Source organism: Triturus cristatus, chromosome 1_1, assembly GCF_964204655.1.
Source record: "Triturus cristatus chromosome 1_1, aTriCri1.1, whole genome shotgun sequence".
In the NCBI taxonomy this organism is placed as follows: Eukaryota; Metazoa; Chordata; class Amphibia; order Caudata; family Salamandridae; genus Triturus; species Triturus cristatus.
Window position 1 is genome coordinate 125,503,558 of NC_140579.1, and position 72,089 is coordinate 125,575,646.

Consider the following 72,089-nt stretch of genomic DNA (forward strand, 5'->3'; position numbering starts at 1 on the left):
GCTGCCAAGTATGGTGCCATAGCTGTAGATAAGGGCCTCCCCTCCACAGAAGAGACCCCTGACTTAACTGATACAGATGAGTTAGAAAAGACCTCAGAGGAAGACGGAGGTAGCAAGACCCCAGTCAGAAGACTTAGTCAGGCTAACTTAAGCTTGCATGGGAGCTTGCATGGGAGCTTCCCTTACAGGCCCCCAGGTAATCTTAAAAAGAGAGATAGAAGGGGTAGATCTCCCTCAGGGGACTCTCTCCACTCCTATCACTCAAGAAGCTCCAATGCTTCATCCCACAGGGGGATGACTTCCCCCCAAAGGAGAGAGCATGAGGCCAGAATGAGGGAAGCCAAACTGAGGATTGAAAGGGAAGAACTTGCCCTTGCCAAAGAGAAGCTTGCTCTGGCCAGAGAGCAAAAATTGTGTGGGTCAGAACCCACTGGTGGCAGCAACATTCCTAGAGATAGGGATAGGTCTTATGACTATAGAAACCTAAGCAAGATAGTCCCCCCATATCAGAATGGGGATGACATCCACAAGTGGATGACTGCTTTGGAGAGGGCCTGCAAAGTACAGCAGGTACCCCAGAGTCAGTGGGCAGCTATCTTGTGGCTCTCCTTTTCTGACAAAGGTAGAGACAAGCTCCTCACAGTCAGTGATGAGGATGCTAACAATTACAAAGTCCTGAAGAGTGCTCTGATAGATGGGTTTGGCTTAACCACTGAGCAATATAGGTTGTTGTTCAGAGACACCCAGAAGACACAGACACAGGACTGGTCTGATTTTGTGGATTGTGCCACTAAGGCTTTGGAAGGTTGGTTAACTGGCAGCAAGGTGCAGGACTATACAGGATTGTACAACTTGATTATGAGGGAGCAGATCCTTAGTAATTGTCAGAACCAGCTTCTCCATCAACACCTGGTAGACTCAGATTTGACCTCTCCCCAAGAATTGGGAAAGAGGGCAGATAAATGGGTCAGGACCAGGATTAGGCCTAAAAATCAGGGTGGTGACCAAAAGAAAGATACCACCAAGCCTCAAGAGAAGGGTGGGGATAAAGCAAAAGAGAAATCTTCCTCAGGGCCCCAAAACTCCACACAGGGTGGTGGGTCCCAAGCTCCCTCCTCTACCACAGTTAAAAAGCCTTACTGCCATGAGTGTAAAACTCCTGGGCATTGGAAAACTGACAGCAGTTGCCCAAAGGCTAAAAACAAAACTGTTCCTCCAACTACTCCTGTCACACCACCTATTACTGTCAGCAGTAATCCCCCAGGTGGTGGGAGTACCCCCAAAAATTTGGTTGGGTTTTCTTGGGGAACACAGGGGGGCCCTGGCTTAGCCAATTCCCCTACAGCAGCTACTCTTGTCTGTGATGGTGGCATGGGGTTTGCCAACTTCACTGCCTGTCCCAACACTTTGGGTAGGTACAGACAGGAGCCCTACATCAATGGTAGAAAAGCTGAGGCCTACAGAGACACTGGAGCTAGCATCACTATGGTGGCCCATAGGCTAGTTCCCTCTGAGCAGCTTTTGCCTGGTTTCTCATACCAGGTAACTAACATTGATGGCAAACAGAACAGTCATCCCATGGCAGAGGTATGTCTCAGCTGGGGAGGTGTCACTGGCCCTAAAAGGGTGGCAGTGTCTCCAACCTTGCCTGTGGACTGCTTACTGGGGAATGACTTAGAACTCTCAGCTTGGGCTGGAGTTGAACAAGACACCCATTCTAAAATGGTAGGCCTTTCACAAAAGGGTAGTGGGGTTGTGCCAGCCACAACCCCTGTCCAAGTAGATTTCCTCCCTGAAAAGGTTGGAAGGGCAGTGGTAGCCACAGCCCAGGCAAAGACAGACTTCCCTGTAGAGATTGGCAGAGCTGTGACAGTCACAGCTCAAACCCAAACTGAGTGCCTCCCTGAAAAGGTTGGAAAGGCTGTAATGGTCTCAGCCCATACTCAGACTGACATAGGTGTAGTAAAGCCTGAAACTATGGATCACTCCACACAAACAGAGAGTAGTGGGGAGGAAGAAAAGTCTCCCTCTCCCCAGACATTAGGAAAAGGTCAGCCTACTCAGGGATCTGACCTCACCCCTTGTGAAGGAACTGCCCCAGAGGTAGCCAGGCCTGGCCTGGCAGAGCCTCTGATGTCAGTGGCCCCTTCCAAGGTGGGACCCAGTCTGGTGCAGGTGGCCTGCCTCTCTCTACCCTGCCTCAGTCAGCCCAGGGCTACAGAGGTCATGGAGGCCAGTGGTCCCCAAGAGGGCCCCTGGCCACAAGAACCCCCCCATCAAAAGAATGAGGATTGCCTGGCTAGTAGCCCTAGCCAGGTGATGGTTAAAAACATTCCTGAGGGATCTCCTTTACAGGTAGTTAGGGACCTCTCCCAGAGGGATTCTGTTGGGCACAGGCAAACATGGGACCTTAGGGCCCCAAACCTGACCTGTCCCTCCAGTAAGCCCACAAAAGGGACCCAGCCTCCAGCTTTAGGTAGCCAGAGGCTGACCCTGAGAGCACAGTGCAACTCAGTGAAAGAAAGAAAGGCATCCATGGTGGAGGATGATTGGAGGAAGCTGAGGCCTCACTTTGAGGACACTCACTTCAGTACTCCATCTCAACACCAGCCTTTTACTTTGCAAAGACACACCAAAGGTAGAGATTTCCTATGGTGGAGACCCTATGATACCTTTAGGGTGAGGGATTGCTTAGTGGACCATGAGACAGGGGGTAACCATGCCAGTGCTGGTTCTTCCTTATATGGCCACTTAGGCAATAGAGGCTTACCTTGTCAAGGCCAGCCTTATCTCCTTTCGTTTGGGGGGGGGGGGGGGTTGTGTAGGAAGGTGGATATCTGACTATGGTTACCCCCAACTTTTTGCTTAGTGTCTAGCTGGTTTTTCGACTTAGTTGGCCTGAGATCCTGCCATTCAGGGTCTCAGGCTGTCTGCTCTCTCTTTAAAATGGACTCCATGTACCCTAGGTACATTCCCAATTGGTAAGGATCACCTTATTGGACCCTGTACAGTGTACCCTAGGTACCCAGGGCATAGGTGTACCCTAGGCCTCCCAGGGGCTGCAGCATGTATTATGCCACCCCTGGTCTGGCCTTCCAATCAGACACAACTGGCTGATCACTCAGCTGGGGCAAGGTCGTGTAATCACCCCTTGCTTAGATATAGTATGCCTATATTTACCCTTATATATAGACACATGTGTACCTATCAGTCACTCCTATGGCAGGCCTTAACAATCCTGGAGGCAGAGTGCTTGGTAACATGTGAGATGGTGCTCTAACATGAGCTGAGCCTGTCTGCAGCTTTCGGAACCATGTCCTTATAGCTGTTCTATGATATAGCCTACCATATACTCTTAAAGTGCCTTATAATCTTAAACGGTTATGGTAACTATGGTTTGGCTTTATCAAAACATGTCGTGTAAGGTGTCTAACACTTTGGAATAATACCCCCGTACCATTTCTGGTGATGAGGATATTATCCCTCCCTTCTAGAGGGAGAGACATGTTAAAATCCTACTTTGCTGTTTAACTCTAACCAAAGCCTCAGCATCACAAAATGGATGCTGCTGCCACAGACACGAGTCTGACCTCCTGCTGCTGGGAGTGATCCTAGCAAGGGAGGCTTGGACAATAGGTTTCCTGCTTGGGGAGGTGCTATCACCTCCCCAGACAGACTTTAGTGTATTGGGGCAGGGAGGGCTGAAAGGAATGAGACATGCCTGGGGCACACAAGGTGTCCCATGCATAGTCCAGTTCAAACCGGTGCTGGGGCACTCCAGCCCCAGTCCTGGCGCGAAACTGGACAAAGGGAAGGGGGTGTAACCACCCCCCTCCCAGGTCCCACCCATAAGGCGTGACCTAGCAGGTAACCCAGCCCCCCAGATTAGTATAAGAGTGGTAGCTGGTCCCCAGGAGATTAGATTATCCTGAACCTGCAACTTGAACAGAAACTCTGGACCTTCGACATTCGACGAAAGAAGAAGACTGAAGAATCTCCCTTGTGGCCAAGGAGTGGCTACCCTGTGCAAACAGGCACCATCAAGAGTCTACCCTTTGCTTTGCTAAAGTTCTACGAGGGACCGACTGCAGAGCCCGGCCAGAGCCTTGACTTCCAGACTTCTCCGACCCTGATCCACATCCACAGCCGAGCTGAGATCCGTGGAGGCGACGAGAGACGTGGGACCGGCTACCTGGGAAAAGTGGCGAGTATCTTCCAGCGCAGCTTCTGAGGAACCCTCGAAGTTGTGCACCGGGGATTGGGAAGCCCCAACCCCAAGCACCATCTGCACCGAAGATCAGCCCCCCACACTCCACGAGTCCTGCGTGGGGCCCTTCTGCATTTTCCTACTTGCCGCGTCTGTCCGGTTGCTTGCCCGCTGGCTAGTGGCCTTTGTGACGACGCATCCTGAAATCTTCACCGCTGGTTTGGCTCCTCCAGACTGGCTCCCGCTTCTTTGCAAAAGAGAAGCACCCCAGACCTTCCTGGTCTGCACCAGAAGCAAGTCCTCCGTTCTTCGTGGGTTCCGCTTGCCAAGGCTTGGTGAGTCCTAGTCCAACTTCGACGCCGCCGACATATAGAGCCTTCGTGGGACAGCTCGCCTCCTGGTCCTGGTCGTCCTCGACGTAGCCTGGTCCTCGTGGCTGCAGCGACAAGCTTCACCTTCACCTGCAATCTTCACGACATCGCCTGGTTCCTTCCTGGTTCCACGTGGTCACTGGCTAGTGACCTTGACTCTGTCCCTTCTGCTTGCAGGTCTCCTCTCTTCTTGATCCCAGCCTTGGGATCCACCGGACACTCTTCACTGACTGCCTGTCAGCAACTTTCCTTCAGGCATCCATAGAAGTCCACGACGAAACCCGATGCAAGTTCACACCTATGCACCCGCAGCCTGTGGGCTAGGTAACTTGGGTACTTCGGTGCTCACAAGGGTAGTGACTATCCTAGGGTCTAGTTTCCGAGTCTCGACTCTCTAGCTGCTTCAGAAGTGTCCTTAAACTGTTAATTGCTAACAACTACTATTTCTATCGACTTTTACGCATTACGTGTGAGTGTTTCCACTCTGCACCTGAATCCCGTGGGCCTCCCACTTCCTAACTGTTGCTAGTGTAGTGTAGCCCCAGCGATTCCCTAGGCCCAGGCCTATTCTATTTCCGTGACAGTGGTCCTTATACCACTTACTTAGTATATGGTTTGCGTGGCCCCTAGGGCCTAACTGTATTACTTACCTGTGTGACTTAATGTATGCTTAAATAAGACTGTGTTGTACTTACCTCTAATCTCATAAAGAGTGCTGAGGGTTTGACTAGAATAAATACACTTTATTTTATATATATATCTGTTGTGGTGTCCTTTCATTTGGTATTCAAGGGATTATATATGGTATCACAGCTGGTTTCACATGCCATTCAGAGTTTAGTCTAAGACTGCTCTTGTCCATGCTACCACTTGGATAGCTGGTCTATAAGGTTGACTTTACAACCAATCACCATAAGGGTTGTTTGGACTGATATAGGGTGTACACTAGAACTAGTGACATCATACATCAGGCCAACTTCTCACAGTCACCCTGTACAGTGTACACATGTAGCACACTTTACGTAAATACAAATGAGGCCAGGGTACAATGCCTGAGGGGTGGGGTTGGCAGAGGCTGGCACACCCCCTTTCCTTCCTTGGGGTTTCCCGCTGGTCTTCCCGCCAGGGTGGGGGTCACAACAGGTAGGGGCCAGTTGCTGAGTACAGCAAGTGGCCTGGAGAAGCTCACAAAGGCGGCATGCCTTTGAAGCTTCCCCTGCCCATCCTGGGGGAGGAGACCTAGCACCTCGCCTAGGATGTGCAATGTTGCAGGCCCAGGAGAGCGGATGGCTCTCTACCCAGGTCCAGCAACATGTCTGCAGTGTGGCAGCCTAGGCAGCCCCTCAGACAAGACGTGGATTGTAGGTTCGGTTTAGGGGGGGAACTCTAAGTTGCCCTCTGTCGTGCATCTTACAGTAAATTCCACACTGGCATCAGTGTGGGTTTACTCTGCTGAGAAGTTTGATACCAAACTTCTCAGTCTTCAGTGAAGCCATCATGGTGCTGTGGAGTTCGTGTTGACGACCTTCCAACACCATATACTCTTAAAGGCAGCACTGCACTTACAGTGCCCAGGAATGGACCTGGGTACTATAGGGGCACAGGGCTCATGCACCTGTGCCCACACTACTGGCATAGGGCGCCCAGCTAGAGGGGTGACTGAGGTATGCCAGGGCAGTGTGTGTTGTGGGCATGGCACACAGGGATGTGTGCCATGTCGACTCTTTGTTTTGTTCTGCACCAGGACACTCAGCCTGCAAAGGCAGTGTGTGTGTGTCAGGGTACAGGCACAATAAGTGCTGCTGCTCTTAGGGGCCTTTTCTGGTCACAAGGCCCTGGGTACCATTTACCAGGCGCTGGCATGTGACCAGAGATGCCAATTGGGTTTTGGCTGTTAGGCAGTTTTTAGGGAAGGAACACAGGCCATGGGCACCTGATTGGCAGGAGCCCAGGGCACACCAAGTCAAAGAGCATCAGTTATGTTGTATTCTATCTATTGCATATTTCTATGTTTGCTTTTACCCACTCAATGCCCTTCTAGTGGAATGCTTCTGCACTATGATGTACTACGGAATGTTGGGTGCTGGTTGAAGATAAGCCACAGTTGATGGGGCTGAGCTGCCTGCTGGCTGCTCCTGGTGGGGCTTATTCCAGGATACTACATCTTTTTGGCGACGAGTTGATCTTACCTACGTGCTCAACCAAAGAAGTCAAGTTTCAAAAAGGCAACTAAAGATGCTGTTTCAAGAAAGTAACTAAATAGTCAAGTTTCAAGAAGGCAAGTTATTTTAAATCTACTTCAATTTATCTACACGTCAATTCAAGAACTCTATATTTCAAGAAGGCAAGATATTTCAAACCTCATCAAACATCAAGCTAAGACTCTGGCTTCAGAGCCCCACCAGTGACCATCTCACCGGTCGCCCTTACCGGTTCAAGCCAGATTCTTCCTCAATTTAATCGACCTCTGTGTTTTTAAACACCTTCAACGAGAATCTACAATATTTCAATATTAAGTAAGCGGTTCCCAGAGCAAAACAAAATCTATATACAAATGCTGCGCTTCACCATTTTTAAATATTTGGCTTCCAAGATACTATTCATAAAAATCTAAGGGGCATTCTATGAACAAGATAATCAACGCCCAGCGGATGCCCAGATTGTACAGCTGCCTACAAAGTAACGCGGTAAAATATTCAAGACTGAAGGTACATTGACATTGACATTAATCGAGCTGCAAACGAACTTTAATCAAGCTGCAAACGAATCAGCCCAGCTGTTGCCATTCAGTGTTCCTGTTTTGTACTAGAACTCGTCTCATTTAACCGTGAGTCATTTGCTGGTGTGTCTGTTCTTGTATGCTCGTGTCCTCACTCACCGGGTGTCAGCTGAGCGATCCTTCGTTGACGCTGTCATTTTATGACTGATGACGTTGTCGAATCTTCTTGTGTACCAGGGGAAAAATCCGTCATTGGCATCTAGCGTTTTCATCTTTCTTTATTCTTCGATTTCTGAAGGACTTTGAGGACGTCACTGCGTAGGCTTGCACAACGTCAAGCAGTGTTTTCGTACTGTGCTCCCATGGTAACGGGAGCGCAATGTAGGGCAAGTTAACGAGTATGGGAGGTGTTCTTTTCAAGCCGCCATTTTGTATTGTGTTCTCATGGTTACGGGAGCACAACGTAGAGCTAATAAAACCAGGACAGGAGGTGTTCTTCATTGGAAGTGTTTTCTGCCGGACTGGGGTTCTGAAAGTAAGCTCAATATCTTAGTCTAACTCCTTACGCAGAGCATGTCGAAGTATCTCTTGATCGAGGTTTATGCTGTGGATTTGCCCATCATACTTGTTAATGCCCGTCTCAATTTGGTGTCTTCTTTCAAAATTTAGAGGGAAACGAGCGCATGCACAACTAAGCATAACACAGTGTTTTATAATTTTGGCAGCCAACACTACCTATTTTTTTTAAACTGTGCACGGAACTTGTTTTTTTTCACTGGTATTATCTGTGAACACGGAGACCTATCGATTTCAGGAATCAACATGAAAACAGAAATAAGCACAAACGAGTTCGAGTTAGGTCTTTCAATTTCTTCACAAGAGTGCCATCTTGTGGTTGTTTTTTATATTCCTTGTGTCAATACTTTGGAGTTGTATGAGACAGTCAGTTTGACCATCTAGTGCATCACGAAGCTGCAAGTTTCTGTTCGTTTCAATATGCTCAATTTCAATTGCCATATTTCTTTTGCTTGCTTCCAATAAGACAGCTCCAGCTCTATGTCAACTAAGGAGCGTGTTGTTGTATTTCAATGTCTTTTGGGTGCACATTTAAGCTATTGTTCACAGGTCTAGCTGAGCATGATTTCTATTCAGATTTCTATTTTAGTAATGGGGTACTTATTTTTTTTATGACCCCAGTGATATGCTCTCAACAAATCGATTTTTCAATTTTCTTTTAAATGTATCAATCTACTTGCAGGTTCACTGTGATATTTAAACGCACTGTTTTACATTCCATTTACAGTTTGCAGGTTTGCAGGTTTTCAAAATTTCAATTTCTCAATTTTTCTCTAGTTTTCAATTTTGTGCATGGAAAGATCCTTGTACAGAGTTTGCATGGTAAACGTTAACATGCGTGCAGCATTCTCTGTAGGGATTGCACATATCGATTTGTGTACTCAATTATCAATGTACAGTTTGCTTAGTAAACATTTACATGCGTGCAGTATTCTCTGTAGGAATTGCACAAATCAATTTATGTACTCAAGTATCAAGGTATATGCATGCGTCCAGTATTTCTTGGTGAGAAATGTGTATCTCTATCGATTTATCAATTTGCATGTATTCTAGTTGTAAAAGGTCAATATTTCAATGATTTTCAATTTGAGACCTTTTGAGGATGTCAATTTGGGTTATTTCTTTTCAACTATTCAATGTTTTCAATGTTTTCAAGGTTGTCGATTTGGGGTTTATCCCTCTCAAGGTTTCAATGAGATTTCAATCGAGCCGTGTTTTTTCAATGTGTAGCCATATTATTAGGTTGTCTCTGTTGGGTTATATCTCTTTCAAATGTTCAATAATATTCAATCTAATTTTTTAATGCTGTTTTACAGGGCGGTGTGAAGGATCTTTTGTTTATTCCTCTGCCTATCTGTTTGATATCTTTCTATTCTCTTTCTCGTTGTTTAATGAAGAAGGGAATAAGAGTACTTATTTGTGTTTGTACCTTCTGGTGGTTTTCTCTTAGTCTTTCTATCTTCCTGTTCCTTTTGTGTATTCGTTGGAGAAGGGAAGAAGAGTACCTATCTTTCCAGTCTAACTATTCTTTTTGTTCCTTTTAAGTGTTGGTTTGATGATGGACTAATAGTGCCTATTTTTGTGTTTGGACTTTTTAGTTTTATTTCTCAAGTCTTATTGTTCTATGTTCTGCATTTTGTATTGCATTGTGTTCTCAGAGAAGGAATGTGTCTGATTTTATTATATCATTTCTTTTCTGTATTTTCTGCATGCTGTGCATTGGCTTCTGTCACATCTGTCTGGCCAGTGGGTGTGATAGAGGGTAATGATTGGTACGCTTTCTCCTTTAGGTGTTTCTATGTTTCTATCTTTAGTTTTTCTGTTGTGGAAGAAAAGGAGGTATGTTGTATTCTATCTATTGCATATTTCTATGTTTGCTTTTACCCACTCAATGCCCTTCTAGTGGAATGCTTCTGCACTATGATGTACTACGGAATGTTGGGTGCTGGTTGAAGATAAGCCACAGTTGATGGGGCTGAGCTGCCTGCTGGCTGCTCCTGGTGGGGCTTATTCCAGGATACTTAACATCTTACATTAAATCCTCTTGAAATACCTCAACCTGTCTGGACTACATTACTACAAGTAGTCTGACAACAAAAAATTAAAAGGGGGGGTTTACTGCAACAAAAACCCACTTTCTCACACTGCCCCTCAGCTGTTACCAGACTGGCGCATGGCCAAGGCGTGTGTCATGCATATCATGCACGTCATACGAAACTTGCACACCCTGAGCAGATTCCTTCTTCCCGCAATAATCTAGGGACCGCATCATGGGTGAATGTGATGTGGAACAGGGCATCGTCGGCGTACAGCGATATTAAATGGGATCTCTCCCCTATGCGTGCGCCCCATTGCTCAAGTTGAGCCCATACTGCCAAAGGCAAAGAGCAATGGCTACAATAGGCAGCCCTGCCGCGTTCCTCGCTCCAATGTTCATTTTCTGACTGGCTCTGACACACTCCTGCCCGGAGGCTCGGCTTCGTATAAAGACGTTCGACCCACTGGCAGAACCGCAGCCCGAATCACACTGCCCTTAATACCTCCTGGAGGTATCCCCAATACACAGTGTCAAACGCCTCCTCGAGGTCGACGGCCACTAGCACTAGTTCCTCATCCCAATGTTGTACCTCATGCATGACATGCGTTAATCGATTATTTTCATGCTTGTGTTGCAGCCGGGGGCGCTTATGTGGGGCCTGTCGCCTCACCAGTGCTTTGCAGAGTATTTTAGCATCCAAGCTAATCATAGTGAGCGGGCAGTATGCCACCGGGTCCCGACCATCCCCCCCGTTGTTTCAATAGCATGCATATTTCCCCTTCCCGCAGGGATGTGGGCAAGAGTCCCTGCTCAAACGCCTCCTCATATACTTGCAATAGTGGTTGTGCCAACTTCTCTGAGTAGCCTGATAAAATTCAGATGGGAATCCCTTCCCCCTCTAAACCCCCCCCCCCAAGGCACCTTGCCCCTGGGCAGCTCCCACAGTGCCTAGAGTATCTCCACGGCTGTTAGTTATGCCTCCAATTCCTTCTTACCCGCCAGTGGGAGGTGTCAGTTACAATCCCCCCAAAAATGGGACTTTGCAGTCCCCCTGGACGGCCGGATCTGCAGTGTATACCTTCTGTAAATGCTGTTGAAACACTTTCAGTATGCCTACGCTGGAGTGTACCATGTCTCCCACTGTGTTGCGCAAGCAGGTCGTTAGCAGTGGTGTCTGCTCCGTGCGCAAAATCCCTATTTGTCGCCATTGGAATGGAACCGCTGGCGGTAACGGCAGAGCGTGTATTTGTCCAACCTGTCCCAGACGTCTCTAATTTGCTCACGTAGCATAAACTCTCGGGCACTTTCGGTGGGGTGCGCTTGGTCACCAGTCTGGATCTCTACTAAGGCATCTTCTCTATTCCTCAACTGGCGCTATAGCTGACAACGGACTCCACAGGTGAGTCCCATACTCACGCCCCTCAATACCTTCTTCATTGCCTCCCACTCCGTGCATCTACTGGATGTCCCCCTCCAATTGAGTGTCCTGTAGTCTGACAGCGCCTGGGGCAGTGTCTCCCTCCCCTACTAATCCTCCAGAGTATCAGAGGGCATCCTCCACTGTCGAGGTCCCTGGACGGGGGCATTCCACCATACCATGCAACTTACAGGAGCGTGATCCAATGGGAATCGAGCCAAATGGGTCACCCCCACGTCCGGAAAGGCGGGCATCTCCGTTACTAGCACCCTGTCCAGTCTGCTATGCATGTTATGTGTGGATAAAAAGCATGTAAGGAGATTCTGGGTCGGGTATTTTTCCCACCAGGCGTCCTGTAGCCCCATCTTCTGTAGTAGGGGAATCTCTGTGATAGTCATAATCTAGTGAATAGTCCCGCCCATGTGCGGGGACCCCGGAGCAATAAAAAATAATCTCTTAAGGTGTCAAATCATGCAGACCTGCATCCACCTTTAAGAGAGAATTTAATTTAAAGACAGATAATGCAGCCTATACCCACAGGCTACACTGTCCAGTACTTCAACAAGAATTCCACCAACATCCACAAACAGCACTGCCTGTCCAGTTTTTCTCCAAAAGGGAAAAAACACCCTGCCTCTCCCAGCAAAAGCCTCTGGAATGATAGAGAGGAAGGAATGGACAGACAAGCCCCATAGGCTGCCATTATGTGGCTCAGAACAGGATACTGTGCCTTTAAGAAAACTTTCCAGAACTTTCCCAGTATCCCAGAATGCACAGCAGGTCACTTTTACTTTCAGTTCTTTTTTCCGGCTCCTGCTAGCAGGACCCTGGAGCATTGAGCTCTCCCTTTTCAAGGGTTTATTTGTTACTTTTCAAGTGATTTAGTGTTAGTAAAGTCCTTTCCTTCTGGTGTTGTCAGCATGCCTGGCTTGTTTGACAAGTGTCCTGATTGTGAAAGGAAGAAGGCTAAGTCAGACCCACACAGGGTGTGCATCGTCTGCCTTCCCCAGTCCCACGTGCCTGAGGAGTGTGAGATCTGCCGCTCCTTTTCAGCCAGGACCCTGAGAGAGAGGAAGAAGATCAGGCTCCAGGTCCTGGAGGACAGAGGGCTGAAGGCACGAGGTGGGTCTGGAGGGGCTGATTCTGCCCATGCTGAGGCCTCTGGGGGGCTCCCCAGGGGCAGGAAGACCAGCAAGCATCCCTACTCCCCGTCGACGTCGAGGGCGTCGACGGCGGCATCGAGGGGGATGACTACGGTCTGTTCGCCATCTCCCCAGGGCTCTGGGGAGAAGCGGCGTCGACGATCGACGTCGAAGGAGCTGAACATGCCGCCGTCGACGACATCGGCATCTTCTGCGACGACGCCGTCGATGTCGCCGTCGAGCCATCGGCGGCGAGATCAGGCCCGGCGTCGGCGCTCGCCGTCGAAGGGGGAGCGCCGCTCGCCGTCGGCGAAGAGGCGACGGTCGCCGTCGAGGCGGTCGACATCATGGAGATCGACGTCAAGACGATTGCCGTCGAAGAGATCGACGTCGAGAAGACGATCGACGTCGAGAAGACGATCGACGTCGAGTAGGTCGACGTCGAGACGGCGCAGGGGGAGCCCTGACGCCAGGAGTAAGAGGGGAACGGAGTCGCCGTGATCGGGTACTCCATGGTGTATACACCCCATCGGAACCCTACGCCATCACCACCTCCGCCACCGCCACCACGACCGCCGACTCCTCCTCCTCCTCCTCCTCCACCACCACCGCCACCGCCACTGCCACCACGGCTGGCGTCACCACCTCCACCTCCCCCTCCGCGTCCTATACCGCCTCGCACTCCGTTGGGGCCGCCTGCAGTCCCACCGCGGTCGGTCTCCCTGCCCAGGTATCCGACTCCGCCGCAGGGGACGCCGAGGCTGCATCACCCACGGTCGCCGGGTCCGGCAAGACCGTCGGACAGGCCGAAGCCGAGGAGGTCGCGCTCCCGCTCCGTCAGGAGGAGAAGGTCGCGGAGCCATAGGAGGTCGTCGTCGTCGACATCAGGACGGCGCCATAGGAGGCACAGGTCCAGGTCACGCACACGGTCCTCGGCCAGGGACTTCTCACCGACGCTGTCGGACTCACCGGGGACTAGGGTGTCTCCGGTAGATGATCTGGTCTCCTTCCTGGAGGTGCTGCTGCGGGGGGCAGCCAAGTTGGGCATCACGGTGACGGTACCGACACCCACGACGTCCGTGATATTCGAGACTCTACACAAAAAACACCTGTCTCGCCCCCTGCTGCCTCTAGTGCCGGGACTGGTGGAACCCGCGTTGGAGTTGTTCCTCACCCCCGCGGAGACGAAATCCGCTCCCTCACGGCTCATGAAAAAGTATCGGGCCCCGGACTCGGATCCTGCTTTTTTACGGATGGACCCGAAGCCGGACTCTGTCATCGTGACGGCGGCGAGGAAGCAGCACGCGACTGCTCCTTCATCGACGGTCCCGCCCGACAAGGAAAGCCGCTGGCTGGACTCGGCAGGCAGGAAGGTGTGTGGGACCGCGTCTACCACCATGAAGGTGGCAAGTGCGGGGGCGCTGTTGGGGCGTTACGACCGGGCCCTGTGGGAGTCCCTCCAACAGTATGCGGACCTGCTGCCCCGGGACAGGAAGGAGGACTTCCTGGAAACGGTGCGAGAGGGGATGCTGGTTTCAAACCAGGTCATCAGTGCGGCAGCGGATGTCTCCTTGTTGGCGGCGCACTCTCACTGTCATGGTGTCCATCAGAGGCGTCACTCTTGGTTGCGCCTGACGTCGCTCAAGCCAGAGGCTCAGCACAGAGTAGCCAATCTGCCCTTCTCGGGGGAAACCCTGTTTGGAAAACATGCGGATGATGAGATGGTCCGCATGAAGGCGGAGGCGGAGACCCTGACGGCTGTCGGGTTGGAGAAGGCCGAGAAGAAGAAGCGCCCGTTCCAGAGGAGGTTCGGGTCTACGGGCAGAGGGCGCGGGCAGGGTTCGGGACAGCAGCAGCACCAACAGCAGCAGTTCCGGAAGCCCTTCCAGAAACACCAGAGGGGTAGAGGAGGCCAGCAGGCTGCTACCACTACCAAGGGCCCGGCGGGTCTCGGCCCTGAGCGTCTACTTCCCCCTCAACCGTTACCCACTCCGGTGGGGGGAAGCATTCAATTTTTTCCGGCAGAGTGGAGAAAAATTACTCAGGACAAGTGGGTGCTGAATATTGTTTGCAATGGATACAGTCTTGAGAAAAAAGGCGGTAGAAGAGGTACCTCTGTCTCAAAGGGGAAGAGGTCTGTACTCTCGGTTCTTTCTCGTTCGCAAGAAGGACAAGAACGAGTTCAGGCCCATTCTGGATTTGCGACAGGCAAACAAATGGATTCGCAGTGAGAAGTTTTGCATGCTATTGTTGCATCAGATTTACCCTCAGCTGCAACGGGGAGACTGGCTCTGTGCCATAGATCTACAGGATGCGTACTTCCATGTGCCCATCGCACGGAAGCACAGGAAGTTCCTGCGATTCCAAGTCGGCGCCAATCACTATCAATACACAGTACTGCCATTCGGGCTAAAGTCTGCGCCCAGGACCTTCTCGAAGTGCATGGCGGTGGTGGCGGCACACCTGCGGAGGAACAAGGTGTTTGTCTACCCGTATCTGGACGATTGGCTGATCAAGGCATCATCCTTCTCGGAAGAGCAAGATCACTTCCGGTGGACGTGCGCTCTCTTGCACAAGCTGGGGTTACACGTAAACATGTCCAAATCTGTCCCGACTCCGGTCCAGTGCATACAGTACCTGGGAGCCTCCATCGATACGCGGTCAGCAAGCGTGTCTCCTTCGGAGGAGAGACGGTTATCACTCCTTCGGAAGGCTCAGGACCTCAGGACTGCTCCATCGACGACAGTGAGGAAGGTGTCTTCGCTGCTGGGATCGATGGCCTCCTGTATCTTCCTCACGCCTCACGCACAGCTGCACATGAGACCACTGCAGGAGTGCTTGGAGGATCAGTGGGATCAGAAGACAGGTTCTTGGGACGACAAGATACGGCTGTCTCTACATGCTCTTCAGTCTCTGAAGTGGTGGTGTTCGGCGGAAAACCTCCTCAGGGGGGTTCCCTTCCACAAGGGCATTCCCACGGAGAGTGTCGTGACGGATGCGTCTCTCCAAGGCTGGGCAGCGCATTCCGGGGACTTGCAGATTCAAGGAACGTGGTCCCCGTTGGAATCGACGTACCACATCAATTTCCTGGAACTCAGAGCTGTCTTCCTGGCACTGAAGGCCTTCCTTCCGTCCTTCCAGACCAACTCGCTGCTGATACAGACGGACAATACAACCACTATGTATTACCTCAACAAGCAGGGGGGGTCGAGATCGCGCACTCTGTTGCAGGAGGCGCAGGCGATCTGGCACTGGCTTCTGGCCCGAGGACTGACGATTACGGCCACGCATCTGCCAGGGGTACAGAATGCTCAGGCGGACGCACTGAGCAGGCTGATTCAGGAAAACCACGAATGGGTCATAACGACGAAGTACTAGGAGAAGTCTTCGCAAGGTGGGGGACTCCAGACGTAGATCTGTTCGCCACCGCCGAAAACAGCAAATGCCGAGACTTCGCATCCAGGTACTACCAGCGGGGGACGCTGGGGAATGCGTTATGGATCGATTGGTCGAACAGCTTTCTGTACGCTTTTCCACCTATTCCCCTGATTCCGGCAGTGCTCATCAAGCTGTCCCAGTCCAGGGCGCGGATGATCCTGATCGCCCCGGAATGGCCCAGACAGTGATGGTTCATGGACCTACTTCACCGGTCTCTCCTTTCTCACATACGGTTGCCGTGCAGGCCGGACCTTCTCACGAAGTTCGGGGGGCGGATGGTGCACCCCAACCTCTCGTCTTTGAGTTTGGCGGCATGGCTCCTGAAATAGTGCAATATGGCCATCTGAATCTACCAGAAGATTGTATGGACATACTGAAGGAGTCTAAACGGCCTTCCACTAGGACGTCCTATGCCTATAAGTGGAAGAGGTTCTGTATCTGGTGTAAGTCCAAGAACTTTGATCCTACGACATGTAAGGAAGATGTCATTCTTCCGTACCTTTTGCATTTGGCGCAGTCTGGCCTTAATTTCCATTCCATTAAGGTTCATCTGGCTGCTTTGACTGCTTACAGGAAATGCCCTTCACAGACTTCCTTCTTTCAGATCCATGTGGTCACGGATTTTTTGGAAGGCTTGAAGAAAGTGTTTCCTCCTGTCAGACTTGCCTCGCCTTCCTGGGACTTGAATGTGGTGCTGTCCAGACTGATGAAGGAGCCTTTCGAACCCATTCACAAGGCTTCATTGCAGCACCTATCCTGGAAGGCAGCGTTCCTAGTGGCCATTACATCGGCCCGCAGGGTGAGTGAACTTCAGGCATTATGTTGTCAAGAACCTTATACTGTATTTCATGCTGCTAAGGTTGTGATGCGTACTCACCCTAAATTTCTTCCTAAGGTTATCTCTGATTTTCATGTCAACCAGACCATAACTTTACCTACGTTCTTTCAGAATCCCTCTTCGCCAGCGGAAAGGTCTCTCCATTCCCTGGATGTTCGGAGGGTGTTGAAATTTTATCTGGATAAGACCAAGGATATTCGTAGGTCAGACCAATTGTTTGTTAATTATGGATCAGTCAGGACCGGTCTCGCGACCTCTAAGCAGTCCATTTCTTGGTGGATTGTGTCCTGCATACAATTGTGTTATCAAAAGGCTAATAAGACCTTAGGGGGTAAACCTAAAGCTCATTCCACCAGGGGCAAAGCTGCCACGACGGCTTTGCTGCGTAATGTTCCGATTGCGGAAATCTGCAAGGCGGCCACTTGGAAGTCGGTCCATACCTTTGCTGCGCATTACTGTCTGGACACGGATGCCAGGGCAGATGCTCAGGTTGGGCAGGCTTCGCTGCGAAATTTGTTCGCACAGTAGTGGTATTGTCTTGTGTCTTCTCCACCGCCGTTGTTGTGTGGGGATGGGCTTGCCATTCTATTCACTAGATTATGACTATACACAGAGATCCCCTACTACAGAAGGAGTAGTTTCTTTTCTGTAACTCTAGTTCTGTAGTAGGGGTATCTCTGTGATAGTCATAAGCGCCCGCCCTCCTCCCCGGTGGAGAGATGAATTTTCATTTAAGGAATGCTACAGGTCTGGCGTGCTACGCCTTCAAAAAGAACTGAAAGTAAAAGGGACCTGCTCTGCATTCTGGGATACTGGGAAAGTTCTGGAAAGTTTTCTTAAAGGCACAGTATCCTGTTCTGAGCCACATAATGGCAGCCTATGGGGCTTGTCTGTCCATTCCTTCCTCTCTATCATTCCAGAGGCTTTTTCTTGGAGAGGCAGGGTGTTTTTTCCCTTGTGGAGAAAAGCTGGACAGGCAGTGCTGTTTGTGGATGTTGGTGGAATTCTAGTTGAAGTACTGGACAGTGTAGCCTGTGGGTATAGGCTGCATTATCTGTCTTTAAATTAAATTCTCTCTTAAAGGTGGATGCAGGTCTGCATGATTTGACACCTTAAGAGATTATTTTTTATTGCTCCGGGGTCCCCGCACATTCCCCTACTACAGAAGATGGGGCTACAGGACGCCTGGTGGGAAAAATACCCGACCCAGAATCTCCTTACATGCTTTTTATCCACACATAACATGCATAGCAGACTGGACAGGGTGCTAGTAACGGAGATGCCCGCCTTTCCAGACGTGGGGGTGACCCATTTGGCTCGATTCCCATTGGATCACGCTCCTGTAAGTTGCATGGTATGGTGGATTATTTTTTATTGCTCCGGGGTCCCCGCACATGGGCGGGACTATTCACTAGATTATGACTATCACAGAGATACCCCTACTACAGAACTGGAGTTACAGAAAAGAAACTACTCCTTCCTCATTACTGCTCACAACTTTTTTGTCAATTGTGGTTTTGTGACGGTTCTGAGGGGGGGTCTGTCCAGGTCAGGGTCGAGTACGCAATTGAAATCACCCAACCATATAAGCGGAACATCCAGTTTTGCAGCTATTAAGTCTTGCCTTGCCTGGTAGAAAGCAGGTTCATCTGTGTTTGGGGCATACGTATTCAAAATGGCAATGTCACGGCCATCAAGCTTTCCGCGCAGTAGCACGTATCGGTCCCCAACATCTGCCTCCATGTATATGAGAGTTAACGGAGTTCCCGGGGCCACCCATACCAGTGTGCCCTTTGCATATATAGAATACGAGGAATGAATTGTCTGACCCTGCCACTTTTTTGCCACTCTAGCGGGCACAGTGTCGTCCAGATGCGTTTCCTGCAGGAAGGCAAACGTAGCACTGTGTCTTTTTAGGAAGGAGAGCCCCCTATTGCGCTTTGTCCTGAGGAACCAAACCCCCTTTGTCATATAGTCGCAACATGGCACTCGCACATCTCATGATCCATCGACTGCTGCCCAACATCTCCACCCGCTGTACACCCATAGTACCTGCAACCATTAACAAACTACTGAACAAAACTCCCCAGTTCCCACCGACAAACAATACACATGCAGCTGAGCTGTCAGAATTGCCAACCCCAGCTTCCCTAATAGCCCAACCGGGGCTAGTGAATAAACCACAGCACTACAGACTACCCTGGCAAGCCCACCCTCTAACGGACCAGCGATTTCTAGTCCGCAAACAAATTCTGCTGAAGCCTACCAGTGCTTAGCACTGAAACCAATCGTGCACCCCTCCCGCTCTCACCCCCTCCATTGCATCTTACCAGCTCTTGGTGCCAACACACCACTCGCTCTCATGTTAGCAGTGCTCGCAGGAGCACCCTCACTACATTCAAACACGTCTCCACGCGCACAGCATGTGGAAGAGTATGTGACCAGTGCACCAGTGGTTCAGCCAGCCCTTGTTTGAATCCCCCTCCGGCTCGGGGCACGTCTATCAGGGTCTCAGGGAAAATGTCCACCATTAGGCCCAGTGTCTCTGATGTTCACCGCCCCGGGTCCAGCATGATAGGTATGGTTGGCGAATCAGAGGTCCCATCATCCGTGGTTCCCAGCTGCAAAGTTCCATCCTCTCCCACAGTGACCCTGTGCTCCTCCTGTGAGCCCAGGTTCTGTGTCGCCGTCGAGCCGAGCATACGCTAGGAGCCCTTGTTGGAAAGGGAGCATCATTTCTGGTTTTGGCCAAGTTGTTCACGCAATGGGGGAGCATCTCCTCGAATCTCCAGCCATTCCCAGACCTCCTCCAGAGACTCAAAGATGTGGGCCTTGGCTTGCGCCAGTACTTTCAATACTGCCAGGTAGAGGAGCATGTATTGCAGCTGTAGGTCACGTACCTTCTGCTTAATACCCCAGAAACCAGGAAGGATATCCGCACTTCTTGGACTTGTCTGGTGTAGTCCGGGTAAATAGTAATTTTATTGTTTTCGTAGCTCAGGTCCATCGGTTCCCTGGCAGCATGCAGGATACAGTGTCTGTCGTGATAGTTCAACACCTTTGCTATTATGGCTCGCGGTTGTGCATCCGGAGGGGGAGGTGGCACCAGGGCCCTACTCGCCCTTTCTGTAACAAACAGCTCAGAGAGTCCCCGCGGACGCGACTGGGTGCGTATCCACTGCTCCAGGAATTGCTCTTCCGTCCCTTGCCCTGCTCACTAAGGGAATCCCATCACTCGGATGTTACTGCGTCGAGCACGCCCTTCTGCATCCTCAGTTCATTGCCCCAGGGCCCTCGTGGCTGTTGTCATCTGGGCCACCTGATGTTTAATAGTCACTACCTCGCTCTGCAGGTCCCTGCTATCTCCCTCAGCCGCGGGCACCTTTTCTGCTACGTTCTGCAGATCTGCCCTCAGCAGGTTGACATCTATTCATACAGTCTCAATGCGGTCCTCTAGGGCCTTCCTAGACCCCTGAATGGCAGCCAAAAGCTCTGCACGAGAGGGCTGTCCATGTTCCTCCTCTTCCCCTCCGTCATTACCTCCCATTTGCCTCACTACGAGCTGTGGCGGATGGCGTGGTGTGGTGTACTGAGTTATTGTGTTTGCTCACGTTGATCTCGCTGCTTTATCTTTACCCATTGTACCGGTGACGACGCTGCTGCTCTCCTTAACAAGGCCCTCCAGGTCCGGCATCCAGGGAGCCCCTGCGTAGAACCCATCCGGCAAACACCCCCCACCCCCTAGGGATCTCACCCCTTGCGGTCTACCTGGTTGGATGTCTCAGCCGTACCACCAGCAGGTAATGATACGTGTTACTGCAGGTGTCCTCACCTCAAGGCAACCTAGGGGTTGTAGGGCAATTCTTTTGGGCAGTCTGGCGTCCAATCTACCTTTCTGTCGTGCCTGAGCCTGCCCCTAGATCTCCTCCTTTCCAGCCAAGTACCACCTTCCCCTCGGACACGGTTCTCCCCGCCAAGCGCCAGGCGAGTGAGGCACAACGCATTGATTCCCCCATGCTGCCTCCTCTGCCAATGCAAGTCCAAGTAATTTGTTTGTTGAGTTTCTCCAATGTCAGGCCCGCACTAGCGCACCACTGACATCCTGGCGTATCGTGGTGTACCACAGCTCATACCCTATACAATCTCTATGGCCCGGGCGAGAGGCCACCCAGTTCTAGGCCCTCCAGGGCTGGGCGTAAGGAACCACTTGGGGCTCCAATGCCAGACGGGGCGTCTCCAACTGGAAAGGGCTATGCTGGCTCCATGCAACCTGCACCGGACAGCGGAACAGCGCACCCGCAGCAGGGGAAACTCCATCTTTACTGACCCTGCCAGGTACCTGTACCGCTCCTGTGGTGTCGGCTGGGTCGCGCTCCCAGCCAGGGCGCGCTCCCTCCAGTGCAACTGTTCTCTGCCCAGTCAGAAACCAGCAGCGGCTCCGGAGCTTCACTTTTGTTACAGTTAGCGCTCTAGCCTCCGGCTAGAGCGCGAGGGGAGAACGCGTAGTTTGCGCTCACGTCGACGGACGTGAGCGCGCGAGTATAAAATAAAGGGGCAGGCGAACGAGAGGCAGTTCGCGCCCGACTGTTACACTGGGTCCGTGTATTTATTGCGCGCTGCTCGCGCTAGGCCCCACACGCACGTGGCGCACCCCCAACATGCCCCAGCACCTGTTGCCCAGCAGAGCTCTACAACATAACACTGGCGACGAGGTGAGCCCCCACCCCACCCCCTTCCTGCACTGATCTCCGAGGCTACGAGCAGCCCAGCAGCTCCTCCAAAGAACAGCTGCTGTCACCGGAGACACACACACGACCTGCCTGGAGGTCGCGAGGCCACACCACCAGCCGAAGGAGCAACAGAAGACCTGCAGGCCAGAAGGGTGCATCGCCCAGCCAGGCGGCGCGGTGCGCCAGCATAAAAGTGGACAGGTTTGCTGAGGAGGTCAGTGGCCATTGTACTGGTGCACCGAGCACGTGGTTCCTGCGCCGCGATGAGTGACACAGAACAACAGGATCAAGCCAGAGCGCTGCCCCACCACCCCCCGTCAGGGGTCCTGCCCCCATTCAGCGAAGCCGCTGACCCCACGACATCTGCCCCGCGATGGCAGACCTGGCTGGGAAGACTTGAGAACTATTTCATTGGTTCGAGGGACGGTGAAGAGGTCCCTCCTACTCCACTACGCGGGGGAAGAAGTATACCTCCTTTTCAAACACCTGCCTAACACGGGGAACCAGGATGACTACGCGGCGGCAGTGGCAGCTCTAAATGCGCATTTCGAACCGCAGGTCAATCCAGACTATGAACATTTTAAACTCCGCCAAGCGAAGCAGCGCGAAGGGGAATCAGTGGATGCCTTCCATGCACGGCTAAGAGCCCTCGCAGACACGCACCTCGTAGGTGACAGGGCCAAAGAGGAAATTAGGGCGCAGTTAATACTAGGGATCCAGAGCAAGACGCTTCGTGGACTGATACTTCGCAGACCCAACATCCCGATGAACGATATCCTAGTCCTGGCCAGGACGCATGGTCTGTCGGCGGCGCGAGCAGAGGAAATGGACCAGGCCCTAGTAAGAGGGATAGACAAACAGGTGGAAGTGAAAACAGAAAAGGCAGATGCGGTGCGAGCGTGGGAAAGACCACAGAGACCCCGAGACCGGCGACCCCCAGCCCAAGCCCGGCTGTGTTGGTACTGCGGGTACGAAGACCACCCGCTCAAGACATGCCCAGTCAGAGGGAAAGTGTGCACAAACTGTGGAATCGAAAACCACTTTGCGTCGGTCTGCCGGAGGAAGATACAGAAAGGCGGGAACAAGTGGGACAAGCCGCAGAGGAAGCTGGTAAGACAGCTCTCGCACACGTCGCTGTCATCCCAACCGCCGCCAAGGTATGGAAAAGCCAGAGGCCACAAGGACTCGAGCACTGAGTCTGAGGATGGAGAAGAAACGTATTTCATATCATTCACAAAAGCCCTGAAAAGTACCAGGCGACCGCAGCCGCGATGCGACCTACTAATAGCAGGGACAGAAGTCAACGCGGTGATAGACACGGGTGCGTCCGTGACAGTAATGGGCATACAGCAGTACAACCGTCTCAGGCCGAGACCGGAGCTCCGACAGTCCAAGGCCAAGATCTACGCCTATGGGAGCGACACGCCATTACCGCTAAAAGGGAATATGACGGTAGCTGTGAGTGCAGAAAACTCAGAAATAGTCATTGACATTCACGTCATTGACCAGGAGGTGGACACCTTACTCAGCGGACACGCAGCCGAAGACCTCGGGCTGATCGTATTCCTCAGGAAGATCCAGGACAAGCAAGCCGAAGACCTGCTGGATACGTTCAAAGGCCTCTTCTCAGGGCTAGGGAAGATTAAGAGGCCACCGATACACCTTCACATCGACCCCGCAGTGGCACCGTCAGCCCTCAGGCACAGGCGGATACCGTTCCACCTACGGTCGCTGGTGGAGGAAGAACTCCAGAGGTTGGAAGAGCAAGGAGTGATCGAGAGGGTGACCGGACCCACACCGTGGGTATCACCCATGGTGATCGCGGAGAAAACACGTCAGCCGGGGAAAATCCATTTGTGCATAGACATGCGGCTTCCGAACACAGCTATCAAGCGCGAGAGACACATCACACCGACTATGGATGACATTGTGTCTGATCTAAACGGAGCTCGGTGGTTCTCCAAACTGGACTTGAACGCGGGATACCACCAGCTCACCTTGGCAAAGGAAAGCCGATACATTACTACGTTCAGCACGCACCTAGGACTAAAGCGATACAAACGCCTGAATTTCGGGATCTCCTCGGCAGCAGAGATCTTCCAAAACACCATCAAGGACATCCTGCTCGGGCTACCTGGTGTCTTAAACGTGAGTGACGACATCCTCATCTACTCCAAGACGGTGGAAGAACACTACAGGCACGTCCGAGCCACACTATCACGGCTGCAAGAACAGGGTGTCACCCTGCACCGGGAGAAGTGCCAACTATTTCGACAAACCATCGAATTCTTCGGCTACGTCTTCACCAAAGAAGGCATCCAAGTGGATCCCCGGAAGTCCCATGCCATCAAAGCGGCCGCAGCTCCGGTGTCAGTGGCTGAGGTCCGCAGCTTCCTGGGGATGGCCACTTACTGTGGGCGGTTCATCCCGAATTTGGCCACTCTAGCCGAACCTCTCAGACACCTCACCAAAACCGATGTAATGTGGCGATGGACAGATGCAGAGGAGGAAGCGTTTGAGGCAATCAAGAAAGCTCTCTTGGATCAGACCACGCTGGTCTACTTTGACCCGAGCAAGAAGACTGAAGTCCTAGTAGACGCAAGTCCGGTAGGGCTAGGGGCGGTCCTAATGCAAGAGCAGGAACCGGGGCAATGGGCAGCCCAGGCATATGCCAGCAAGGCCCCCACGGACACGGAGAGGCGCTATTCCCAAATTGAGCGCGAGGCCCTAGCGATTCGTTGGAGCTGCCGTCACTTTCATCTGTACGTGTGCGGACACCCATTCACGGTGGTGATGGACCACCAGCCGCTAGTGCCACTATTCCGAGGAACGGCGCCACACCCACACCCACGAATAGAATGATGGGCCATCAACCTTCAACAGTACCACCTCACTGTGGTATACAGGCCAGGGGCCAAAAACCCAGCAGACTTTCTCTCCCGACACCCCGAGACCCATAGCAAACCGATACCGATGGATGGAGAGAAGGAGGCTGAAGGCCATCTAGACATGGTAGCTGCCCTGGCGTGCCCCCAGGCCTTGACGCTAAAAGAAATCGTGGAGGTGGCCGAGCAAGACCCGGTGCTAAGCAAGGTCAAGGACACCATACTCGCAGGAACCTGGCAGCATTTTCTCCAGGCAGCGAACTCATGGTCTCATGAAGGGAGAGACGACCTCCAACACATGTGGAGAGTGCGTCATGAGCTAAGCGTGACTAGAGGAGGGCTCGTCATACGAGGATCCAGAATCGTCATCCCGGCTGCCCTCCGGACCAGGGCCACGCAACTGGCGCACAAAGGACACCAGGGAACAGAGAGAATGAAGGCTCGGATGAGGGAGAAAGTATGGTTCCCGAGCATGGACACCTACGTAGACGACGCGGTTCGCAGCTGCCAGTCGTGCCAGTTGACCAGTGGAGCCCAACCGCCGGCTCCTATCATCACTGAGGAGCATGGGAGAGGCCCATGGGAGAAAATCAGTGTAGGCTTCGGGAGCCTACCTGACGGACGAGTCACGCTAGTGATCATTGACAGCTACTCGAAGTACCCACTAGCTGAAGCGTTGCCGTCCACAGCCTTATTTGTGCATCTTTGCAGCAAGTGCTGCCTTAGCACTTTCCAAGATGAGGTGATCAAGGAGAACAAAGCTGCGCTGTTGTTGCTGCACTTAGGGAACATTTCAGCTCTCCTACCTCAGGCACTAGAAGCATCAAAACTCCTCTACTCCTCTAAGTTTCTCGCTTATTCGAGGGACAGGACCAAAAAGTGCCAGCCATGTCCCTTGACCCCAGCCTCAATGTAGTTTTCAGAGCGAATTCTGGTGCTAGAGATGTTGCGCACAGTGTTTCCTTGTACCTCGCTTCTGCAGTGGAATTAAGATAGCAATACCATGGTCTGCTCCTGCGCTCCCGCTGCTGCTGTGTGTCTTAGATAACAATACCATGGTCTGCTTCTGTGCTCCCACTGCTGCCGTGCGCCTAAGATAGCAATACCATGGACTGCTACTGCGCTCCCGCTCCCGCCGTGTGCCTAGGATAACAATACCATGGACAGCTCCTGCGCTCCTGCTGCTGCCGTGCGCCTAAGATAGCAATACCATGGTCTGCTCCTGCGCTCCCGCTGCTGCCGTGTGCCTAAGATAGCAATACCATGGTCTGCTCCTGCGCTCCTGCTGCTGCCGTGCGCCTAAGATAACAATACCATGGTCTGCTCCTGCGCTCCCGCTGCTGTGCACCTAAGATAACAATACCATGGTCTGCTCCTGCGCTCCCGCTGCTGCCGTGTGCCTAGGATAACAATACCATGGTCTGCTCCTGCGCTCTCGCTGCTGCTGTGTGCCTTAGATAACAATACCATGGTCTGCTTCTACGCTCCTGCTACTGCCGTGTGCCTAAGATAACAATACCATGGTCTGCTCCTGCGCTCTCGCTGCTGCTGTGTGCCTAGGATAACAATACCATGGTCTGCTCCTGCGCTCCTGCTGCTGCCGTGTGGCTAGGATAACAATACCATGGTCTGCTCCTGCGCTCCAGCTGCTGCTGTGCACCTAGGATAACAATACCATGGACAGCTCCTGCGCTCCTGCTGCTGCCGTGCGCCTAAGATAATAATACCATGGACAGCTCCTGCGCTCCCGCTGCTGCTGTGCACCTAAGATAACAATACCATGGACAGCTCCTGCTGCTGCCGTGCACCTAAGATAACAATACCATGGTCTGCTCCTGCGCTCCCGCTGCTGTGCACCTAAGATAACAATACCATGGACTGCTCCTGCGCTCCCGCTGCTGCCATGTGCCTAGGATAACAATACCATGGTCTGCTCCTGCGCTCCAGCTGCTGCTATGCGCCTAAGATAACAATACCATGGTCTGCTCCTGCGCTCCCGCCGTGTGCCTAGGATAACAATACCATGGACAGCTCCTGCGCTCCTGCTGCTGCCGTGCACCTAAGATAACAATACCATGGTCTGCTCCTGCACTCCCGCTGCTGCCGTGTGCCTAGGATAACAATACCATGGTCTGCTCCTGCGCTCTCGCTGCTGCTGTGTGCCTTAGATAACAATACCATGGTCTGCTTCTACGCTCCTGCTGCTGCCGTGTGCCTAAGATAACAATACCATGGTCTGCTCCTGCGCTCTCGCTGCTGCTGTGTGCCTTAGATAACAATACCATGGTCTGCTCCTGCGCTCCCGCTGCTGCCGTGTGCCTAGGATAACAATACCATGGTCTGCTCCTGCGCTCCCGCTGCTGCCGTGTGCCTAGGATAACAATACCATGGTCTGCTCCTGCGCTCCAGCTGCTGCTGTGCGCCTAGGATAACAATACCATGGACAGCTCCTGCGCTCCTGCTGCTGCCGTGCGCCTAAGATAACAATACCATGGACTGCTCCTGCGCTCCCGCTGCTGCCATGTGCCTAGGATAACAATACCATGGTCTGCTCCTGCGCTCCAGCTGCTGCTATGCGCCTAAGATAACAATACCATGGACTGCTCCTGCGCTCCCGCCGTGTGCCTAGGATAACAATACCATGGACAGCTCCTGCGCTCCTGCTGCTGCTGTGCACCTAAGATAACAATACCATGGTCTGCTCCTGCGCTCCCGCTGCTGCTGTGTGCCTAGGATAACAATACCATGGACTGCTCCTGCGCTCCCGCCGTGTGCCTAGGATAACAATACCATGGTCTGCTCCTGCGCTCCTGCTGCTGCTGTGCACCTAAGATAACAATACCATGGTCTGCTCCTGCGCTCCCGCTGCTGCCGTGTGCCTAGGATAACAATACCATGGTCTGCTCCTGCGCTCTCGCTGCTGCTGTGTGCCTTAGATAACAATACCATGGACAGCTCCTGCGCTCCTGCTGCTGCCGTGCACCTAAGATAACAATACCATGGTCTGCTCCTGCACTCCCGCTGCTGCCGTGTGCCTAGGATAACAATACCATGGTCTGCTCCTGCGCTCTCGCTGCTGCTGTGTGCCTTAGATAACAATACCATGGTCTGCTTCTACGCTCCTGCTGCTGCCGTGTGCCTAAGATAACAATACCATGGTCTGCTCCTGCGCTCTCGCTGCTGCTGTGTGCCTTAGATAACAATACCATGGTCTGCTCCTGCGCTCCCGCTGCTGCCGTGTGCCTAGGATAACAATACCATGGTCTGCTCCTGCGCTCCCGCTGCTGCCGTGTGCCTAGGATAACAATACCATGGTCTGCTCCTGCGCTCCAGCTGCTGCTGTGCGCCTAGGATAACAATACCATGGTCTGCTCCTGCGCTCCCGCTGCTGTGCACCTAAGATAACAATACCATGGACTGCTCCTGCGCTCCCGCTGCTGCCATGTGCCTAGGATAACAATACCATGGTCTGCTCCTGCGCTCCAGCTGCTGCTATGCGCCTAAGATAACAATACCATGGACTGCTCCTGCGCTCCCGCCGTGTGCCTAGGATAACAATACCATGGACAGCTCCTGCGCTCCTGCTGCTGCTGTGCACCTAAGATAACAATACCATGGTCTGCTCCTGCGCTCCCGCTGCTGCCGTGTGCCTAGGATAACAATACCATGGTCTGCTCCTGCGCTCTCGCTGCTGCTGTGTGCCTTAGATAACAATACCATGGTCTGCTTCTACGCTCCTGCTGCTGCCGTGTGCCTAAGATAACAATACCATGGTCTGCTCCTGCGCTCTCGCTGCTGCTGTGTGCCTTAGATAACAATACCATGGTCTGCTCCTGCGCTCCCGCTGCTGCCGTGTGCCTAGGATAACAATACCATGGTCTGCTCCTGCGCTCCCGCTGCTGCCGTGTGCCTAGGATAACAATACCATGGTCTGCTCCTGCGCTCCAGCTGCTGCTGTGCGCCTAGGATAACAATACCATGGACAGCTCCTGCGCTCCTGCTGCTGCCGTGCGCCTAAGATAACAATACCATGGACAGCTCCTGCGCTCCAGCTGCTGCTGTGCACCTAAGATAACAATACCATGGACAGCTCCTGCTGCTGCCGTGCACCTAAGATAACAATACCATGGTCTGCTCCTGCGCTCCCGCTGCTGTGCACCTAAGATAACAATACCATGGACTGCTCCTGCGCTCCCGCTGCTGCCATGTGCCTAGGATAACAATACCATGGTCTGCTCCTGCGCTCCAGCTGCTGCTATGCGCCTAAGATAACAATAGCATGGACAGCTCCTGCGCTCCCGCTGCTGCTGTGTTCCTTAGATAAAAATACCATGGTCTGCTCCTGCGCTTCCGCTGCTGCTGTGTGCCTTAGATAACAATACCATGGTCTGCTTCTACGCTCCCGCTGCTGCTGTGTGCCTTAGATAACAATACCATGGTCTGCTCCTACGCTCCCGCTGCTGCCGTGTGCCTAGGATAACAATACCATGGTCTGCTCCTGCGCTCCAGCTGCTGCTGTGCGCCTAGGATAACAATACCATGGACAGCTCCTGCACTCCTGCTGCTGCCGTTCGCCTAAGATAACAATACCATGGACAGCTCCTGCGCTCCTGCTGCTGCTGTGTGTCTTAGATAACAATACCATGGTCTGCTTCTGTGCTCCCACTGCTGCCGTGCGCCTAAGATAGCAATACCATGGGCCGCTACTGCGCTCCCTCTGCTGCTGTGCGCCTAAGATAATACCATGGTCTGCTCCTGCGCTCCCACTGCTGCCGTGTGCCTAAGATAACAATACCATGGTCTGCTCCTGCGCTCCCGCTGCTGCCGTGTGCCTAGGATAACAATACCATGGTCTGCTCCTGCGCTCCCGCTGCTGCCGTGTGCCTAGGATAACAATACCATGGTCTGGTCCTGCGCTCCAGATGCTGCTGTGCGCCTAAGATAACAATACCATGGACTGCTCCTGCGCTCCCGCTGCTGCCGTGTGCCTAAGATAACAATACCATGGTCTGCTCCTGCGCTCCCGCTGCTGCCGTGTGCCTAAGATAACAATACCATGGTCTGCTCCTGCGCTCTTGCTGCTGCTGTGTGCCTTAGATAACAATACCATGGTCTGCTCCTGCGCTCCCGCTGCTGCCGTGTGCCTAGGATAACAATACCATGGTCTGCTCCTGCACTCCAGCTGCTGCTGTGCGCCTAAGATAACAATACCATGGACTGCTCCTGCGCTCCCGCCGTGTGCCTAGGATAACAATACCATGGACAGCTCCTGCGCTCCTGCTGCTGCCGTGCACCTAAGATAACAATACCATGGTCTGCTCCTGCGCTCCCGCTGCTGTGCACCTAAGATAACAATACCATGGACTGCTCCTGCGCTCCCGCTGCTGCCGTGTGCCTAGGATAACAATACCATGGACTGCTCCTGCGCTCCCGCTGCTGCCATGTGCCTAGGATAACAATACCATGGTCTGCTCCTGCGCTCCCTCTGCTGCCGTGTGCCTAAGATAACAATACCATGGACTGCTCCTGCGCTCCCGCTGCTGCTGTTCCCGTAATTCATCCAGGTGTGTGTCCTAGACTGGCTCTGCATCTGACAACCTGATGCCCAGATCCCTCTTGAACGGCTGCACCAGGCATCGGACACATTCAAGCTCCTTGGAACAGGGTCAGCATGCCTTCCCAGACACATCAGATGGGACATCAAAATGGACTTTATCCTCAGAGGTGTCCAGAACAGGGCAAAGATAGTTCCCTCCCTGCTCGCATCCTACACAAACCCTGCTCAGGAGTCCGATCTTAGCACCCTCAACTCTTACCACTTTATTGAACACCTAAACCCTGACTTAATCAGACCAACCAGGCACTCCTTCCCCATAACTTTTGGAATTTTTATTCAAACGTGCATCTCACCTTCAAACCCATGGCTTGTTGGTTTTCCTCTATCATGAATCACTTATATCTTTATCCTTTTTTGGTATCTTTCCACTCGCTTCTTGACTCGCAAAATCAACACCACTTACATCATCGCCAGCTTTATCACGGTTCTTGAGACAACATGGGGCAAACTTAGACTCTGGCTTCCTTTCTCTAAAGCAATTCAAACGATGATTCCTTAGTTATAGAACTGGGATTAGTTCTGCAAGTTAGCAAAGTATCAAAAGCACCTTGCACCAAGAAAACCCACTTTCCACTCCCCTGCTGGACAGATTGCCTCAATGTGACCATTGGACGGGTATGATAGTTCTCCTGTGCACAGTGCCATACCTAGACAAATACTCTTCAAACTCCTTGCTCACAAAGTGGGGCCCTTTATCTGAAATCAACACCTCTGACATCCCTTCCTACAACAACAAAGAAAGTCCTCTAAAAACAAACTCACATCCTAGATGCTAACTTCCCCATCATTCTCACTTCCAGCCTTTTTGTACAATAATCTACTAGGACCAGGGCATCAGCTTATTACTTTGGAATCATAGAAAAAGTGGCCCAGAACATCAATAGCCTGTCTCATACAGGGCCAGGGGACCTTTCACCAAAGAAAATTCTGTCACACACAGCTTACCTGACTTATCACTGCACCCACAAACAATACACTCTTCCTCATATATCTACACATTTATCAATGCCAGGCCACCAGTAAAACTCCCTGATGCGCCTCTTGACATTCAGACATGCTCCTCATGTGCCAAATTACAAATCCTCCTCCTTAACACAACAGGGGGAACTACTTTATCTTCCATGCATCAACATTACATCGCACTCGGTTAACTCCTCCGTGACTTTGAAAAACACATTCAAATCCGCATTAAGCTTGCATTCTTCTACTTACACCTTAGCCAATCAATCAATCAGAATCGCTGTATTGTCCTTCATCAGTTTCGCCAAGAGCACCTTAGTTATGGTGGACATTGTTTTTTTCCCTTCATTGTAAACTAGTACCTCCTCTATCGAGAATGCCACCTCGTTCCTCGTCCCCATTCTCACTAATCTGACCACAGCAAACTGGATAGACAGACAGTATGAAAATGGGTCTGCCAGGAACATATTTCACATAAAACTGATCTACCTGTAGCATAACAGCCAAGCATGCCAAATGAGCCATCAGTTATCTGCTGCCCGCAGGTGACAACGTGCCAACAAGCAGCTTGTGAACTGCCCTGAAATAAAAATTGTCTGAAATAATCTATAATCCATGTGCACCCAAAGAGCTATCCTTCTACGATGGAATAATTACACTCTGACTCCTTCAGTGTTCTGGACGCATACTACACCCTGGCCTGGGTAGGGAAGGTGGCCCTGCCTGGAGCCCTGGCCTGTGGGTTAGGGCACCTTGCTGTTTCATTGTCCAACAGGCCCCTGATTAGAGGGCGCGTCCAGGCACTATTTATTTACAAAGGTCCATATTCTATCTTGAATCCTATGTTTGTCAAAGAGACACATATCTCATACGGTGGGAGAGAGACGGGGTAGCGGTTGTGTGTGGTTGAGACTGGGCGACTGGAATGGGTGGGAGCGAGGGGCTGGATGGTGCAGAAGGTGTCATACTGCTACAACTGACATTTGTGATTTATGGTATGCTGTGATGTTGCTGGGTACTGGTGGTACTCACTGTGCTGGTGTGGGAACGTACCATTGTTGTCCTACTGCTACTGAATTTTTAAATTGCAAAAATCACAAATAAAGAATTAAAAAAGAGACCTATCCAGACTGGAAGCAGCCGTCTCACACTCTCTTGTCTTTGCAGACTCAGCTCCTGGGGACTCTTCGTCCAGCCAGTGCTCTGCTTGAAGGTAGGTGCCGGCCGCACTCCAAGGGACATAAGTTACTAAATTATAACAATAATCTTTTCATTTTATCAGCTTCAGTGTGTAAAATTATTACTAAAATATCTACTTGTGAAATGTGCACCTATGATTGTACGACAGTAAAGTTTGCCAACTGTATCCATTTGAGGGACTCCAGGCTTTTGATGAGAGTTTTGCCAGCAGATTTTGAGTCTCTGCTGTATACTTGTGAGCCCAAAGTGAACCCCATCTGCACACTCTAAAATCTTAACCCACAAACCGACGTATCGGATCCTTGAAAGGTTTACCCCACCCACGATACAAGGTCACTGGATACTTGTGAGCACCAAGTGAACTCCACTTCCACACTCTAAAATCTTACCCCACAAAGAGACGTATCTGATCATTGAAAAGTTCACCCCATCTGCGATCCAAGATCACATCGCATCCATACAGAAGCAGCTAAACCACAAAGACAATGTTTGGACAACAGCTACGTATTATGATATTAAGATTGCAAATCTTGTGGACTCGACACGCCATTACAGCTCAGAGAGTAGCTAACCCTGGTTCACTGTCCCAAGTGCCAAAGCCAGAGGATCCTTCAGTAATAATGTGACCTAAGATCACACAAGAGTATTAGACATCATCCTAACGGCAAAGTCCACATTTATCCAAGAGCCAATCGTGGGCTTTCCCCAGTGCCACTTGTGCGTTTTCAGGCAAATCAAATACCTTTCCACACCTCAAAGATCACCAGCCCCCCTCTGCAGAAACATGCAATACATTTCTCACTGAGAAGATGTACATAGTAAGAGAAGTTTAATCTGGACAGCACACTTCACAAAATACTCCCACACCTGGGACATTTCCAAACCTATCTCCACCAACTACCTCTGAGCACAAACTGCTTCACAGGTCCCATCCCAGAAAAAAATACCAAACACAAAGTTGTCCCCTTCCAAGACTTCCAGTGCAATCTGGTCACTGCCTCCCACAACCAAGAAATATCTTAAGAAATCCAACCTAGGCCCAGCCAACAACTGTCCCGTGTCCAACATCTCACGACAAGAAAAAGCCATTGAAAAAACTATGGCAGACCAACTTAAAACCATCATTGCCAGAAAGCTAAGAAAGGCTACTGTCGAGTAGTTTCCACTTTCCTGTAGGAACTGCCCGCTTGTTGAGCAACATAAACGTAGGGTTGGTGCTTGACTGATTTTGTGCACCCCTGCAGGATATGTTGTCTTACAGACCAGCTAGGCAGGTGGCAAATGGTGTTTGGCAACCACAGAACATGTCAACCTTGACTCCCCCTCCCTCCCCCTCCCCCCAGGAGCTGTAGGAAAAGACGGAGAACTCTTTTGCTCAGTCACCTGGGCTGCCTTGGAGAAATACCCAAGGAATACACAGAGGAGCGTTTTCAATATTTACTGAACCATTGTGATTCTTGTATAAGATATATGTGCTGTGATGATGAATAAACAAAAGCAGATGAGCGTGATTAGCAATATAGGGATCGTGAACAGAATGAACAGTTCCACCATCTTGCTAAAACGATGTATATATGCAAGCACATAAAAACAATATTTTTGCAGCGTGAATCTTTCTGGATTCACTATGCTGTGCATTATTCCGCGATCTTGTGGTTGGGTCCGGATTCGTAGTCTTTTCTCTGTTTTTTTTTTTTTTGTAGCCCAGGTGGGCGGCGACGACCCACCATTTGGTGCACCTCCCGTGACGTCGTCGTGCTTCCTGCGGAAGTCCCACCTTTGGGGCGCCATCTTCAGACTCTTTTTTCCGCCGTTGGGTCTGGATCGTCATCGGGAAGCTCCAGGATTTCAATCGAAGGAAGAAGAAGGAAAAGCGAATTTCGTCGATAGATAACTACGAAGAGATCACAGGAAAGGAATATATTACATCCGGAGCGCGAAGAAGGAAGAGTTCCGCCTTTTTCTTCGACGCCCTTGGAGAATGCGCACTCAGAGGCCCTGAGCGCAATGGACAAGACGCCATTCAAGTTCTGCCCTAACTGCCACCACAAGTTTGCGCAGAAGGACCAGCATCCGGTCTGCAATCTCTGCCTACCGGTCGACCACCTGAGCAAGGACTGCTGCGCCTGCTCAGCCTTCGCGCCGAAGACGCTCCGGGTGAGAGAACGTCAGAGAAGAGCCAACGCCAGCATGGAAGGCAAGGGTAAGGCCCCGTCGCTCTACGATCTGGACCTCTCGACAGACGATGAGGACAACGTCGCCGAGGGACCCGAAATCTTCACGGTCGTAGAGACCGACAAGAAAACTGAAGACGAGGTAGGAGAGTCGTCGAGTTCAAAACACCCGAAAATGCCTCGAAAACCTGAGGGTGACTCGAGAAAACCTGAGTCAAAGTCCACAAAGGGAGCCCCGGCGCCGAAAACTTCGACGACCAAGGGGGGAGCCATGGACAAGAGGCCGAGCGGATCCTTCGAAAAGGACTCCCTGGTGCGGAAAGACGCCGAAAGGCTTGGTTCGTCGAAGACAACCCATGAAACGGGGCGCTCGACGCAGAAGGACAAGCCGGCGTCGACGCAAGTTCCGTCGAAGAGGCCCACGGTCGACGCCGAAAGCATCTCCGTGATGGAGAAAAAGAAGAGGCGGCTCGAGGCCGAAATGGAGAGCATCCTTCAGAGGAAGAAGGAGTTCGACGCCAAGATGAAGGAATTCAAAATTCCAACGGCTCCGCCGACGAACGTCGTCGAAATCGAGGAGCAGAACGATTTCGACACCGAGGGGCTGCCGAGAGATCTCGAAGAGGAAGATGAGACCTATTATGAGGGCGAAGCCGAGGAAGACGACCAGCAGTCGTTCTACAGCTCGGCGCCATCAACCAGCCACGAGATAGAATGGCAGGATCTCAACACCGAAAACCCCGAGGAGCCCGTGGACACGTACCCTTCGAGGCCTTCGCCGCCCGACGACATCGGGGTGTACAATATGGTGGTCAGGAGCGCAGCTACAGCCTTCGGCGTGAAGCTGGACGAGGAGAGGCCGATAGCCGATTTCCTCCTCGAGACCCTGCTCCCCATCCAGACGAGGAGCCAATTCCTTCCCATGCTACAAAGTGTGATGAATCAGGGAAGAGAGGCCTTTAAGGAACCAGCGACTTGCCGTTCGATCACGCCCAGGACGGAGAAGAAGTATAAGCACTCTTCTCTGGACCCCCCTTACATCAAGGGTAGTATCACGGCCGACTCCATCATAGCTTCCACGGCCAGGAGAAGGGCCAACGTGCCAGCGACTTCGGGGCCACCACCCGATAAAGAAAGCAGGAGGATAGACCTCACAGGAAGAAAGGTCGAGAGGAACGCCGCAATGCACTGGCGCATGGCGAATTCCAATGCTCTTCTCAATAGACAACAGTACCAGCACTGGGACAAGATGGGGGATCTAGTAAAACACCTCCCCGAAGAATACCGACAAAGAGCCTCCCACCTGGTGGAAGAAGGAAAAAACATCGCCAACTCTTGTATTAAGACGGCGTTGGACGGGGCCGAGACTTCGGCCAGACTAATGGCCATAGGGGTCACCGAGCGAAGACATGCATGGCTAAGAATCTCTGGATTCAAACAAGAGGTGCAGAACAAAATTCTTAGCACCCCCTTCAACGGGGAAACACTGTTCGGAGCAACAGTAGACGAGAAACTCACCCAGCTGAAAAAAGAAAACGAGACGGCGAGGTCCATGGGGGCCCTACAGCTCAGGGGGATGAGGAGAGGCAATCCCTCTAGGAGACCCTACGGTCAGGGAGAAAGCCAGCAGGGAGCGTCGCACCAGACGTTCCAGCAGGGTCAGCAGGGGGATAGTCACGGACAACAAGGTCAACAGAAGCAAAACTGGCAGTACCAACCTCGGGGCCAGTCCTTTCGCGGGAGAGGGAACGGACGTGGCCAGAGGAGGAGAGGGGGGTGACCAACCCTCATCCAAGTGACTCAGCACGCAGGAGGATGCCTACCCACGACATACCCCCAAGGGTGAGGCGCAATACAGTAACATCAGGGGGGAGAGGAGAATCAAAAGCCTACGAGCATCCAACACCAGTAGGCGGAAGACTGAGTCTCTACCTTCAGGAGTGGCGACGTATAACCACAGACAAGTGGATACTGAACGTCATGCAATACGGATACTGCGTGGATTTGGAGAAAAGACCTCCAAACAGAAAACCAAAAAGAAGGCAGAGATTGGGTCAAGAACTTGCCCTACTCAGAGAAGAAACGCTGAAACTACTAGAAAAAAGAGCCATAGAGGCAGTGCCGTTCAGAGAACGGAACAAGGGGGTCTACTCGAACTACTTCGTGGTACCGAAAGTAGACGGAAACCTCAGACCCATCCTGGACCTGCGATACCTAAACAAATTCATCAGAACGCAGAAGTTCAAAAGGACTTCGCTGCAGGAGGTGCTGCCCCAAATAAGGGACGGGGACTTCATGGTCACCGTGGACCTCAAGGATGCCTACCTGCACATTCCAATAAACTGAAGACACAAGGGTCTTCTAAGGTTCAACATCAACCAGGAGCATTACCAGTTCACAACCCTGGCCTTCGGGCTAAAATCGGCGCCAAGGGTTTTTACGAAATGCCTGTCGGCAGTCGCAGCCCACCTACGAAGGGAGGGGATCCATGTCTACCCCTACCTAGACGACTGGCTGGTCAAGGCAAACACACGCGAGAAGTGCGAGAGACACGCAGCACGCGTGACAGACACTCTGACGAACCTGGGGTTCTCGATACACTGGGGGAAGTCATCGCTGGAACCAGAGCAGGTGAAGATTTTCCTGGGAGCAAAAATCAACACCCTAAACAGCACAGTGGTGCCCAGCGACAGGAGAACAGATGCCCTACTGAAGGAGACGCGTCTCTACCAGAAGGGGCGAGCTCTGACAGTGAGGTCAGTGAGCAAGATGATGGGGATGATGGCGTCGTGTATCCAGCTGGTGCCGAATGTACGCCTGCACATGAGACCATTCCAAGAATGGCTACAACAGCAATGGTCACAAGCAAGCGGAAGTTGGGAGGATCTAGTGGTTGTTACGCACGCAGTGCAGGAGGAGATGACTTGGTGGAACAGAGACAACATGACAGCAGGGAAGAGCCTGACACCACCAAACCCAACAATGACCATTACCACGGACGCATCTCAAAGGGGGTGGGGAGCGCACATGGACAATCTCAGAGTGAGGGGTCTGTGGGCTCCAGCAGATGCGGTGCGCCATATCAATTACCTCGAATTGAAAACCATCCTGCTAGCCCTGAAGGCATTCCAGAGACACCTGTACAACCAGAGGGTGTTGGTTCAAACAGACAACACCACGGCAATGTTCTATATCAACAAGCAGGGGGGGACTCAGTCGTTTCCCCTCTCCTCTCTGGCACAGGAGATTTGGAGATGGGCCATACCTCTGAGGATAGATCTACTGGCAATTCACCTTCCAGGGAAGGACAATGTGGAGGCAGACTGGCTAAGCAGGCAGACGTCGGCATCGCACGAGTGGGAGCTCAATGGCGAGGAAACGGAGAAGCTTTTCCAGAGATGGGGAACTCCCACAATAGACCTGTTTGCAACACGCCAAAATGCAAAATGCCAAAGCTTCGCGTCCAGGCAACCAGAACAGCAGTCCCTGGGGAATGCCCTATGGATAAGCTGGTCAAGGACATTTGCCTACGCCTTTCCACCGATACCCCTGTTGCACAGAGTGCTCGACAAATGCAGAACCAGCAACATGACACTGATCCTAGTGGCTCCGCAGTGGGCAAGGCAGACATCGTTCTCCCAAATTCAAGAAATGGCGCAAGGCAATCCCCACAGGTTCACGAGAAGAAGGGACCTGCTCTCCATGCAAAACGGAGAGGTCCTGCATCCGGAGCCAGAGAGCCTCAGCCTGGCGGCATGGCTCCTGAAGACCTAGAGTTCGCTCACCTTAGATTGCCTCCAAGCACTATGCGGGTGCTGCGGGAGGCAAGAAAACCAACTACACGCAAATGCTACAGCGCGAAATGGCAGAGATTTACTATGTGGTGCAGGAAGAATGGGCTGCAAAATACAATGACAAGGGACTCAACAGTACTGAGGTACCTCACACACCTTCTAAAGAGTAACCTCTGCTCGAGCTCCCTAAGGGTACACCTAGCAGCGATCGTAGCCTACACCAGAGGAGAGAAGGGTGGAAGTTTCTTCACATCGCAGGTTGTAAAGAGATTCATGGAAGGAGCCATAAGAATTGCTCCTCCTAAAAGGTTGTGTAACGCCCTGAACGTCTCAGGATCGTTTAACAGACACGATAATGAGAACGCAACCACTTGTGAAGGTTTAGTTAATTTAATGAAGGCAAAAATAATACAAGGAATAAACAAAGGTTATAGTCACTGGAATCCTCCAGGCTAAGTACGTTACCAGCCCACAGCACGGATGGTCCTAGCCGTCCTCTGCATATACGCCGATCCCGGCGTATGCCAACAGAGGGCAGAAATGAAATGGCCGACAATGCCAATCGGTAGGCTGTGAGGGGCACGAAGAGTGTTGGGGAGAATCGAGGAGTCAGGGAAACACCCAGCCGGGGTCTCTACCTGAAGGGAGCAGCCGCTCAACCTCTTCCTCAGACTGCACCGGGACGCGGAGTCACCTCCTGGTGATGCGTCACCGATACCCCAATCACAAGCAAAGAAGACTGAACCGAGAGCAGCCGCTCGATCGATCCTGTGGACTTCCGAGTCTGTAACGCGGCAAACACCTCCTGGTGTGCATTACAGCTGGCAGTCCCTGTATCTCTGGTCGGGCTGGGAGTTACGACTCCAACCAGCAAAAGCGCCACTGCGCTTTGACTCAGCCGAGTCAAAAAGCGAAGCTCAATGGTTATCCGGTAGAGCTTCCGGGTCCTTCACAGGTGACGATGGGGCAAGACACGGCCCAGGGAGTAACGACTCGACCTACCTCCGTTCTTGCCTTACTGGAGCACCACTCCGGAACACTGCTCTTCACTAAGCAGGTACGTCGGTGTAAACACAATATCCGACAGCGTTGTACCTCCCGGTTCCTCCCTTTATAGGGCGTGTTTTCCTTGAGTTATGTAACAGCTCTCCTGTTTACATAAGGGCGTGTTTTCCTTGAGTTATGTAACAGCTCTCCTGTTTACATAAGGGCGTGTTTTCCTTGAGTTATGTAACAGCTCTCCTGTTTACATAACCTCTCAACCGCTAAGCATCCTGGGAGATGTAGTCCGTTTTCGCTGGTTACCGTTTTCCTCCCCTCGCATGACAGGAATTCTTGACAGGTTGCCGCCGCCAGCATGGAATCTCAACGTGGTACTGACGGAGCTCATGAAGGCACCGTTTGAACCCATTCACAAGGCCTCACTGCAAATGTTGACTATGAAAACGGCCTTTCTGGTAGCCATAACCTCGCTACGCAGGGTGAGCGAGCTTCAAGCGCTAACGCTACAGGAACCCTACATTCAGATTCACAAGGACAGGGTGGTCCTGAGAACAGACCCACACTTCATGCCCAAGGTGGTGTCGGCGTTCCACATGAACCAGAGTATTCAGATACCGAGTTTCTTCCAAAACACGACTTCAAACGCAGAAAAGGCTCTACACACGCTTGACGCTAGAAGAGCGGGGATGCACTACATTGAGAGGACCAAGGAACTCAGAAAATCAAAGCAGTTGTTTGTGTCCTTTGCTACTAGCTTCATGGGTAGACCAGTGACTAAGGGCACCATCGCTAGATGGATTGCCCTCACTATTCAATTCTGCCACAAACAGGCTGGACAGGAGCTAGCGGAGGGGCCTCAGGCTCACTCCACAAGGAAGAAGGGGGCAACCGTTGCCTTTCTGGCGAACACGCCCATTCAGGACATATGTCTAGCGGCAACTTGGGCATCTGTGCACACGTTCACAAAACACTACTGCGTGGACATTCAGATGAACAAGGAAGCACAAGTTGGACAGAAGGTGCTTCAACACATTTTCAACGACCAACGCTCATCTACCACCCAGCCGCCACAAAATTAGGAAAACCGCTACAAAGTCTATGCACAGCATAGTGAATCCAGAAAGATTCACGCTGCAAAACGAATAGTTTCTTACCTGTCGGTGTAGTTTTGCAGCTTGAAGATCTTTCTGGATTCACTAGCGAACCCACCCACCTCTGCCAGGAAGATGAGGCTTGAGGAAGAGGGGGTAAAATAAAGAAGATCAGAAGGAATGAAAACGTACAGAAAAATGGACATAAAGGATTAATCAATCGCCTAGGGTTAAAGAAAAAAAAAAAAACGGGAGGAAAAAAGAACCCGAAGATGGCGCCCGAAAGGTGGGACTTCCGCAGGAAGCACGACGTCACGGGAGGTGCACCAAATGGTGGGTCGTCGCCGCCCACCTGGGCTACAAAAAAAAAACAAAGAAAAGACTACGAATCCGGACCAAACCACAAGATCGCGGAATAATGCACAGCATAGTGAATCCAGAAAGATCTTCAAGCTGCAAAACTACACCGACAGGTAAGAAACTATTCGGTATATATAGCGCTTTCCGACTATGCGTTCCCTAACCTAAATGTCTAGGGTGTGTGTGTGCATTCGTTCTGCCAAGAATCCCCCATTGGATGATCCAACCCCCATCACCTGAAGAGAAAGAATGTAGGTCCCTCCCAGAGGGATCAGCAAGCAGCGGGGCTGAGGTTTCAGCGTGTAGTGACCCAGCAATGACAGCAAGTGCTTCTCTTCCCCAACCCGGACATGCTTGTTTATTTATAACAAAGGGCAACCTTGCTCCGAGCCGAGACCTTAGTCAGGCCGACACTGTTATGATATATTGGTAGCTGCATCGCCTTATGGATGAAAACAAATACTGACATTTGCACAATGTGTGTCAAGGCCTTGTACGTGATGTTCAAGGTGTCGTGATAATGTTTTTACTAAGTGGAATTTGTAAGCAATGTAGTTTCAGAGAAACTAATCCTACATTGTCACGCACGCAAATGTGTGTCAAAAGTCTTTGTGCGAAAGTGAAGGCAACTTAGGAAAGGTGCACATGGTAAAAATGGCAGCGTTTCTCCCCGGGTCTAACTTAGACACATGACACTACTGGTCAAATAATAATTCCCATTCAGGTCCAGTTTTAGATTCAAAATGATTCCCTTGAAGGTTCTCGACAACAAGCACCACATCCTCGACAGAGGCAGTCCCTGCCTGATGGTGTTAGCTGATGTCTTAACTACTTTTGGCAACGGCAGGCTACTTAAGACTCTGGAACAGCCCATGGGTTTCTGAGAATGTTCAGGCACTAGTTTACATATGTCCTGAACAACAGAGCCTTGCGATGTCACTCAGTCACCAGACCTCAGGCATACATCAGATAGAGCGCAGTGTGCCTCAGTGCTCCATCCTAGCTCCCACAAGATCTTCACTGAGGCCCCAGGACTGATCATGAAGGACTTATGTGACTGAGCACCAACATCCTAACAATGGACAATTGTATCTTCAAATATCAACATTATAAGACATCGCAACGCTGGACAACCTCGCCTTACATTGCATCAAACTGAATTCCTCTTCCTATCTCCATCCCTCTGCAGAAGCTCGACCCAACGATTCTGAACTCATGGAAGCCAATGGGACCTTCACCTCATCCTCCACTATCGCCAAGCCCGGAGGGGACACACTAGCTTTGTCCTTCACACTCATTCTGCGCATTAACAGAATGGCCAAAGCAGACCGCTTTTATCTCTATGCCCTGAAGAGCATCTTCCACCTCACCCAGCCAGACCCCTGTGAACCTCCGTGCTCTCACTAGGCGTATCCAGAATGGACTTTGGCAACACTGATCTTGCCACGTCCCTCTATAGACCCGATGAAAGCGTTATCCACTCTGCAGTTTGGTTAATCACTCAGCAAACAAGAACAATAAACAGAGTTTAATTCAAAAGATGCTGCCTCATCCACAAGGCGTTCTACAATAATAACCAACCTTACCTTGCAGAACTTCTGACTCTTGCTGGTAGCTTAAGAGGACTAAGATGCGTAACGAAACTTGAGGGGGTCCCGCTGCAAGGTTTATGGAGGGGCTCCCCTCTGGACTCAATCAGGAGCACTCAGGCCAGTGTACTCTGCTGACGGGGCCCCTGGAGCTCTGCCCCCCACACCACGGGGGCCTATGTTACGCCACTGTCCACTCCTAAGTAATCCTTCTCAGTGGCAGCAGCATCAGCCTGGAACTTGCTACCCACTGACCTAAGGAAATTAACTCCAATCATCGGTTTTAGGGAAACACTTCAATGCAAAGGTATTAAAACAATTCCTCAACTACCATAAACTCCAAAGAACTCAACCCACCTTTAGGGATCACTCTCCGATGTTGACGTCCTACTAAATACTTCTAATCACAGATTCCTCAACTTTGCTATATCTACCAGGCACCAGTCTAGAGCAAGAGATGTTTTCCATTAATGTTCCTGCACACCAGTAGGTGGCGCTGAACTGCAGTGATGGAGTGAAGCTGCATATAAACGCCACCCCTGCGTGCTGACGTCAGCTCCTTTCTTTCTGCATGCCTCTACGCAGCTCTAGAAGTGCTCTCTCCACCCTGTCAAATTCTTATTGTGACCGTGTGATATGGAAATTCTCCCCACTAAAAACAACAAGATTTAAACCATGCTGAGACTGCAGGAAGCAGATGTCGGTCATGACACCACGTGATGTACGCTAGTGGTGCTTGAGCTCTGTTCACGACTCGAATTCGGCAATTAAAGTGCCTTCATGCACGCAAAACTGATCCGAGACCGAGAGGTGAAGCTCTCTCTCATCCGAACATAAGAAGAGATTGTGGTCAACGCACACATCTCGTTCCCTTTGAAAGTCACCTGCGGTCCCAGTCAAGAGTCTGCAGCTCCTGACTGAAGTCTTCTGGTAAGGCTTTAGTCGAGGAGGTGCCATTATCCAGGAACGTGAAGCAGGGCTCGATCTCATCCCACCATTCGATGTCCACTGAGAGGGCGTGAGGGATTCAAGCTGAAGATCTCAACCCTCTGCTGTGGCCAGAATGTAACCTGGTCCTGAAGTTGGTCCAGAACTCCAGATGCGTCCCTGGGCGTCAATGACACTGCAGCAAATAGTGCCCTTCAAAGAAGCCATACTGCAAATTTTTCATGCTCTTTCTGGCATGGCTTCGGGCCCCGCAGAGCCACATGGGTCCTCCGTCTCGCATCTGCCAGCTGGTCTATCCTCGACTGCTCCCTTCAGACCAATTCCTGGGTCCGCTCCAACGCCAGTGCAGACTTTAACTCTGGCACCAAGGTTCAGCTCCTTCCCTGCCGATGCTGACTCCGGCCCAAGATCCAGTCTCGATGCCAACCTCTGATCTCGAACCAACGTGAGCCCTCTCCACTCTATGAGATTACAGAGTGTCGGAAATTGGGATCGCTATCAGTACGGAAGGCAGGCAAAAATGAACGAGGGGAGGAGTGATAGGGTTCCACACGTTTATTTAATTATATACATATCACAATGTTTTGATGGCAGGTTTCCTGATTGGGATGATCCCGTCTTCACCAGGACTCTTCTTGAGCGTGGGGAGTTCGGTCTTGGTTCCACCCTCTTCCCAGGAGTCAGTATCGGTTATGGAATACTCTGGATACAAATAAAAGGAAAAGAAAACAATGTCGGGGTCAGTGGTTAGGAAGGATATACTTCCAAATTCAGGGAAACAGGAGTGAGGGAAGTAGTCACCGCTAATCCAACACCACGTGGACCCTGTCGTGACCTCCCTCTATATTGCAGCCAACCCTTTCCCGTGCCCAATGAACCCCTGGAATCTCGCACGTACCTTGGCAAGCCACCCCCCTCCTGGAGGATGGCTGGGCGAGACTCGGTCCGGTTGGCATCCCGGTTTGGCGCCCTCGTCTGCGGCTACGCTTCTTGATTTAGTGTCTTCCTTCACAACAGCTCCTGCGGTTTCCTCCGGTATCCCGCTTCCGTCTTCTTTGGCTGCCCACGCCACGGACTCTTCGGGGACTCCAGCTTCCGTCATTGGCCCAAGACCCGGCCTCCTTGTGTCGCCCGCCTTCTCCTCCGATAGGCCAGTTTCTGGCAGCGTCATAGGCCACGCCCCCAAGGATTCTTCTTGGTGTTTCCTTTTAAAGGGGTCCAGACCTGCCTGCACAGAGGGCGATATGATGCCTGTAAGTGTCCTGTCTGTGTCAAAGGGCAACAAGGTCCGTAGTTCATCATCGGATTCATGACACAGCAGTTCAGCCGATCATTCTTCAGCCGACACCAATCCTAGACCTCTGCCAGAACGCCAGTACTACCCAAGTCTAGAAACTTTCTTTGGATCTGATTCTGATGCACTTTAGGAAATACCAAATGCTCCTCATGACACTGAATATGATGAGGAGAGGTATAATTTACTTACCCATCATTGCACTAATGATGGCTTCTAATTAGACTTACAAAATGCCAGAGGGGCTGATGCATCCCCTGAAACAGAGCTGGACTCTTTACTTGGGCCACCAGCACCTCATGCAGTAGTGATACGAAGGGTGTAAGTACTAGACTTTCAGTGGTGGAACAAAGAGTCAAAACTAATTGATGCTTTTGGAGAGAACATGATGTCCTAGACCATCTTTGCCCTCCGAGCTCTCAACACAGTAAGCCTCGTGGGTGGGGACACCCATGCTTTGGGGGACCTGGCCAGCAAGATCTTACCAGCTGTCCGGAAGACCTCAGAACTTAGTTGGCCAACGTGATACAAGATGTCCAGGACATGGCCTAGTATGTTCTGCATGCTGGCCTGGGCACTGCACGGTGCATAGGTAAAGTTGTTGGCACCAGTGTCTTGCTTAGAAGGCACACCCCAGCGAGATCAATCAGGTTTTCAGGAGATGTACCAGCACCCCTAATGGATATGGCTTTTGATGTGTCTCGGTTCTTTGAAAGAAAGCTGTTTCGACACTAGTATAATTCAGATAGTCATGTCACAGCATGACCTTTGGGGCTCTTGTATCCAGCCAAACAGTTTCATGAACAGCAGAGAAATTCCAGAGGCTACGCTTGTGCCAGCCCTCACCACCTGTCCTGGAGGACAGAGCCAGTCCTTTTGGGGCAGAGGATGTGGTGGAGTCCGAGGCAGTTCCCCCAGGAAGAGCTGCAATCCTCCAGCTTCTCTTCCCTTGCTTCAGCAGCTACCAAGCTACTTTAATTTGCCCTCAAAGGTACATGCCCAGCTGCTGGGAGCCAGGATACGGCATCTTCTCCCTGGCTGGAGATCCATCACCCCTGATGGTGATGGATCCATCAGTAAGACAAGTGGGTCTTGCAAATTATCTAACAGGGCTACACCCTGCCTTTCATTTCCTCCCCTCCCCATCTTCAGCCAACACTAGAGTAACTTTCGAAGGATCACTCCGCAATCTTGTTGCAAAAAGTCAAACATCTCCTCACTAAAGGTGTCATTGAGCGGGTGCCGGATTCCGAGAAAGAGAAGGGGTGTGATTCACGCTGCTTCTTCATTCTGAAGAAAGACTGAAGCCTCAGGCTTATATTAGACTTTCGGCCACGGAGTACCTTTTTGGAGGAAGAGACATACAGAATCCTCATTCTTCACAGATTCTTTCTTTTCTGGACTCTGCTTGCTTCACACTTATCCCATCCCCTTTAGTAGTAAGATGGACCCTTTTATTATTTTTATGATTATTATTATTATTATTATTATTATTATTATGCAATTTATTGAGCGCACAAATACCCTTAGGTGTCTCTGCGCTTTTCCCACCCTTTCACTCCAGTTCCTCCCTATTTACTATTAAAATGTATACTTGCATGTGCAGAGACTTCACAGTTGGGGTGTAGAACCCTGGACATAGGCAGTGCAGAGTCATAAAACTCCACACACAGTTTGTGAATTGCTAATGTTTTGTTGTACTACAAAATGTACTACAAAGTGCAGATTGTGAATCGGGCCCTGAGTTTTTGAATACTGAAAAGTAGTAAACTTACTCAAAGTGTAAACTTACTCAAAAGTGTAAACTTACTCAAAAGTACAGAAGATCTTTAGGGTTTGTGTGCTGTTGAAGAAAGAAATCACCTGTTATCATTTTTTGCTCGGATTCTGGTATTGGGAATGGATGGATCCGTTCAAGCTTGTTACTCACAGCATCCCTGGGAGGCTTACACAGAGTACAAAGTAGAAGTGGAAGGCAAAGATTTTCAGTGATATTCAGTATATTCATGTTTGTTCTGCACTGTTACTTCTAATCGGTCTGCTGGGGCTCTTACTATAGAAACATCTGATCTTCAGTCTTTCTCTTACAGATCCAAGACCTGGGACTGGAGGCTCCCATCAGCATCTTCAGCCAGGAGAGAACATCCTTTGACAGAGACGAGGAATCCATCCCTTCGTTCCTGAATAAGGAGCATCTGCGCTGTTCCTTCTTGAGTCGGAGGACTTGCCTCTGTCGCCCTCTTCTGGCTTCCATGGGAACTTCAACTTTATTGTTATAATTGTGCCCTTGATTATAGAATGGTGGTGGGGAAAATAGTAATTGAGCACTCTGAGATTGTTTGAACAGAGGAAAATGTTATTTGTCATATAATTTGATTTATTTGCCTGGGAGTAATATATCATGGAATAACATATCATTCTTACTTTTAGTTTTAATTTTTGCGACTTATCAAACAGCAATATGTTATCATTTTGACTTTTCATTTCTATAACCAAGTTCATAAATCACTTTCAAGAAGCATCAGCTTTCCATATATTTCCCACAATGCCCTTCACTGTGTGTGCATCAGATTCCTTTATCTTGCAGATGTCTTTGAGTACTGAGACTGGAGGTATTTACAGAGAGGTGAACTGAGAGTGAGGGCTCTCTTGTCACAAAGCTCCTCTCCCAGTCTTAGTGGATATTTAAATTCAAATGTCATCAATAAACAAGCTGTAGATGCTGATTTGGGGGTCACAGGACACAGTCTTAGGGCTCCAAGAACAAATTTGAGAAGTTGTTAAATTGGTCAAAGGATAAAACAAAATGACCAGAGAATGGATTGTGCTTCTGTGTTGGCTTATCTGATGAGTGAATGATTGGCAGGGCCTCAATTGAGAAAGGTAAAACACACTTTTGTGTAAGTTAACTTTGTTTTTTTTCTATTCAGAAACTCAGAGTTAATATTAAGTTTACTACTGCAGAGATTCCACATTCTTGGTGGAGAACTCTGCACATAACAAGATGAGTAGCAAAAAATAGTGTAAGTTTACCTTTATGAATCTGGTATTCATGTTGCGCTTCACCAGAATTAGAAGGGTCTCTTGGTACTGGATGCAGTTTTCCCTAAATGCACCCTCTTATGGGGATATTTGACCACATTAGGTACAAATGGGTGCAAACACATCACAACTCTTAAAACATTTGTGCCAGTTGCTCTGTATGTTTGTGAACTCAGTGTACAGATCCAGCCTAAACATGAGTGATGGTCACTCATGTGTATGTGCAACCATCTGCAGGGTACATGTCAGAGCTGTACACCTGTGTGCAGGGCGGATAGTGTAGAAGCCATGCATCCATTTCAATGGTTCGATGGTGCCAGAGCCATACATGTTTATGCACAGAGGATAGTGTCAGAACCACACATCTGTGTGTAGGGTGAATAGTGTCAGAGCTGTACATCTACGATCAGGATGGATAGTGGTGGACCCATGGATTCATTTCCATGGTTCGATAAAGCCGGAAGAATACATCTTTGTGCACAGTAGGTAGTCTCAGACCAGTACATCTGTGTGCAGAGTGGATAGTGTCAGAGCCTTGCATCCGTGTGCAGAGTGGATAGTGTCAGAGACTTGTATCTGTGTGTAGAGTAGATAGTGGTAGAGTCGTACATCTGTGTGCAGAGTTTAGTGATCGAGCCATACATTCATTTCCATATTTCGATAATGCCGAAAGAATACTTCTGTGTGCAAAGTGGACAGTGTTGGAGCTGTACATCTGTGTAGAGTGGAGGGCACTGGGACCGTACAGTTGTATACAGAGGGGACAGTGTTGGAGCTGTACATGTGCAGAGTGGAGGGCATTGGGGCTGCACTGTTGTATACAGAGGGGACAGTGTTGGAGCTGTACATCTGTGCATAGTGGAGGGCATTGGGACCGCACAGTTGTATACAGAGGGGACAGTGTTGGAGTTGTACATCTGTGCAGAGTGGAGGGCATTGGGACCGTACAGTTGTATACAGAGGGGACAGTGTTGGAGCTGTAAATCAATGTAGAGTGAAGGGCACTGGGACCGTACAGTTGTATACAGCTCGAATAATGTTAGAGTTGTATGGAGCATGGCTACTGTTGGAACTGTGCATCCATGTGGGAACGGCACATTGGTAAGCAGAGGGGATAGTGTTGGGACCGTGCATCCGTATGCAGAGTGGATGGAGTCGGGAGCGTCCTCCTACTGAGGGAATAGGGTTGGGACCATGATCCATATGAAGAGTGGATGATATTACAATATGAGAGAAGTCTTTTGTTGTCGTTGCAGATCTGAGCCCCTGGCTCAGTTGCCTTCGGAATGGGGGAGGGGAGTGTCATACTGAATGGGTGTGTCTGTTGCTTATCATTTAGAGATGATATGATTGGTTTATGTGTCTTTGCACTATATTCTAAGCAGCTAATGTGGAATGTATAATTACCTTGCATTAAATGAAGCTTGTGATCTACTGACTGGTCGATCTGTAGCTCAGCTCAGGGGCTTTTCGTGGGATGTGCAGTGACCCTAGGTATCAACCTATGAGTGTAATTGAGATAAATAAAATTAATACAGTAACTGTTTGTCTTGCTCTCTTGTGTGCTTTGCAATTTATTTATTTCCATCTCTATCAAACTTCGTGACATTCTCTGTTAGCTTAAGGAACTGCCAAAGCCTATAGTTCCAGGGGCAGGAGGTGATGCATAGACCCGGTAAGAGGCTTGTGGTTATTGCCATAGACAGTGAGGCCTTGAGGGTCATTGGAAGGTCACGAGGTGTTCAGTTCCATGGGAGTGAACCTCTAGGGAGCCAGGGCCAGTTTAAACACTAGAACCTATTGTAGGTTCAGACCCTTGTTCAGACTCTTCTGTTGCACATGTTGGAACTTGGTCAAGTCATCTCAGTTCTATCCTCTCTCCTCCTGACATCTCTTGAAGCAGACCCCTTCAGACATATTTAATGTAACTATTCTATTTGTCTTTAAAAAAAGATTTAAGGTTCAATCCTTAATTCAAAGCGCACCCCAGTTTTTTTCTGGTTTTTTGCCTCTTATGACCGGTAGCAACAGATGGAGGTTTAACAACTCCCTTTTATGTGGCAATTTTTTTTGAACAGCAGTTGCTTTCCTCAGAATTTATGGACATTGAATGGATCCTTGGACTCTTCAGTTACATATATTTGGTGAACCAACAAAGCTTTCTCTGGAGATCAAACCAATTCAAAAGAAAGTAAAAGGTCTGAGGAACAAATCTTTAATAGTATTAAAAAATTAAAGCATACGTTTTTTTACCCCAGAAAACATCAGAATCACTAAATTATCCCAGTGTTTACTTGCTAGTTTAGATCAAGGCATTACTTGTGAGAAAATAATCTTTGCCAATGCATCTTCCAATTGTAGAAAAGCCCCGGGTCTGGATGGTTTTCCAGCCAGCGTAATTCACCATTTTTTAAAGTCCTTGGACCCAAACTGTTTGACTAGGATAAAGAAAGACTGGCTTAATCCCCAAATCTGGTCATTACACTACTCTTTGCAAAAATGATTACCCTACTTCAGTTATCAACGCTGATAGTAAAATGTTTGGCAAGATACTGGCAATGAAACTGAAATCTCTTTTACCTTAAACTATCAAAATTGAGCTGGTTGATTTTGCCAAGAGCAGACTTTCTTGCAATATAGGAGTATTCTTAAATGTCATAAGTAAAGCTTCTGTGCTTAATTCACCTTTTGCCGCTGTCACTTTAGATTCAAAGAAATCTTGGAAGGGATTTTTATCGTTACAATGGCATGGGTAGGAATCAACTTCTTTGTAAATGATTTCTTTATTATATTGTGATCTTAAAGCCTCAGTAATTTCTTCTTATTTCTAATTTATTTATCGCCTCTTTTATTTATGTTGTCACTTGAACCCTTGTTGGCCCAGTTTCCCGAACTGTTTGTACTGTTGGTGGATTTCAACCTAGGATCAAATGAAATCCCAATGCCAGCAAATTATTCTTTTCTTAAGGGTGAGTGTGAGAAGTTGGCCTGATGTATGATGTCACTAGTTCTAGTGTACACCTTATATCAGTCCAAATACCCTTATGGTGATTGGTTGTAAAGTCAACCTTATAGACCAGCTATCCTAGTGGTAGCATGGACAAGAGCAGTCTTAGGCTAAACTCTGAATGGCATGTGAAGCCAGCTGTGATACCATATATAATCCCTTGAATACCAAATGAAAGGACACCACAACAGATATATATATAAAATAAAGTGTATTTATTCTAGTCAAACCCTCAGCACTCTTTATGAGTTTAGAGGTAAGTACAACACAGTCTTATTTAAGCATACATTAAGTCACACAGGTAAGTAATACAGTTCGGCCCTAGGGGCCACGCAAACCATATACTAAGTAAGTGGTATAAGGACCACTGTCACGGAAATAGAATAGGCCTAGGCCTAGGGAATCGCTGGGGCTACACTACACTAGCGTTAGTTAGGAAGTGGGAGGCCCACGGGATTCGTGTGCAGAGTGGAAACACTCACGCGTAATGCGTAAAAGTCACTAGCAATAGTACAGTTTAGAAAACGATAGATTTAGGACACTTCCGGAGTAGCTAGGAAGTCGAGACTGGAAAACTAGACACTAGGATAGTCACTATCCTGATGAGCACCGGAGTACCCAAGTTACCTAGCCCACAGGCTGCGGGTGCATAGGGGTGAAGTTGCGTCGGTTTTCGTCGTCGACTCCTATGGATGCCTGAAGAAAGATGCTGACAGGCAGTCAGTGAAGAGTGTCCGGTGGATCCCAAAGCTGGGATCAAGAAGAGAGGAGACCTGCAAGCAGAAGGGACAGAGTCAAGGTCACTAGCCAGTGACCACGTGGAACCAGGAAGGAACCAGGCGATGTCGTGAAGATTGCAGGTGAAGGTGAAGCTTGTCGCTGCAGCCAGGAGGACCAGGAAGCGTCGAGGACGACCAGGACCAGGAGGCGAGCTGTCCCACGAAGGCTCTTGCTGTCGGCGGCATCGAAGTTGGACTAGGACTCACCAAGCCTTAGCAAGCGGAACCCACGAAGAACGGAGGACTTGCTTCTGGTGCAGACCAGGAAGGTCTGGGGTGCTTCTTCTTTGCAGAGAAGCGGGAGCCAGTCTGCGGGAGCCAAACCAGCGCAGAAGATTTCAGGGTGCGTCGTCACAAAGGCCACTAGCCAGCGGGCAAGCAACCGGACAGACGCGGCAAGAAGGAAAATGCAGAAGGGCCCCACGCAGGACTCGTGGAGTGTGGGGGGCTGATCTTCGGTGCAGATGGTGCTTGGGGTTGGGGCTTCTCAATCCCCGGTGCACAACTTCGAGGGTGCCTCAGAAGCTGCGCTTGAAGTTACTAGCCACTTTTCCCAGGTAGCCGGTCCCACGTCGCTCGTCGCCTCCACGGATCTCAGCTTTGCTGTGGATGTGGATCAGGGTCGGAGAAGTCTGGAAGTCAAGGCTCTGGTCGGGCTCTGCAGTCGGTTCCTCGTAGAACGTGGGCAAAGCAAAGGGTAGTCTCTTGATGGTGCCTGTTTGCACAGGGTAGCCACTCCTTGGCCACAAGGGAGATTCTTCAGTCTTCTTCTTTCGTCGAATGTCGAAGGTCCAGAGTTTCTGTTCAAGTTTGCAGGTTCAGGATAATCTAAAGTCTTGAGGCCCAACTCCCACTCTTATACTAATCTGGGGGCTGGGATACCTGCTAGGTCACACCTTATGGGTGGAGTTTCGCGCCAGAGCTGGGGCTGGAGTGCCCCAGCGCCGGTTTGAACTGGACTATGCAAGGAACACCTTGTGTGCCCCAGGCATGTCTCATTCCTTTCAGCCCACCCTGCCCCAATACACTAAAGGCTGTCTGGGGAGGTGCTAGCACCTCCCCAAGCAGGAAACCTATTGTCCAGGCCTCCCTGGCTGGGATCACTCCCAGCTGCAGGAGGTCAGACTTGTGTCGTGGCAGCAGCATCCATTTTGTGATGCTGAGGCTTTGGTCAGAGGCTAACAGCGGCTAACAGTGAAGTATGATTTTAACATGTCTTTCCCTCTAGAAGGGGGGAATAATATCCTCATGCCCAGAAATGGCATGGGGGTATTATTCCACAGTGTTAGACACCTTACACGACATGTTTCGATAAAGCCAAACCATAGTTACCATAACCGTCTAAGATTATAAGGCACTTTAAGAGTATATGTTAGGCCGTATCATAGAACAGCTATAAGGACTTGGTTCCGAAAGCTGCAGACAGGCTCAGCTCATGCTAGAGCACCATCTCACATGTTACCAAGCACTCTGCCTCCAGGATTGTTAAGGTCTGCCATAGGAGTGACTGATAGGTACACATGTGTCTATATGTAAGTTAGGTATAGGAATACTACACCTAAGCAAGGGGTGATTACACGACCTTGCCCCAGCTGAGTGATCAGCCAGTTGTGTCAAAATGGAAGGCCAGGCCAGGGGTGGCATAATACATGCTGCAGCCCCTGGTAGGCCTAGGGTACACCTATGCCCTGGGTACCTAGGGTACACTGAACAGGGTCCAATAAGGTGATCCTTACCAATTGGTTATGTACCTAGGGTACATGGAGTCCATTTTAAAGAGAGAGCAGACAGCCTGAGACCCTGAATGGCAGGATCTCAGGCCAACTAAGTCGAAAAACCAGCTAGACACTAGGCAAAAAGTTGGGGGTAACCATCGTCAGATATCCACCTTCCTACAGTGAGAATAATGCTTTTGGGCAGATTTAGGCAAAGAAAGGAGAACACAAAGGAGGGAAATAAATTGCCAAATGTCAGTAGGTGAAGTCTGCTGCCAGAAGGGTATTCACATCACCACTAATACAGGATTGCATTACAACTGGTATCCCAAAGTCAACCCTTACAGGAAGAAGTTAAATATACACATTGTAGCAGTTTTCAACAAAATGAATCTACCTACAGGGAAGCACCGATGAACCCTCTGATGTGCGTCAATGCACTCTTGGAGTTCTGTCTCCAAATGAAAGAGAACAGTGTGAATGGTCGAAATGTGGATATAACTTTAACAGGTGACAGGATAAAAAGGCCAAGTGAAACCATCCGATGATCAGCAGGATCCACGCTAACAAACATGCAGTGATGCCAGGTGAAGGTTAGCTCTGTTTCATGTATACTTAAACTGTCACTTTCTTCCTCACCCTGGAACTGCATTTAAACTAAAGCGTTAAGAACATCACTGTAATCTGGAGTGCTTCCTCCTACGTGATAATTTAACTCTGCTCCAGGCACCACATCCTATTATCCATGCCTACATGGCTCTGGTCTGTGTTGTTTTTGTGATGTTTGCCGCTGCCGGTTTGCTCTAGTGCCATTTGTGCCAGCTGTTCAATATGTGTGCACACCCTTTGTAACATGCGTGTCCCACCTGAATCCTCGCACTGCTCCTGAACAGTAGAACCGTCCAGGATGACATACTGGGATCGCCAAAGACGGTAGAGGGGGTGGAGTTTGAGGGAGGCAGTAGGTCCCAAACAAAGAAAGGACCCACTTAGCAGAGTGTAAGTTGGAAATGGGAGCCAGGAGTTAGATGGCCAAACTATATCTCTCAGATTTTAAGTAGGAGCAAGAAGTCTTATACGGTCTGCAAATGTTCCTTAAGCGGCTTTGACTGGCTTGTATAAGATGCTGCACTGCCTGTGTCTAAACCTTTCTGTGTGGTCCAGCAGTACCTCAACTAAGAAAGGCAAATGAATCATGGAAGCATGTGGGGATGGAAACCACATAACAGATGAAGGCGAATACACTAATATCCTAAGTGAGGAGTTCTTTAAAAATTCTGCCAGTTGCAACTGGTGAAACCATTCCCCCGATAAGACATCACAAAGTATCTTAGGTAATGCTGAAGGGTGAAGTTGCTCAGAGTGCCCATCAGTCTGAGGATGGTAAATCATGGAATGGTGATTAGCAATCCCCACTTTATGGAATCACCCCAACCAGTAAACAGAGTTTCTCTCTCTCTGATAATGCCATGAAGACAAAAAACTTCTTTCAGAAACACCTGTTTTAATTCTGTAGGTTGAGGTAGTTTGCAAAGGGGTATATAGTACCCCAGCTTGGTAAAATAATGTTTGGTGACTAGAAAGATAGTGAAACCAAAGAGGTAACTCCACTGCAACGTTAATGGAAATAATGTTACTGTCACGTGGTCCATGTGGCCAGTGTCGTTTTCCCTATATTCGCATGAACCCATAGCAGACTGTCTTCTGCTTTGCGCATGTTACTACACAAACATATTTTGCTTTGTGCCACACTGCAACTTTCATACAGAATATGCTGTTGTTTTTGCGTTCTATTCTTTCCTGGGATTTATTCTGAACACGGCAGACAAGGTTGAACAACAATACCCCTTGTTGTTCTGTTCTGGTCAGGCCTTAGCACCTAGGCAAAACACGCAGATGCAGATGTTGTTTGGGAGTATGTACTTTTGTCATATAGGTATACACGGGTGGGTAACACACATTTTGGAGAGGGATCTTTCCAGAGAAGGAAGTGTGATAGCACCTGTGATGTAGATCTTCCATCTAAAGACTGAGGCACGGGGTCTGCTTCTAAACACCCAGAGATCTTCTGATATATAATCATTTTGTTTCTATAGAAAGGGAGGGAGGTTTGGCTATGCTGTCGTATACAATGACAGATCCTTTTATGATTTACAGACTACTTGCTATGCTAATTGTAGTTGTGTTAGGCATGTTTCTACTTGTTGTGGCACGTATACTGCATACTAGAGCACAATAGTTAAAATAAACATTTTCAACTTTTCTCGTGTCTCTGTCAGATCTTATTGCGGACTGGTAAGAGTGAGAGCGAAAGGGTGTGTCCTGCAGTCGTAATTCCTGAGAGAGTCGGGAGTGTTGTGTTCTGGGGTGTCTAATCACTTGTTCCTCTGTGAGTGAGTAGGAGGGCAAGTGAGACACAATAGATAGTCTGTCCCGGGCTCATGGGTACTCAGGTGGTAGGATGACTCAGTCCCTGCCCACTACGGTTCCATGATCCCAAGCATAGTTCTGTGACCCGCAATATCCTTGCAACATTACGAGATTATGTAAAACAAAAGACTGAATGTATAAAGCTCAAAACGCATTACCCAACCAAAGCCAACTCCTCTCTAACACACAATGTTGGGATTATGGAGGTAATTGTTAAATATTCCATAAAAGTTGTGACAGCCAGTTTTGGATTGCTATCAGGCAGTTGCCTTGCTGAAACTGGGGGATTTTGATCAAGCCGGAAGATTATCTAGGTATCATCCACATATAAAAGCATGGCACAGCCAAGAACATTGACCACAGAAATCAAGGGCTGGATATAAACATTTAATATTACAATAAATGTGCTACAAACTCAAGCCTTGAGGTGTTCCACAGGATATTTGTTTCACTTGTGAACAGTGAGGGGATAAAACTATGCCAGGCACTCCCTTTCGACAACCTATTCAGTCTCAGCAACGTACCCAACAATTTTGCATCCGTAGCACTCACAGACCCCTTTGTCAGGGTCACTGAGCCAGTCAAACCGCTTCTCCCTCTCCCCCTTAAACCCTCCTCCCATAACAAACCCCTTTAACATGCCCTTAGTGGAGCACAGTCACCAGGTTGGAGGCAGGATTCAGCGATTCTTATCGGGCTGGCAGGTGGTGACATCAGACAACTGGAGCCTACAGATCATCCAGAAGGGTTATGCCTGACCCTTCCTGTCCACTCTGCCACACCTTCCACCATCCCAAGAACTATTGAGGACCGTCCGTCTGTTTTACAGCAGGAAAGCCCTTTTGGCTTTGAGGGCCTAACAAGAGGTGCCCGCATCAGATTGTTACTCCCACTACTTCCTGGTGCCAAAGAAGGACGGAGGCCTTTGTCCTAGTTTATGCCTGTGTCGTCTTAACTCCTTCCACCGGAAGGAAAGATGCTCAATGCTCACGTTTTGTCTGCCCTCGACACTGGAGAAAGATGGTGGCATTGGACCTGCAGGACACCTATTTCCAAATACCAGTCCTGCCTGCCCATCAGTGCCACCTGCAGTTCATGGTGGGACAGGATCAATTTTGGTTTGCTGTGCCCCCTTTAGTCCCACCAATCCCCCTCAAGAGTACACAAAAATAATGGTGGTGGTGGCAACACACCTTCGGAGGCCAGGGGTCCCAGTCTTCCTCTAACTCAACAATTAGCTGTTGAAGACGGGTTTGTCCCAGGCAGTCGTCAACCTGCTCCAAACAGCAAGCCTCCTATCATTTTTGGGGGTTCACTATCAACGTGCTGAAGTCATACGTGATTCCTTTTAAGACTCACCCCTTCATTGGAGTTGGGTTGTGGCGGTCACAAATGAGAGATGGCGATCAGAGGTGTCTGGTCTACGGTGGAATCACTATCCTGGAGCCGAGGGCCATCAACTTGGCGTTGAAAGTCTACCTTTAGTCCATGAAAGGGAGACTGGTCCAAGTGCTCAAAGACCATGTTATATTGCAGTAAACGGGGTGGTCGGGGACATTGTGCCAGGAGGTTCTGCGTCCCTGGAAATGGCTGTAGCTGGACCAACAAAGCAGTTGGTGGTAAACCACCTGGCAAGATCTTTGAATACCAGGGGGACGAACTCAGCCATCAACACCAGTGGATCCCGAATGGCAGTTACACCCAGAGGTGGTGCAAGGTCTCTTCAGTGAATGGGGAGAACCTTGGCTCAATCTATTTGCCACCGCTGAGAACGCACAGTGAGCAGTTAAGGTCCCTCGCAAGGAGACGCCTTCCACCTAGAGTGAAACTCTGGACTCCTACATGCCTTGTGCCAATCCCTCTCCTGCCCTGAGTTCCGAAGAAGATGAGGACCGACCGGGCCCAAGTCATCCTGCGATTGGGTAAGCAGAGTATAGTACCCAGAGTTACCGGGTTTGAGCACCTATCCTCTGATCAAGCTGCCCGTCCTGGAAGACCTGCTGTGGCAGCAACAGGGCGTGGTTCTGCACCCGGGCCTTTGCAACCTCCACCTTCATAGATGGAGATTAAGCAGGGACATTTGAACATCTTTGACCTTCCCCTAAAAGTGTTTGATGTCATTGTGGCGGACAGGCATCCTTACACAAAAATGGTCTGCACCTTCAGTGCCGCACATGTCAAGTTGACCTCCTCCAGACCAAGCTATCTGTGCTTCTATTATTTGTCTCTTTCCAGTAAGGCTTTGCTTTGGACTCAGTTAAGGGGTACATTTAGGCTTTTGCACCGTTCTTATGGTTGCCCTCGTTTTTTAAACCACCAGTTGCAATGCATTTTTAGACAGGGCTTCAACACTTGCTTCCTCCCTGTTAGAAATGGGGGTCTCTAGTTGGCAATGGCTGGCACCAATGTCCAAATAGGGACCCTTCTTCCTAAGTCAGGGCAAGTGGGCTACCCCCTTTGATAACCCCTGCTCAACCCTGTAGTAACGTAGCACGAGCAGTTAGGCCTATCTCAGAGGCAGTGTGTGAAGCATTTATGACCATACACAATAAGGCAGTAACGACACCACAAAAGGACACAACTCAAGTAGGTATAGAAAAATAGTATCTTTATCTAATGTTTACCACAACACTCTCAAAGCGTTTTAACAAGCCACAATGCACGTAAATTAGTATGGACTTAAAAACGCAATAACGTATTCACTAGAATGGGTCACTGACTTAGTTCAGGGCCTGGGTCTACGCGACCCGTTGCGCACCAGATACCTGCCGTTGGAAGGGGACACAGCATGCAGCTTCGCGAAGAAGCGGAGGCAGTGACAGGCGGACTCCCAGTGACCACAGCTCTTGGCTGCAGTGGTCCGCAGCGTGCACTCTTGGCGACAGGCGGGCTATCAGCGGCAGCAGCACGCGGCTGCGGTGGCCCGGGCTGGTGGTGGCGATGACTCTCGGCGTGCAGCTCCATGGTGGGCTCACCACGGCAGCAGCTCTCTCTTAGCTGCTGCGGCCCACGAGACGATAGCGACAATTTTTGACAATGGGAAACAAGGTGCGGGCACACAGCGGTGGCAGCTCTCTCTTAGCTGCGGCGGCCCACAGGAAAAAATAACAATGATGCAAAGTTGGCAAAGGTATGGGAACTCAGCGATAGCAGCTCTCTTACCTGCAGTGGCCCACAGGACAAATCACGATGAAGCAAAGCTGGCAAAGGTATGGGCACTCAGCGATAGCAGCTCTCTCTTACCTGCAGCGGCCCACAGGACAAATCACGATGATGCAAAGTTGGCAACAGTGCGGGCACTCAGTGGCAGCAGCTCTCTCTTAGCTGCGGCAACCGGCAGGACAAATCACGATGATGCTAAGTTGGCAACAGTGCGGGCACTCAGCGGCAGCAGCTCTCTCTTAGCTGCAGCGGCCCACAGGACAAAGGATGATCTCGACCAGGCTGGCACAACGGCGGGCACTCAGTGGCTACAGCTCTCTCTTAACTGCGGTGGCCCACACAGATTCAGCAAAGGTTCCGAAGGTTCAAGTTAAGACGGGCTCTCAGCGGCGGCATCTCTCTCTTAGCTGTGGCGGCCCACACGGAGTTAACAAGGGTTACCAGTCCGCGTTCCTCACAGTAGAACTAGAGGCTCCGGATTACTCGACGGAGGTCTCACCTGCAAGTAGAATTCTTCGCACAGGAATTCAGACGGCTGATGGGGTGAAGTCTCATGGTCCTGAGACTTCAGCAGGAGGCGCTCTCAATTCAGGCCCTCGGGTAGTTTCTTCAGCAAGCTTGGTGAAAGTTTCAAAGTCCTTTCCTCTGTTCACTCGGACAGAGTTTCGTCTTGACATCCAGAAGGAACACACTTGAAAAAGGTTTCAGTGCAGCGTTTCATACCTAAAAAGTCTTTGTTCTCTAAAGTCACAAATCACTGAATCTAGCCAGTTCGGTGGGGTCGGGGAGCACTTGGTTTATGAGGCGACATCCTGCCCTTTGAGAATTAGGGTGTTTGCTAGTGGGAGGTGGAGCCATCATTCACCTTGCCAGGTACGGCCCTGCTCAGATCAAACAGTCACCCCTCCCCATGCTCTGAATGTCGATCTCTCTCTCCAGCCAGGTCTGACCCAGCTGGCCCTGCTGCTCCAAAACTAGGAGTATGGAATGTAATATGTAGGAGAGTATGATCTGCTTCACATGTTTAACCCCACTTTTTGCTGGTGTTTCACTGTTTTTCGACTTTAGTCTGGCTAGCTGCTTCCTCTCTAAATCGATTACATGTACTTTAGGTACACTCCAGATTGGATTCTGGGGTACCCTTGTGAGTCCCTAGGATATGGTATACTATGTACCCAGGGCATAGGTACCCCAGAGGCCTACCAGGGGCTGAAGCATTTATAATGCCACCCCTGAAAAGCCATATAAAATGACACCACAGGTCTGCTACTGCAGCCTGGGTAAGGTGGTGCATGCACCCCTTACTGAGATATAGGTTCACTATACCTCACCTATCACTGCACATAGTAACCTATCAGTCACCCCTATGGCAGGCCTTATCAATCCTGAAGGCAGGGTGCTTGGTTATATGAGAGAGGATGCCCAGGCATGAGCTGAGCCCCTCTGCAGCCTTCAGAATCTCTAGTCCGGGGTTGTCAGTGGTGAAGCCTGACCATATACTCTTACGTGCATTATACCTTAAACGGTTAATGCTAGCTTTGGACTGGCTGCACGGAAACATGTCGTATTTGGTGTCAAACACCTTGGAATCATACAACCACACCAGTAACTGGTGTGGGAGTATGATCCCACCCTTCTAGAGGGAGAGACATGACAGTACTGGTGTACCCGGTTGAAATCTAATAGAGCCTGGCATCACAAATGGATGCTGCAGCCATAGACACTGGTCTGGCCTCCTGCTGCTGACCGAAACCCCGGCAAGGGAGGCCTGGACAATAGGTTTCCTGTCACAGGGAGGTTTAATCACCTCCCGGACAGGCTTATGTGTATTGGGGCTGGGTGGGAGCACTCTCTGAGTGATTTGAAGTCCTGCACTGGGGGCACATTTGGTGTACCTGTGCATAGTCCAGCTCAACCCGGTTCAGGGGTTTCCAGCCCCTGCTCTGGTGCGAAATCAGACAAAGGAAATGGGTGTAGCCACCCCTCTTTCCAAACCCTCCCATAGGTGGGTCCCTAGAGCTAGTCCAAACCCTTCCTTAGGTATAAGTAAGGAACCTCTGTAACCAGAACCTTAGATATCTCTGGACGAAACTCTGAAGCTGAATCCTGGACCTTCAACGCTCTAGTAAAGACTAGAGGACTGAAGAAATCACCCTTGGGGTCAAGGAGTGACTCCCCTGCTTGGCAGGCACCAATGAAACAATTTGCCGGTCTTCATCTCCGAAGCTCCTGCCGGACTCCGAAGTATTTGCAGCCCAGGAAGAGAATTTCCAGACATCTCAGAGGCCAACCCGAGTCCCCAGCAAAGCTGAGACCCGCAGCCCTTGTGAGTAGCGTGGAACTGGAACTCCTGGTCACTGTACATTTTTGCAAGTGCATTGACTTCTCGACGTCTCTTGAAGTTGTGTTTGGGCTCACTTGTAGCTCCCACCTCGAGCACAGAATCCACCAAAGATTGTTGGCCTAGTTACCCCGAGTGACCCGTGGGCCGCCATTTTGTGTTTTGTCTCGATGTCCCTTCGCGATCCCTGGTCCGTTGACTGGTGGGTCCCTGAGGGGGTAACTTTGATTTTCCTTAGGCTTCCCTGATTGCTCCAGGTGTGCCCCAACTCCCTACCAAGTGGTGAGTACCTCAGACCTTGCTGGTCTGTACCGAAGCATCTTTCTCCTTTCTGCGGGGGTTGCTGTTGCCAAGGCTTGTTGTGTCCAATCCAGGCACGGTCACTGCAGCACTCGACATCCTTCGTGGGACAGCTCGAATCCAGCTCCTGGTCGTCCTCGACGCCGCCTGGTCCTCGCAGCTGAAGAGTCAAGCTTCACCTTCTTCACCTGAAATCACCCGACAATGGTGGGCATCTGCCTATTGCCTTCCTGGTCACTGGCTAGTGACCCAGACTCTGTCCCCTCTGCTTTCAGGTTCTTCTCGACTGTGTAACTTATGTGTTTTGACCTCTAGCCTCATAAAGAGACTAGGAGGGTGTGTTTAGAAATAAATACATATATTTTATATATATACCTGGTGTGGTTGTCTTTCATTTAGGTACTGAAGAGATTATAGACTGGTAAAACAAGCTGCTTTACGTTCCTTCAAGACTTAGCCTGAAGGCTGCTCTCCATAGCTACCACTAGGATAGCTTTCAATATAGGTTGCCTTTAACCTATAACCAATAAGGGGTTGTTTGGACTGGTACAGGGTGCCCACTATAACTAGTGGACAGCATATACCAGGCCAACTTCTCACATAATACTCAGCCTGCCCATTCTGGACTATGAGAACGGATAGCCTCACAATAGTAAACAGTAAGATGGAGGGTAACTCGCTATTAGAACATGCTACACAGACCTAGGCATGTTCTTCCTGTCACAGACAAAGCACCCTGTCATAGGGGTGTCTTACAAGGTGCGAAGGGAAGGTGCAGGGACTGGGAAGTGGGTGCACCTCACAGTTACAAAGGCAGTTCTGGACTGCCTATAGACTCTGCAATGGCAGGTCTGAAACATACTTTAAAAGCTGCTTCTGTGGGTGGCGCAAACCAGCGCTGCAGGCCCACCAGCAGTATTTGGTCTACCAGCCCTGGACACACACAGTGCACTTATACTAGGGACTGACAGGTAAACCAAACGAGCCAATTATGGTTATCCCAATTCATACAGTCATCTTTACACAGGGAGCATTCGCGCTGTGGCACTGAATACTGATTAGCAGTGGCACAGCGCCCAGAGCAGCTAAATCCTGCCAACATAAAAGATAGGAAGCGAAAAGAGGAAGGGAGACCCGTGCCGATGATGCCAGATCTAACACTCCCACATTGGGACATTAACTTGGTCCTCACATATTTTATGTGTACTCCCCTTGAGCCACTTCACAGCTGCCCTTTACAGAGCGGAGAGTGAGTGACCTTCAAGCTCTCTACATCAATCCACCGTACACCACCTTCTTCCCGCACATGCTTGTTCTGTGAGCATCTTGCGTATTTGTGATGCCATTCCACGTTGGCCAAACCATCACCCTGCCTTTGCATTCTATGCTCTGCTTCACCCATCTTAGGAGAGATTCCATCACTGGGACCCCAAAAGAGTGATGAGCTTTCACCTAGATCGTACCAAAGACCACTGGGTGGACAATGAACTCTTTTAGGGGTTCACAGGAGTGAAAAAAAGGACAGTATCCCGTTGGACTGGACTCTGCAATAAGATCTGCTAAATATTGGCCAAATGGTAGCCTCCAGAAGAACTTCAGACTTATTCCACCAGGCCAAAGTTGCTAGCACTGCGCTGGCAAGTGGAGTTCCTGTCCTGGATATCTACCAGGCAGTTACGTGGGTGTCACTCCATACTTTCACAAAGCACATCATTTCCAGAACAGAATGGCATCGGTGCAGAGCTGCACAGCGCCACATACCGGAGCCCAGAAGTACTGCTGAAAAGTTTTCGGATGAGGTGAGGAATCTGCGGTAAGATAGAGTCTTTACTAGAAAGAGCATTACCAATCGCATTTGTCAGAGTTAAAGCTATTGGCATTGTAATTGACAATGCCTTTTACCAATGTGTTTTGGTTTAGGGTGGAGTGGATGTATGTGGTTTGGAGTGGATTTTTGTGGGTTGAACTGGAATTGTTAGATGTGGAATTGTGTGGGTCGGAATTGAGTGGTGTGTAGTGTATTTGTGTAGTCGAATGGTGTGGTATGGTGAATAAATGGAGTGAGAGCTGCATACATAGACAGAAAGGAAGATAAAGAGGGATAGGTAGTTTGTGTACCAAGTGGTGAATGCAATCCAAAGAGAGGAGCAGAAAGAGTGTGTGTGAAAGTGAGAAAGAAGGGGAGAGCAGGCCACAGTTGCATAAAGAGGGAGCCCCTGTGTACGCAGAAGACACCCAAAGAAGAGGAGGGGAGCATGAGTGTGAGGGACGGAAATTTTGAAAAGGCACGGGAAAGAAATGCGCTCGCAGACCTGAAGTGAACCAATCTGATAGAGGTGGGTAGAGAGCGTGAACGTACTACAGAAAGAGTGCAAGCTTCCTTCCTTTAGAGTACTGGTACAGGTAGGGCAGAAACAGTGCAAGCTTCCTTTCTACAGAGGACTGGTATAGGGAGGGCAGAAACAGTACAAACTTTCTTTCTATAGAGGACCGTTACAGGTAGGGCAGAAACTATGCAAGCTTCCTCTCTATAGAGGACCAGTAGAGGTAGGGCAGAAACAGTGCAAGCTTACTTTCTATTGAGGACAGGTACAGGTAGGGCAGAAACAGTGCAAGCTTCCTTTATATAGAGGACAGGTACAGGTAGGGTATAAACAGTGCAAGCTTCCTATCTATAGAGAACTATTAGAGGTAGGGAAGAAACAGAGCAAGCTTACTTTCTATAGAGGACAAGTACAGGTAGGGCAGAAACTGTAAGCTTCCTCTCTAGAGAGGACAGGTACAGGTAGGGTAGAAACAGTGCAAGCTTCTTTTCTATAGAGGACCGATGCAGGTAGGGCAAACAAGTGCAAGCTTCCTTTCTATAGAGGACTGTTAAAGGTAGGGCAGCACAGCACAAATTTCTTCACCACAGGACATGTACATGGAGCTCTGAATATCCTTGCACGGGAGGAAATTGCACCATCTGTACTGTTGCTTCCTCCCCTCAGTAAAAGAATCCTCCCCTTTGCACTCGTGTGCGTTTGTTCACAGTGTACACGGCTGTGCACAACACATCCCTGGCATTGCAGTGTTCCTCCGTTTGTACACTTGTGGGTACCACCTGCTTTCTAGTGAAAATGTTGTTGGCACCGTTTGCCATCTTCTTATGTCAGTAGAGGCTGCCAGACGTCAGTGCATGGGTTAGAACAGGGTTTTGCAGCCCCCAGGGAGGATTAATGCAGTTCTGTAAGTAATATTAAGAATAAATATGTTTAATAACAAGCATTGGCAAAGCCAGCAGGTCTGGCATACCCCCAGCTTTCTGGCAATTCCTGTTTTGTTGTGGTTTTTGCAAAACGTTATTGTTTTGCTATACGCCAGACACTCATCAATGTAAAAAATCATTTGCAAAAGACAATATTGTTTTTGGGTGGCAAAAAAACACGCATTACCATAGTACTCCTTGGCACTGAAGGGAACTACTTTGCGTGTGATATGTTCCTTGTGAAAGGGTGGAATGCAGTATCTCAATTCAAAGGGCTGTTGGCACTGAAGTCTGCGGATGGCTGAAATGAGCTGATACATTGCCCAGTACCATTGCCCCGTAGTGCATGCTTGAGTGGGTGGAAGAAAAATGTGAATGATGCCAGCTACAGATTAATGGCTGAAGTCTGGCTGAAACCCCTGTGGGCAACTACGTTCTACTCTAATTTTAGTTAAATCAAAAGGTCTAGGCTAACACAGACCTAAAAAAGGCATTGGCTGCAAACCTTTTGCCTTAAAGAATGAAAGAATATAGGAAAGAAATAAAGAAGACAGGAAAGAAGGAAGGCAATAAATGAAAGGAAAGGAAAGAGAGCAGGAAGGAAGGAAAAAGAGAAGGAATGAGAAAGAAAGACAAAGGAAAAAGACAGAATGAATGAAATAGGGCGAAAGAAGGAATGAAACAAGGATGGAGAAAAGAAAGAATGAGGAAACAGGAACAAAGAATGAGGGATGGAAAAAGAGAAGGAAAGAGAAAAGCCTAACAAGGAGTGAAGTAAAGATGTAAGAAAGCAAGAATGAAAGCAGGAAAAATAAATTAAGGAAGAAAGAAATAAGGGGGAAGAAAAAAGTAAAAAGAGGATAACTTAAAACAGAACAGTTTCAAATGGACAGACTATCTGATATGCTGTGAAAAGACACTATATTATGCATATTTTAGTAAAATCAAAAGGTCTTGCTTAACCCCACACTTAAAACAAGGAGTGGTGAAATGAAAAGAACTAGCCCTATGCTCCCAGGCCATTCCACGGTTTACAAATATCTGCCAGGAACGCAGACCCTGCTGTTGACTCCCTGTGATGCACAAATTCCGTGATGCAACCCTTTGATACAGGTAGTCTGTCATTTTTCACATAGTACACATTACCTCAGGAAGTCCCTTTCTAGTGGTGATCACAAACTTCACTGACCTAGTTTAGAGTGAGCTTGTCACCCCGATTAAACATCTGCTTTAAAATGCATTTATATAGCGCTTACTACTCCCGACGAGGCGTCAAACAAATGAAGTAGTGGCCTGTTCCGAAAAGAGGGCAGACAGTCTCTCGGTGCAACCATCACTGATGTGGTCACGCCTATGCCTGTCCCACCTTAACTCTTCCACTGCTTGCTAGAATTACCACACAACTGAATGTCATAAAGAGTGTAGTGTGCCACTCCTGGGGTTTAGTCTGACAACCAATGCATTCTGGGAGATGTAGTCCTGGTTCACTTCACCAGATCAAATTGAACTTACGACAAATGAGAACACAGATTTGTAAAGGAAAGCCAGGGCTTGAGCGCGGCTTTCTTGGTAAAATCAATAACCGGAAATAGTGCAGTGCCAAATATGGAGTCATCAGTAACACAAAATAGTGCACGTTCTTTGCCAACTATCGACTCACACAGTAAGGCGTATTAGTGCACTGCAGTGTCAACCGAGGAGTCACACAGTAACCCATATTAGGGCACATGCAGTGCCAGCCATCGAGTAACCTAGTAACTCGTATTAGTGCATAGGCAGTGCCAGCCATCAAGTAACCTAGTAACCCCTATTTGTGCATTTGCAGTACCAGCCATTGAGTAACTTAGTAACCTCTATTAGTGTATGTGCAGTGCCAGCCATTGAGTAACCTAGTAACCCCTATTAGTGCATGTGCAGTGCCAGCAATTCAGTAACCTAGTAAACCTTATTAGTGCATTTGCAGTACCAGCCATTAAGTAACCTAGTAACCTCTATTAGTGTATGTGCTGTGCCAGCCATTGAGTAACCTAGTAACCTCTATTAGTGTATGTGCCGTGCCAGCCGTTGAGTAACCTAGTAACCCCTATTACTGCATGTGCAGTGCCAGCCATTGAGTAACCTATTAACTCGTATTAGTGCTTGTGCAGTGCCAGCCATCAAGTAACCTAGTAACCGTATTAGTGCGTGTGTAGTGCCAGCCATTAAGTAACCTAGTAACCCCTATTAGTGCATGTGCAGTGCCAGCCATTGAGTAACCTAGTAACCCCTATTAGTGCATGTGCAGTGCCAGCCATTGAGTCACCCAGTAACCCCTATTCGTGCATGTGCAGTGCCAGCCACTGAGTAACCCAGTAACCCCTATTAGTGCATGTGCAGTGCCAGCCATTGAGTAACCTAGTAACCTCTACTAGTGCATGTGCAGTGTCAGCTATTAAGTAACCCAGTAACCCCTATTCGTGCATGTGCAGTGCCAGCCACTGAGTAACCTAGTAACCCCTATTAGTGCATGTGCAGTGCCAGCCATTGACTACCTTAGTAACCCCTATTAGTGCATGTGCAGAGCCAACCATTGACTACCTTAGTAACCCCTATTAGTGCATGTGCAGTGCCAGCCAATGAGTAACCTAGCATCCCCTATTAGTGCATGTGCAGTGCCAGACATTAAGTAACCTAGTAACCCCTATTAGTCCATGTGCAGTGCCAGCCATTGAGTAACCTAGTAACCCCTATTAGTGCATGTGCAGTGCCAGCCATTGAGTAACCTAGTAACCTCTATTAGTGCATATGCAGTGCCGGCCAATGAGTAACCTAGTATCCCCTATTACTGCATGTGCAGTGCCAGCCATTGAGTAACCTAGTAACCCCTATTAGTGCATGTGTAGTGTCAGCTATTAAGTAACCCAGTAACCCCTATTAGTGCATGTGCAGTGCCAGCCATTAAGTATCCTAGTAACCCCTATTAGCACATGTGCAGTGCGAGACATTAAGTAACCTAGTAATCCCTATTACTGCATGTGCAGTGCCAGCCATTAAGTAACCTAGTAACCCCTATTAGTGCATGTGCAGTGCCAGCAATTGAGTCACCCAGTAACCCCTATTAGTGCATGTGCAGTGCCAGCCACTGAGTAACTTAATAACTCCTACTAGTGCATGTGCAGTGCCAGCCATTAAGTAACCCAGTAACCCCTATTAGTGCATGCGCAGTGCCAGCCATTAAGTAACCTAGTAACCCCTATTAGTGCATGTGCAGTGCCAGACATTGAGTAACTTAGTAACCCCTATTGGTGCATGTGCAGTGCCAGCTATTGAGTAACCTAGTAACCCCTATTAGTGCATGTGCAGTGCCAGCCACTGAGTAACCTAGTAACTCCTACTAGTGCATGTGCAGTGCCAGCCATTAAGTAACCCACTAACCCCTATTAGTGCATGTGCAGTGCCAGCCATTAAGTAACCTAGTAACCCCTATTAGTGCATGTGCAGTGCCAGCCATTGAGTAACTTAGTAACCCCTATTAGTGCATGTGCAGTGCCAGCCATTGAGTAACCTAGTAACCCCTATTAGTGCATGTACAGTGCCAGACAATGAGTAACCTAGTATCCCCTATTAGTGCATGTGCAGTGTGAGCCAATGAGTAACCTATTATCCCCTATTAGTGCATGTGCAGTTCCAGCCATTGAGTAACATAGTAACCCCTATTAGTGCATGTGCCGTGCCAGCCAATGAGTAACCTAGTATCCCCTATTAGTGCATGTGCAGTGCAAGCCATTGAGTAACCTAGTATCCCCTATTAGTGCGTGTGCAGTGCCAGCCATTGAGTAACCTAGTAACCTCTATTAGTGCATGTGCAGTTCCAGCCATTGAGTAACATAGTAACCCCTATTAGTGCCTGTGCAGTGCCAGACAATGAATAACCTAGTATCCCCTATTAGTGCATGTGCAGTGCAAGCCATTGAGTAACCTAGTATCCCCTATTAGTGCATGTGCAGGGCCAGCCATTGGGTAACCTAGTAACCTCTGTTAGTGCATGTGCAGTGCCAGCCATTGAGTAACCTAGTAACCCCTATTAGTGCATGTGCAGTGCCAGCCATTGAGTAACCTAGTAACCCATATTAGTGCATGTGCAGTGCCAGCCATCAAGTAACCTAGTAACCCCTTATTAGTGCATGTGCAGTGCCAGCCATTGAGTAACCTAGTAACCCCTATTAGTGCATGTGCAGTGCCAGCCAATGAGTTACCTAGTATCCCCTATTAGTGCATGTGCAGTGCAAGCCATAGAGTAACCTAGTAACCCCTATTAGTGCATGTGCACTGCCAGTCATTGAGTAACCTAGTAACCCCTATTAGTGGATGTGCCGTGCCAGCCATTGAGTAACCTAGTACCCCTATTAGTGCATTTGCAGTGTCAGCTATTAAGTAACCCAGTAACCCCTATTAGTGCATGTGCTGTGCCAGCCATTGAGTAACCTAGTAACCAATATTAGTGCATGTGCAGTGTGAGCCAATGAGTAACCTAGTATCCCCTATTAGTGCATGTGCAGTGCCAGCCAATGACTAACCTAGTATCCCCTATTAGTGCATGTGCAGTGCAAGCCATTGAGTAACCTAGTATCTCCTATTAGTGCATGTGCAGTGCCAGCCATTGAGTAACCTAGTAACCTCTATTAGTGCATGTGCAGTTCCAGCCATTGAGTAACATAGTAACCCCTATTAGTGCATGTCCAGTGCCAGACAATGAGTAACCTAGTATCTCCTATTAGTGCATGTGCAGTGCAAGCCATTGAGTAACCTAGTATCCCCTATTAGTGCATGTGCAGGGCCAGCCATTGAGTAACCTAGTAACCCCTATTAGTGCATGTGCAGTGCCAGCCATTGAGTAACCTAGTAACCCGTATTAGTGCATGTGCAGTGCCAGCCATCAAGTAACCTAGTAACCCCTATTAGTGCATGTGCAGTGCCAGCCATTGAGTAACCTAGTAACCCCTATTAGTGCATGTGCAGTGCCAGCCAATGAGTTACCTAGTATCCCCTATTAGTGCATGTGCAGTGCAAGCCATTGAGTAACCCCTATTTGTGCATGTGCAGTGCCAGTCATTGAGTAACCTAGTAACCCCTATTAGTGGATGTGCAGTGCCAGCCATTGAGTAACCTAGTACCCCTATTAGTGCATTTGCAGTGCCAGCCATTGAGAAACCTAGTAACCTCTATTAGTGCATGTGCAGTGCCAGCCATTGAGTAACCTAGTAACGCCTATTAGTGCATGTGCAGTGCCAGCCATTGAGTAACCTAGTAACCCCTATTAGTGCGTGTGCAGTGCCAGACATTGAGTAACCTAGTAACCCCTATTAGTGCATTTGCAGTGCCAGCCATTGAGTAACCTAGTAAACTCTATTAGAACATGTGCAGTGCCAGCCATAGAGTAACCTACTATCCCCTATTAATGCATGTGCAGTGCCAGCCATTTAGTAACCTAGTAACCCCTATTAGTGCATGTGCAGTGCCAGACACTGAGTAACCTAGTAACCCTATTAGTGCATGTGCAGTGCCAGCCATTAAGTAACCCAGTAACCCCTATTAGTGCATGTGCAGTGCCAGCCATTAAGTAACCTAGTAACCCCTATTAGTGCATGTGCAGTGCCAGCCATTAAGTAACCTAGTAACCCATATTAGTGCATGTAGGAAGGTGGAATCTGACTGCATGTTTGCCCCCACCTTTTTCCTGGTGTTTGAATGGTTTTTGACTAGTGTGGCTGGGATCCTGCTTTCTAGGACCCCAGCCTATCTGCTTACTCCCTTAAATGACTGGAGTGCATATTAGATGCACTAGTGATTGGATACTGTGGTACCTTATGAGCCTTTAGTATATGGTACCTTAGGTACCTAGGGCATAGGTACTTCACAGGCCTACCAGGGGCTGAAGCATGTATTATGCCACCCCTGGGAAGCAGACTAAATCTGACACCAAAGGCCTGCTACTGCAGCCTGGGTGAGGTAGTGTTAGCACTCCTCACTGAGGTATAGGTTTCCTATATCTCACCATACACACACATATAACCCTATCGGTCACCCCTAAGGCAGGCCCTATCAATCCTGAGGGCAGGGTGCTTGGTTTACATGTGAGGGGGTGCCTCTGCCTGAGCAGGGCCCCTCTGCAGCTCTCAGAGTCTATTCTCTGTGGCTGTTTGTGGATGCGGTTAAACCATATACTCTTAAATGCATTATCAATGCTAACTTTAGAATGACTGAATCAAAACATGTCGTGTTTGGTGTCAAACAACTTGGAATCATACCCCCACATCAGTCCATGATGTGGGAGTATGATCTCACCATTCTAGAGGGGACAACATGTACCACTGTAGTAACACGGTAGAATCCTATAGATCCCTGGCATCACAAAATGGATGCCACCAGCACAGACACTGGGCTGCCCTCCTGCTGCTGACTGAAACTCGCAGTGGAGGAGGCCCAACAATAGGCATCCTATCGCAGGGAGGTGTCACCACCTTCCAGACAGGATTTAGTGTATTGGGGCTGGGTGGGTGCACTCCTAGAGTGCTTTGAAGTCCTGCACTGGGGGAGCAGTAGGCTCCTCTGTGTATATGCCAGCTCAAACCGGTTCAGGGGCTACCTGTCCCTGCTCTGGCGCGAAACTGGACAAAGGGAAGTGGGTGTAACCACCCCCAACCTGGCCCTGCCAGAGGAGTGGTCATAGAGCTAGTCCCTCCCCTACCTTTAGTATAAGATACGGAAACCTTGCCATTACAAATCAGATATCCCTGGACGACGCTCTACAAGAAGAATCCTGGACCTTCGACGTTCCACTACCTTTGGAAGACAGAAGAATCTCCCTTGGAGTCAAGGAGTGACTCCCCTGCTTGGCAGGCACCAGAAACTCTAATCAACGGTCGCAAACGTTCACGCTCCCGCCGGAGTCCCTGCAGCCCCGGAAGTAGATTTCCTGACTTCTCGACGGCCATTGTGAGTCCCCAGCTGAGCTGAGGCGAGTGGACCCCACGAGTGACGAGAAACAGCAATACCCGGGTACCGTGCACTATTGTCTAGTGCAACCCCTTCACGACATTCTACGAACTTGTGCATTGGACCATTTGTGTCCCAAGCCTCCAGCAGGATTTGCAGCGAAAATCAGAGGCCTACCCCATCCCGAGTGACCGTGGGCTCCTGCAAAGCATTTCCTCACGAAGCGTCTTCGCGATCCCTTGCCCGTGGCTTGTGGGTCCCCCAAAGTTTTTCTTATCAAACCAAAGGGCTCCCCTGGTTGCTCCAGGCCTGCCCTCACTCACCCTCGCTGGGTGAGTCCCTCAGACCTTGCTGGTCTGCACTGCTGACTTTATTCACTTTCCACGAGACTTGCTGTTGCCAAGGCTTGTTGGCTCCAATCCGGTTGCCGACACCTCAGTAAGCTGCAGACATTGTGGGACACTCCAAATCCAGCTGCTGGTCATCGTCGATGTCTCCTGGTCCTCGTGAGCGAAGAGTCAAAACACCCTTGATCACCTGAAATCACCCGACTTCCGTGGGCATCCATCTTTTCTGGCCCGGGTCACTGGCAAGTGACTGTGAACACTGTCCCTTCTGCTTTCAGGTCATCTTCATCTTGAATCCAGCCTTGGATTCCACCGGACACTTCTCCAGTCTTCGCAAGCAGCAAATCTTCTTTG

General features: G+C 49.8%; 2 long non-coding RNA genes across 2 annotated transcripts; one reads left to right on the top strand and one right to left on the bottom strand.

Annotated features, from left to right (window-relative positions):
• Positions 1-7,749: 7,749 nt before the first annotated feature.
• On the top strand, positions 7,750-48,903 carry LOC146869753 (uncharacterized). The gene is made up of 3 exons (XR_014981486.1): positions 7,750-7,832; positions 32,106-32,151; positions 46,481-48,903. It is a non-coding gene; the product is annotated as an uncharacterized LOC146869753 (long non-coding RNA).
• On the bottom strand, positions 43,630-44,199 carry LOC146869754 (uncharacterized). Its single transcript, XR_014981485.1, has 2 exons — positions 43,995-44,199; positions 43,630-43,798 (listed from the first exon to the last, which is right to left on the bottom strand). It is a non-coding gene; the product is annotated as an uncharacterized LOC146869754 (long non-coding RNA).
• Positions 48,904-72,089: the final 23,186 nt, after the last annotated feature.